At 36.2% G+C, this 72,089-nt stretch overlaps 1 long non-coding RNA gene across 1 annotated transcript; it reads right to left on the reverse strand.

The window, feature by feature from the left end:
* Positions 1-9,326: 9,326 nt before the first annotated feature.
* LOC140685536 (uncharacterized) lies at positions 9,327-48,651 on the reverse strand. Its single transcript, XR_012058792.1, has 5 exons — positions 48,540-48,651; positions 38,366-38,440; positions 34,045-34,114; positions 32,861-32,890; positions 9,327-9,513 (listed from the first exon to the last, which is right to left on the reverse strand). It is a non-coding gene; the product is annotated as an uncharacterized lncRNA (long non-coding RNA).
* Positions 48,652-72,089: the final 23,438 nt, after the last annotated feature.

Here is a 72,089-nt window from a genome sequence, read left to right on the forward strand (position 1 = left end):
ATTGTGTCATACTTACCTCATTTACTCTTCCTCAACATATAACGAACTGCGTTGTTACATTACGTTATGTTATGTTATGTTAGGATTAAAACAGACACACTTGTTATATGCGAATAAAAGTTATGTACAAAGCTCCCTTTTGAAAACAGTATGACAGCTCTTTAAACAAGCATGTAGGTATTGTATTAGTGGGAAAGAGCTTTGTTTTTACAGAGGAGAGCTCATGAGAATGCATGTATGTGAGTGAGAAATTAAGTAAACAAGTCCAAGAATACCAAGAATACCAACATTTTTGTTAGGTTAGGCAAGATGAAAAAAAAAATTTTAAAAAGGACCCTTTTAATAGAAAAGTAACAACTGAAATTTGATAATTTTGATATGAGAGAGGAATGGGTAAATATATATCTTTGCTTAATTAATTCTAGATAAATTATAGCCCATTCTGCTCACCTAGTATGGAAAAAAAAGGTATCAAAGTCAAATTCAGGTGCCAGAACAGCGAGGTAAACTTAGTATGTGCTTTACAAATTATATTGGCACTTAGTGCTCTGTATGATGGGCATACATATGAGACTGGGAAGATGACAACAAAAAGTCCTTCATGAAAGAAATATACATAACCTATATGTATATCTGTATCTGTATTTATATCTTGATCCTTTGATCAATAAATATAAATTAACTACATATCTATAATGAATATATATATTTATCATATACCTGTTGTATATAGTATATATTTATATGTATACTTTTAATAATGAATATAAAGCATTATGACAGATTATACAATATTATAATCTATTATATTTATTCATTATTAAAATATGTCTTCTAATCTTAGAAAATTTGACTTAGAGGAAATATTCATCTCCAAGTGTTAATGAAAAGACAAACTGAACATATTAATAATGAAGGTCAGATTATAAATATAGTCTTTCTGTCAAGCTAATTCATAAATGGCATTTTAAAGAGAAAACAAATATATCAACTAGATGAGTGAGAGTCATCAAAGGGGAAGTTTAAGGTACCACAACAACAAAAAAAACCTCTGTACATTTACTTAAATCACAAAAGCAGACAAATGTAATTACAAAAGCCAATGGAGAAATTTAATTTTGGAACAAAACAATACAAAAGGCGAAAGTAATTAAAATGCCAACTGACTGTTAGAGAGATGGAGGCCCTTTATAAATACTCTTCATAATGATCTATTTTTCAGAATGGAAGAGATTATAAAACTACAAGGAACCAATATGTGTGAAGAAAGCAGGAAATAACGAAAGGAAAAGATTGCAATTAAGATTTATATCTGATACCATGGTATTGTACATTTCTTGTGATGATAGTGTAAATCCTCCTATATTTCAAAACGTCTGATTTCTAGCATAAGCATAAATGACATTCACACTTCTTAAATCACAAAATTATAAAACATATCTATCTAGTTGAAAATAATACAAATGCCCCTTTTAGGCTGGGGAAAAAAAGGTCTATCACACACTTAAGCACAGTGGAATTCTACGTAAATCGGGGTTAGAGTTCAAATAAATACACTTAGAACAGTTAGTTCAATCAGCAATCTCAGTAGGCTACAGTCTTCCTTGTTGAATAAAAACTTGAAAGATCACCTCCAATCTTTTAATTTGTTAAGAATTTCGTTTATAACACGTACAAAATGTTCTCCTGTCCTGATAATTAACACATTCCTTGGTAGCAGCCCAGTAAGTAAAAACTGTTTCCTCCTTTATTGTGCCGTGGACTTAATCTCAACAGGACACCCCTCTCTGCTCACCCTAATTAAGAAACCTGGCATCTGAAATTTTCTGCAGATGGATTAACAGCAGGGGCTGCACAGACTTCCTTCATAGGCTTAACAGTTCTTTCAGCAGCCCACATCACTCGAAAATCAGGAGTGCTGTCTACACTTCCCAGGGCTCCCCGAGTCCCACAGCTTTCTGCCAATGCTCCCTCTACAATGCCTATTCAATTCCCTCTCACGCTTCTCCAGAAAACACTTCTACAAGTTAGTTTTTTTCCTGAAACAAAGCAGGTATCCCAATTTCATCCCAGCTTCTCCCATTAGGATACCTCATCTTTCTCTCTCTCTTTTTTTTTTTTTTTGTGAAAACATGACTAACGCATCCCCGCTCTAGTTTTCTTACCTCCTCTTAGGGCTGGTCGAAGATGGAGCCTGTTGTAGGGGAAGTAGAGCAGACAGGTGTGTTGTGCTTAGAACAAGCTCTCATCGCCTCTGTGACACCCGGTCTCCACTTATAAGCTCTTATGTAAAGAGAGATGGAGAGAAGCTTACATGTAAAGGCCGATTTTCGCTATTCTGCGTTTTCATAACAACAACACTTAGAAAAATCTTGAAAGGCTTCTGCATATATAATGAGACATTCTACTTTTCAGTCAACATGGGGGGAAATATCTCACGTAAAAATTTAGTACAATTTAAGGAAATACAAGGGTATATAAGTCAGAACTGCTATTTGCATAAAACATTACCTATTTTTAATTATTAAAGCCAAAAGCATGTGATTAAGCCTCTTAACTCTCACAATCTTCAGAAGGGCCAGAAAGCTGGCTTTGGGGGCTACTCAGCCAGGAAGGACATCCAGACACACAAATGTAGTTGGTACACTGTTGCATCCCTCAGATCGCCCCTTCCTGGACCAAGATGCCAGCATTCTTATGCGGAAAGTTCAAAGATGAGTCTATTTCAAGGAATTGCTCTAAGCCAAGGGCAGCTGCCTCGCTCAGATTGTACCCCACCTTAGAACTAAGCCACATCCAATGACTGTTTTTTATGGATGCAAAGCCCGTCCCCACCCGCCATCTCAATTTGGAAAAGCACTAAACTGCTATCCTATCTCTGGAATGTCCTATGGGATAGGCTGAGGGTTCTGATTCAACATCCTGGCAGTTCTTCTCTCCAATCCTGCATCCTTCACTCTTTTAAAACTGTGGCACCTAAAAGCACTCACCAGTAGCCTTTGGCTGGTGTATCTCATATCAGAATCTGTTTCTCAGGGAGTCCCACCTAAGATATTGAAAGATTTTATATCAGCCTGACCCCACAGATGTTGCACTGGTCAGAGGCATGATTGGTACCATTTCACTGAGTGGATTCCAGGAATTGCCAGTGAAGTAACAGAAAGCCACAATCTGACTAAAAAATATACTTGCATGTCACCTGTATCCTCAGATTGCTAACTCCAAAGTGAAAGTTCTCTGTTAGAATTGTAGAGACTGTTTAGTCCATTTCCTTGGGTAGGCTTCATTAGTAGCTGCGCTTCATGACTTGCCAGTATCTTTAAATACACTTCCCTTACTAAGGAATTCACTACAGTAGAAGTTCTTCTTCTGTAAAGTATAAGCAAGGAACTTCATTTCCCAACCTCCTTTGCTGCTGAAGGCACAGACTCATGATCTACGCAACACCAGTTCCCTATGTCCTAATGAGGCTCTCCTTCTAAGGACAAAAACAGCCGAAGTTCTACATTAGGAACATTTAGATTAAGTTGTTTTTCAATCTCATTCATAAATTGGAAATTCCCACATCCTCTACCTTGTGTTATGTTAACAATACTTCTGATAAAATAGTATCTGATCATTATTTGTCTGATTGTTCTGTATATTCAACGAATTCTAAATAAGAGAATCTCTACCAGTGTTTTATTCTTCAGTGGAGTTATTATCGAAGTGAAAGCACTCATATTGCAGCAAGGTAGGGAAACTGGAACTGCTGGTGGCTCTGATTCCACTTAATTTTTTGAAATTCTTTTCTCTTGCTAAAGTGATACAAATGTCAAGTCCCTGCTAATTTTAGAGTTGCACAGATAATCTTAATTTAGCCATGGCAACCAGTACTATAGTTTTAGTTTTATGTTATGCAAGTATAGTTGACGTACAATATTAATTTCAGGTGTACAACATAGTAATTTGGTATTTTTATAGATAATATTCCATATAAAGTTTATTATAAAATATTGATTAGATTCCCTTTTCTGTACATTACATCCTTGTTGCGTATTTATCTTATTCCTAGTAGTTTTTACCCCTTAATCCCTTCACCTATCTTGCCCTTTTCCTTCCCCTCTCCCTGCTGGTAACCACTAGTTTGTTGTCTACTTCTGAGTCTGTTTCTGTTCTAGTTGTTTATTTGTTTGGATTTCACATATAGGTGAAAATATACAGTATTTATCCCTCTCTGTCTGACTTATTTCACCAAGCATAATACCTTCCAGGTCCAACCACGTTGTTGCAAATAACAAAACTTCATTTCTTTTTATGGCCAAGTAATGTCCATTGTATGTATGTACTATGTCTTCTTTATCCATTCATCTATGGATGGACACTTTGGTTGTTTCCATATCTTGGCTATTTTAAATAATGCTACTATGAACACTGGAGTGCATGTGTCTTTTCAAATTAGTGTTTTTGTTTTCTTCGGATATATACCCAGAAATGGAAGTGCTGAAATCTTACGGTAGTTCCATCTTCAGTTTTTTGAGGAATCTCCATACTGTTTTTCATAGTGGCCGCAGCAACTTACATTGCCACCAACAGTGTGCTAGGGTTCCCTTTCTCCACAACCTCACCAACACTTGTTATTTCTTGTCTTTCTGACAACAGCCTGACAGGTGTGAGGTGATACCTCATTGTGGTTTTGATTTGTGTTTCCCTGATGATCAGTGATATTGAGCATCTTTCCATGTGCCTGTTGGCCACCTGTTTGTCCTCTTTGGAAAATCTTTTATTTTCTAAATAAAAAGCATGGCACAAACCACATATATTTCTCACAAGCAGTCCTCCCAAGTATGGTAAGTACTTAATCCAAGGTACATATTAAGTGATCATTTGAGTGAAAGAGCCTACTTAAGCCGTCAACCAAGTACAAGTAAGAAAAATAAAGATACTCTGTTTATTCTTTGATATAATGAAAAACTTTTATTGTATAACACCTGTCGATATTTCCATTCAGTGATTCCAGATAATGCTCTTACAATTAATTATAACACGTTTCAGTTGGAGCACAAGTCTTTGATTTGGCAGCTGACAGAAGACATGATTCTTTCAGACAGTAGGAGAAACCAGCACCCTTTGCACAATAAATGTGGAGATATTTAGTAAGCAACAAGACTGGCTGGAAGCAACGCTGGAAGAACTGCAACATCTGAGTGTGGCTTGTCTCCAATTCCTCAGTTCTCTCTCATCGGCTCCAGCCATCTTGGTCAAAAGAATCTTTCCAGCTCCTGACTTAATTGTGTTCGTGCTTCTGAGTACATTCTGACTGTGCGAAATCAAAATTTTATCCAAGAAACTGTCTTATGATTTTGCATCTTGTCCAAACGCCCAGACTGGAGACGTGTTATCCACTATGGATTCCTGGGCTCCAACACTGTTTCATTACTGCCATGAACCAGACGGTGATAACTGGGCCCCAGTTTCATCCCTGTAACACAGTTACATCCCTGTAACTCCTTCCCTTCAAGTCATTTCATTTCTCAAGAATGGGCTTCTGTGTATATTCCCTTTTCCCCTTGCTCTTGCTTTCCCCATCACAAGCAGACAATTAACTATTATTTTGTCCCCAACTCACTGTTCTCTACTAAGAATATTTAGTGAGTACCTATAATATGGCACACATAATAATGGTCACTTTTTATACACTATTTTATTTAACCATTACAACTCTGCTATGATGTATGCATTTTGTTCTCACTAGACAGATGGAAAATATTCCGAGATATCAAATAAGTAATCCAAGGCCATACTGCTTAACAAGGTCAGAGCTTGGATGCTAAGAATGTACTTTAATGCACAATTTGCTCTTGAAACATTGAGTTGTGGGGCAATTACCTAATCTTATCTTTCTCCCCCATTGAGACAAACTGCTTTAGTTTTGACTGAGGTCACTCAGTGACTTAGATGAACTAACATATTTCTAGTAAGCCAATCTGTTCCCTCGGTAACTCTGCTACGCAAATCATGGTGAGCTTCAACTCTCCTTCATCACAACTCAGAGCAAGTTCCTGTTAATTGGTATCCAAGATAAATTACGTATTTAATCCCAGTCTGTGTCACTGTCGTTCACTGGCCTCTGCACCAGTGTTGCTACCTAGTGCCTCCAGATATATTTTGTCAGCTGTCCCAACCCCACGTCATTCAACACCCTTCTTCTCCAGGATAACAAACTTTGATTTGCTACAGCTTGTTCCTTTCATCAGTAAAGAAAGAAAATTAATTATTTTACATTAATTTTTAGTGAAGTATTGCTTCACTAAGGATTGGATGTAACTTAAAGGAAATCTAAAATATTTTTTAAAATTGTATTTTGGGAACTTTAAAGCAATATGCAGAAGTGAGAGAACAGTATAAGCAGCTCTAATTGACCAAGCAGCCAGCTTCAACAGTTAACTCATTAGCAATTTGGTTTCATCTTTACCTCCTTGGATTATATGGAAGCAAGTGTCCAAAAATCACGTAAGTCATCTACAAAAAGATTCAGTACATATTTCTAAACGATTAGGATTCGTTAAAAAAATATAACCACCATATTATTTATCACATCCACACATTAATAATAATCCCATAATACCATAATTAGCTAGTCAGTATTCACATCTGCCCTATTCTTTCTTTTCTTTTTCTTTATTGATATTTATGTTTCTGAATACTATTTTATTTCTATAGGTTTCTCTGACTTCCTTATTTTTCTTATAATTAAAAAAGTGTTTTATTATTGCTGACAAACCCAGGTCATTTGTCCTATTCATGTCTCATATTCTGAATTTTGCATCCTTTAGTGACATTTAATTTCTCCTTCCATCTCCTGTATTTCAAATAAACTGATGGAGTTGTTGGTTTGATCCAAGTCAGATTTTTATTTTGGGCTGTAAGAGTCACAGGTAGTATTTAATATTTCCTGTCACATGAACAGTGCATGTAGCCTTTTTCTTTTTTTTCTGTTATTGATTGATTAGTGGGTTCAAGGGTTAGCTTAATCCTCCTTTAGCCTTTCCTGATAATTCAGGCAGTCACTGTTAATTATTTTCTATGTCAGTAATTTCATCAGTGGTTGCAATATGATGATATTCCAATTCTATTATACTTCTTTCCCTTTATTAGCTGGAGTGCTTAATTTAAAAAAATAACTTCATCAATTTAGTTTTAGTTTGTACAAGGATATTAGAATGAATGCTTGAGTCTTTCCCTCTATTCCTCAGTTTTCAGAACAGTTTGGTTTCCTAGGCTCCATCAAATGTGACTGAATTTTTTATTATGTAAAATTATCAATTCATTAACTTATCATACTTTATTAATTATTAATTTCGATCATTTTTTCATTTGGTTCCACTTGTTTGGCTGCTCAAACTGTGACATCCCAGTAACAGAAGCCTCTTCTAATTGGACCATGAATCCTTTTGATATGCTCCTGGTGGTTTTTGATAGATTCCTCGATTTGGGGGGTATTTAACCAATTTTTACATTTTTGCACTGTATCTATATTTAGCCACTTCTTTGAAGATCCTTAATTGATTTCAATGAGAAATGCTATTTAGAAGATCACAGGTCTATTCACTAATGTGCTCATTGCTACTGGGTTGGTCACTGTTTCTAGGCCATGGTACTTGGAAATAAAGTCTGTATACAAAGGAAAAAGTGTGTGTGTGTGTATGTGTAAAATAATATTTTTCAATTGCTAAAGTTGAACTAAGAAAACGCCATCACCAGTGCAGGTTCTGTAGGAACTGAAATACTGGGTGGTGGTGGGATGTTCTTTTCCCTTTTGAACTAAGCACTTTTACCAACTTCTTACAAGTTAATCTTTTGTATCTTAATCCACTATTTGTAAAACGAGAAAAGTTGTATTTCTCTTCATCTGTGTGACAGTGTTATAATGACATATTTATAAAAGTGTGAAAATGATCCAAAAAAAGGCTGCAGTCAGCTTTCAGTCAAGGTAGGCAACTTCCTCTGTGGTAGATCTAAACTTTCAAAATTACTTACAAAGAACTGCTACATGATTTATTTTATTGATGAAATTTTCTGAAAATGCTCAGGAAAAAAAAAGAATAAACCACAGCTGTTAAGTGTACTTAATAACCAAGGTATGTGGTTATAACAATCAAAGAGGGCACAATCACTGGCCTGCTGTTGCCCAGGTGCAAAGGGAATCATTAAGGTATGTAATGAGTTCCTTTGCAAAAAGCAGGACACTACTTTGTGCATCACAGTGCAGCCTAAGACTCAAGACCTATTAAGACCATTTTGAACAATGGGACCATCTGTAGAGGTGTGTTTGATGACATTTTTAAAGCATCTGTGATGAGATGGGTCACTCACCCAGACTTAACTATCTCACCCTCACTGGGGTTCAGTGGAAGAACTCTGAAGCAACCCAATGAATAGCTGCTATTGACATTTTCTAAAAATAAGACGTGAGAAAGAAAAGTTTCAACAAACTTCTTCAATTCATTTCAACTCATTAAACATTTTTGAAGGCTCACTAATATGTACTGTCTAGGCTGCTTTTTGCATCTCTCTTATCTGTGAAATGTTCTTCCTGCTTCAGATTCCTGTCAGATCTATCCCTCACGCTGCTGATTTAACAATCTTTTAAAACATACTCTTGATAGGGTCACTTCCCCACCTCAAATCCCCAGGATAAAATGCAGTACCGGAGCAAGACACAAAATGTCATTAATGATTCGTTTCCTCCATCTCCTCTTACATCTCTTACTTATCCCCATGCCCCTGACATGCAAAGCTATTTATATGTCTTCTGGTGTCAGGCTCATCTGAGTTTTTTGTGAAATCCTTGTGCTATATAGCCTCTTCCTGAAATGGTCGTCCGTCTTCACAGGACTATATACTAATTGGCCTTCAGATAACCACATGTTGTCTTTTACATAGAGTATTCCATGATTTTTCAAGCTTGCTAAAATATTTGAGGGTTCCTTCCATTAGAATGTGAGCAATTACAATGTAGGAGGCTGGGTAAAATACGTTTCTTTGTATAACTAACCCTCTACAACTGTATCAGTAAAAGCTATTTACCTTAGATGAGTGATTTACTTAATTATTTCATCAGTCTTACAATGTATCAAACAGTTAGTTGCCCTCCTATCAGAGAAGTCTTTAGTATCTCAAAGACATATACAGAATCTCTATTTCGTAAGGATTTGAAAGAGAACATTTCTTAGTAGAAAGCTTTATAACGGTCTGAAAAGCAAACAATGAATGTGAAGCATGAAATACATTACACAGAGAAGTTTTATACTTGTCAGGAAGGAGATTGATTAGCTTTCTGAATCTTCAGAGTGGCAGTTCATTATTTTATTGGTTTCTAGCATAAAGTAGATACCCAAATTTAAATCCTAGTAACAGAGGGATTCCAAAAGCAAATACAAATTTCGTTTGCATTGACAGGCATCATTGTGCCATTGTCTCTGAAGGAAGGGTGCCAAGGCTATCATCCAGTCTACCTCGCTGCTCGTGCCACTGAAAATGCAGAGGATTAGGGATTAGGTGACTTTCCAAACTCAAATATTAGGGTACTGGAAGAAACTGAAACATACTTCAAATTCTGAACTCTTAATCCATTGGACATTTTACTATAATGAATACTATCACATTATAAAGAATATATATCACAGTAAAGCACCTTCATTAAGTATTATTAGCTTTAAAAAATTTTAAAAAATTATTGAATACCATTTTAGATGCAAAATTAATCAAAATTATTGTTATAATTTTTGCATACACATTAAAAAGCCTCCTCTTTTACACTGTTTTTTAAACTGAATTATGTTTTAGACCTTTATATAAACAGCTTTACAGATCTTTACAAAAGGTAATCTGTTTGACAGCCATGTGGAAGAAATTGCATTTGTCTTACAGTATTAAATAAGGTTAGCACACTACAAACAAAATAAATGATGGGAGAAATTTTGTACCAACTTTTATACCAAATTTTTATATAAGAAAGCAGAGATTATTTGAAAAAAGATAAATGAAATACAAATACCAGAAGAAAGCTTAGGAAAGGCCAAGGAAATAGAAATGAATGAGGCATTACATTGTTTAATACTGTTAATAAATATTAAGCAGAGGGTATAGAAATGAATGTGATATTAATATAAGAAAATATTTTTATATCTGAAGGCATAGTAGGAAACAACAATGCAGCGATATGTCAAAACTGACTTTCAAGCAATATCAAATAACAATAAATGTTATCACTGTGTACAAGAGGTGGTTACAGAATCTCTGAAGCATTTTAATAAATTTTAGATTAACACTCATCTGCTTGAAATGCAGAGATTCAGAGTCAGTTGCAGGAAGAAGACAAAACTGAAAGCCCCCTCAAAATACTCTACTATGTAGACACAGGTAAAGGAAAAAACTCAGTATAATAATAGTATACAATATAATATATAATAAGAGTAATAATGAAAGTGATGTACTTGTATGGTACATGCTTGGTGATAGAGCTGACTTGATATAATACAAGAATAAAGCCAACAAATACATTCCCCGAGGATGTCCTTTAATGTTAATGCCTTCTTTTTATACATTAGTTAATGTCCATATATTTATGGGTTACTTTCTCTATTTGTAATTATGCTACATTTGTGATTTAATTCTATCATGAAAATGGCTGTAATATTACTATTATTCTATATTGTTTTCTACTCAGGATATTGTCCTAATGACTCTCCCATCCCTTCACCTTTCAAAATAGTAAATTTAAAATCACTGTATGTCTTCCATCATAGAATTTTTCCTATCTGTGGCGCATTTATACAAGATGTTTTAAAGTACCAATTCTACTTTCAAGATTTCAATGGCTGCTGGTTGTTACAGAAGCTGCTAATTTATCTCTGCTCCTTTCCACTGATGTTTAATATTTCTTATGGGAAGCAGTTTATTCTAATGGTAGGAACTTTTACTCACTATACTCTGCTACTGAGTAATATTAAAATTCCTGTTCATCTGAACTAATAATTTTCCTTTCTTTAGTATATGTTGGAAAATTAATGAAAACTAGATTTTTAAAATTTAATGTCATGTACCTCATAATAAGTTTCCCTAAATTTAATGCATAAAGTATTGAGAGCCTCAGGAATACTTTAATATTATAAATTTCTTTTTGCAAGGCCTACTTCACCTTTAAGACAGGTTAATTATACAATTTAACAGACTAGTTATTACTTTTCCCTAAATAGTGTTTATAATGGATGAATGCTAGTCTAGAATAAACACTACAGTGCTAAAATATACAGTATTACATTTTACCTGGAGTATAAACAGCATTGTTACTAGAAAGGACAATGGGATAAGACGATTTAAATTAATAGTTTACATATGGTATCTTAACCTTTTTATCAATAACATGGGTTCTGGATCTGGAAGATAGTTGGGCAAAAAGCATTAATTTTCTGAGGATGTAGGAACAATTAAAAAACATACCAAAAATCATATGTTTTAAAATGAGGTTTTGCTTAATATAGGAAAAAGTAAAACAAATAACTTACATGTTCAGAATACACATTCTTTTCAAGTGTATCTGGAATATTCTTCAGGATAGATCACATGCTAGGCCACAAAAAACACTCAACAAATTTAAGGGGATAAAAATTGTATGAAGCATTTTTCCAGTATAAACAGTATAAAACCAGAGATCAGAAGAAAAATAGGAAAGGCACAAACATGTGGAGGCTAAACAACATGCTACTAAAAATCCAATGGGTCAATGAATAAATCAAAGAAGAAATCAGAAAATACCTTGAGACAAATGAAAATGGAAACACAACACTTCAAAGTCTATGGGATGCAGTAAAAGAAGTTCCAAGAGGGAAGTTCATAGCAAAATTCCTCAAGAAATAAGAAAAATCTCAAATAAACAACCTAACCTGTCACTGAAAGGAATCAGAAAAAGAACAAACAAAGCCCAGAGTTAGCAGAAGTAAGGAAATAATGAAGATCAAAGAAGAAATAAATAAAATAGAGATTAAAAAAATAGAAAAGTCAATGAAACCGAAAGCTGTTTTTTTTTGAAAAGATAAAATTGGTAAACCAGACTCATCAAGAAGAAAAGACAGAGGACCCAAATAAGTAAAATAAGAAATGAAAGAGGAGAAGTAACAACTGATACCAGAGATACAAAAAATCATTAATACAATGAGTAATTATACACCAACAAACTGGACAACCTAGAAGAAATAGAAAGATTTCTAGACACATACAACTCGCCAAGACTGAATAAGGAAGAAAGAGACAATCTGAACAGATGGATCACTAGTAGTTAAATTGAATTTGTATAAAAACAAACAAACAAACAAAAAACTCCCAGCAAACAAAGTCCAAGACCAGACAGCTTCACAAGGGAATCCTATCAAACATATAAAGAAGAGTTAATACCTATCCTCAAACAATTACAAAAAATTGAAGAAGACTGAACACTGCCAAATTCATTATACAAGGCAACCATTACCCTGATACCAAAACCAAAGACACTACAGAAAAATAAAATTACAGGCTAATATCTCTGATGAATACAGATGCAAAGATCCTCAACAAGTATTAGCAAATCAAATTCAACAATATACTGGGGGGAAGGTACAGCTCAGTAGTAGAGTGCATGACTAGCATGCATGAGGTCCTGGGTTCAATCCCCAGTACCTCCATTAAATAGACAAATAAATAAATAAATGTAATTACCGCCCCCAAATACACACACACACAGAGATACACACACACACATATAAAAGGATCATCACCATGATCAGCTGGGATTTATTTCAGGGATGGCTCAATTTTCGCAAATCAACCAATGTGATATAGTACATTAACAAAAGGAAAAACAAAAATCACACGATCATCTCAACAAATAACTTAGATGTTGAGACAAGCTGCATTATTTGTCTAATGTTTCATGGTACAAAACAGAAACAAATTCATTACATGACAAACAAAGTTAATAATATGTATTTATTTAATAATGAAAAGAATCAGTTAAAATGAAATTAAGTATAAATACATTAAAATTTCAGCAGAAATGTAGAGAAAGTAGATTGAATTATATAATTATGGGGGATATAAATTAATCTCTCAATACAAGAGAGAGAAAAAACTTAACAGCATGATAAGTGAGTCACATCTTAAGGATATATTGGATTCTAAACCCTCATTTTAAAAAATAAAATATCTTTCCAAAAACTCATGAAACATTTAAGATCTGTTAACATTTTAAGCTACAAAAAGCTCAGTAACTGTAAATACATAAATGTAGAAGTAATATAGACAGTAGTGTGATTTTAAAATACACAGAAAAAAAAATTACAGGGCAAATCCAACAAACCTCCAAAACTCAGAAAATTCCAATTTATTTAAACTGTAAAACAGAGAAAAAGAAAGAAAAGATCCAAAAACATTTTATTGGGTCACTATGAGACAGACACCAAAATTTCCTAAGTGTGGAGCAAAAGGATGCTAGAGATCTAGCATACTATAGCAACACACTAATTCTAAAAAGAATGTTAAGTTAAACAGAATCTAGCAAATCATTAAAGAATACTATATCATGAATAAAATGAGTTTATCTTGGAAACACACAGTTGAGCTGAATAAACAATTATATCAATTTATTAATATAATTATAACATTTTAATATGTACACATATTTCATATAGTCATTAAGGAGAAAAATAGCAATGATGATTTCATAGATGCTGAATGAGAATATGTAAAAATTCAATAACTATACTTGATCTTTTTTTAAGTCCAGGAAAACTGGAATCAAAGGACTTTCTTAACAAGCCACATGCAACAGTTAGAAAGTCAGATCATTTGCAGCAAGAAAAAAAGTATTCCCAATATAATCAGAAAAAAAACTGGAATGAAACACAATAATTAAAAAAAAAAGTTGGTTACATAGGAAGGACCAAAACGAGGAGAGAATAGGTTAGAGGGGGAAAAGGGTGAGATCAAGTCTTTTCAATATATAACTTTGTGTGTTCTAATATTTAGAGCAATGTCCTATGTATAAATTTAAATTAAAATTTAATGGTTCATTTAAAATTTTAACTTGAACATATTCCTGATTTGGTTCTTTGCTGATATAATTTTAGCCCATCCTTATTGATCTGAACATACTGAAAACTATACTTAATATCAGCTGAGAATGGTAAAATAACTCAAATACCAATATTAGGTTTCTTCTGAATTTTCAAATTTCAATAAAAAGAATAGCTTCTGAAGTTTTTTTCTGGAAACGCATTTATTTGTGTGTGTGTGTGTGTGTGTGTGTGTGTGCGTGCGCGCGCACGCACTCGCACAGAGAGGGAAGATTTGAGCCCTTTCCAGGAGAGCATCTCTTCATCCATTTTGCTCAGGGACATGCTCTGGGTGAGCTTATGTGTACAGATATACACATACAGCATTTTCAGACTTTATCAACTTCCAGACTGCTGGCAGCAAGGGTACAGATGGAACTGTATGCTAATGAATGTAGGGGGAAGCATGCTTTCCACGTAAGGATTGTTTCTATGTAGGTTTAGAGCAAGCTATCCACCCAGGGGCTTCCCTCTCTAGCAGTTACCTCTGGGCTATACGTGGCTGTGCACACAGCTGTTGGCTCTATGTAGTTGGTCAGAGCATGATGTGGCCAGCAGATGAAGAATCTTCAGAGGTGGGAAAGAAGGGGGTGCTTTATGCAAGTAGTTTTTAGGCAGGTGGAGGATTCATTTTAACTGCATAAGAGCAATCGTTCTTGAGTAGACAGGTAAGTCCCTTTGCAACCTGTGTGAGATGAATCTTTGCAGCTGCCACTACTGCTTTTCTAAATGGCCCTCTGTTTCCATGATAATTGCTCATTGCTGTGTCGAGTTCTATCTGGGCTATTTGCTGCATATACAGGCACTCAGCAATTCTCAGCTTACCCCCCACTCACTGCAAGTTCACCCCAGTCCTAATGATGCCTAATGATGTCCTAATGAAGACTGAAGAGTTTTCTTTTAGAAGTTTTTATTCAGTTTATTTAAACTAAACATATATGTAATATACATGATGTGATATATTTTAAATTATGTAATGCTTATTCTATAATCTACAATTCTAAAATGGTATATCATATATTACCACATTGAATATGCCTCCGAATAAGAATCTGACAATAATTAACTGGATTTCACACCATATCTGTTTAGTAGCTTAAAAATAATTTCCTTTTATTAGTAACGGTATATATATATTTTTTGCTGGCATGCAGTAAAACTGTTCCTTCAGGCCAGGTGTATTACACATATTACTTTAAAATGTCAGTTTATATTGCCTTAGTAAAGCAGTGAACTGACAGTGAGATCAAGCTCATTAAATTACAACTGTTTCTGAGATGATATCACATTATTTATGGATGAACAATTCCTTGCAATTTAGACTGCTAATGATAACCTTTACATTGATCTAAAATGTTTGGGAAAATAAAACTTTAATTAATTATTCACATTTTCTGCACATGTATCTAAACTTTTGAGAATGGATTCACACAATGTCAATATAATAATTACACTGAGAAAATATTTTTAAAAAGTCAAATTTTTGATCAAGTGATAGAAAGTAGAATCGACTACTATGAATGCTCTGGAAAAGAATTATATTCTAATTTTAGAAAAATACAAAAATATAGACAAGGATGAATAGGAATTTTGATTCTGTAAACATTATAAAAATCTATAGAAAAAAAGAGTACACTCCAATCTTCTATCCACCCATTTTTCTTCACAGTATAAAGCATGTTCTATCCTTCCACGTACAGAAATCAGAGTATATAGTAAGTTTGTTTTTTAAAAAAAGGAAACAAACATTCAGTACAACAAAGATAAGAATCACAACAAAACCTGAAGACTGGAAAATACATGGTAAAAGCCCAGTGTTAGAAGGTAAAAAAATCTAAATATTTCACTAAGACCAAGCACACTGAGAATCAAGTTTTTTAAGATGATATATTTAACAGCTGATGGCATGGAAATGATGATATAATTATTGAACATGTAGGAGCTGGAGGAGAACAGTCAGCAGAAGGGCTACAAATGCCAACTTTAGTAACTATTAAAATAGAGAAGCAATGTCAGCATATACAATTGACCTATGTATCTAAAAGATTCTTACTTAAAACATTAGTGTTTTACATGATATTTTGATTATTTTTTAGAGATTAATGAATGAGTTGGAATTAATCTATAAATTCAAAGAAATCCCAAACAAAATACTAACAGTGTTATATGTGTGTGTGCATGTGTGTATGTGTGCATGTGTGTAAACTGACAAGGTAATCCTAAATTTTCATGAAAATGCAAACACCCAAGTCAATATGAAAAGGAAAAAACAAAGGTAGATGATTACCCTACCAAACAGATATGTTACTGCATGTGTTACTACATTATATTAGTTTTAGGTATACATCATAGTAATTTGATATTTTTATAGATTATACTCTACATAAAGTTGTTGTAACATATTGACTATATTCCCTGTGTTGAACATCAAATCCTTGCAACTTATTTATTTCACACCTAGTAATTTGTACCTCTTGATCCCCTTCACCTTTATTGTCCCCCTCATCCTTCTCCCTTGTGTTACCTACTAGTTTGCTCTCTGCATGTGTGAGTCTGTTTCTGTTTTGTTATTTTTGTTTTATTTTTTAGATTTCACACATAAATGAAAACATTCAGTATTTATTATCTCTGTTTGACTTGTTTCACTAAGCATAATAACATCCAGATCCACCTATGTTGTTGAAAATGGCAAAATTTCATTTTTTATGGCTCAGTAATATTACAGTATATGTGTATGTAGATATAGATATCACATATTCAGTATTTCTTCCTTCATCTGTAGATGGACACATAGGTTGCTTCCATATCTTGACTACTGTAAATAATGCTGCTATGGGTTATTTTTTTATTGATGTTTTATTAATTAACTAAACTTTCTTCCTCTATGTATAATTTACTGTTATACATTTCTGTCTAATCTCTGATACCTGTGTTATCATTTACACATTGTTTCATTCTTTTTCATCCCAAATACCTGATGAAATTCTCCCTAATGTTACCCGTTTAATCCATGATTTTCTTACTTTCTTCAATATTTTCCCCATAGCTATTTAAAGTTTTTGTCTGCTTACTACAGTATCTAGAGGATTGATGGATCTATTGTATCCTACCCCTGAAAGAGCTCTGTTTTCCACAATGATTTGGTGGTCACAAGGCTCAGTGATTAAGTGATGTAAGATTACCTTTCCAAGCCATAGGGAATGATTCTTGAATAATCTAAGCATTCCACTTTGACAGTGACTAGTTTAGAGATATTAAATACCAAGCATATTTCAATCTGAATATAAGAGAAAATATACTCTAAAATTTTAAACGTGAGACAAGAGATATTTATGTCCTTTAGACACCAAACTTTACTGCATGAGAAGGTGAACTTCGGAATAACTTAAGCCGTTTGGACATCATGTGAGAGAGCAGTTAATTCTTAAAAATTCTGGTCTCCTAAATAAAAAATGCTAAGAACTCCAAAGAGTTTTTACTAGGTATCTCATATATACTAACATTTAATATTTAATATTTTAGACTGTGAAAAATTTTAATATTTAATTATCAGTTACGTTAAAATAGCAATAACTTCATTATGTAGTAATATAGATTATTTTCATGATTAATTACAATTTAATGAGAAGAGTAGCAAAGCCACTTAATTCCTGGTGTGTGGAAATAAAAAATCATGTCATCAAAAACACCCCTCCATATCAACACGGAAGAGATGAAAACACAATTTATTATTTTTAGCATGCAATTAGGAAGAAGGAATAGGTGCATGCAGGTAGACCATCGTGGAGACTGTGCGTTTAGGACACAAAGCTTACATTACTTGTGCTGGATTGCCTAAGGAATTGCAATAACTTCCTGACTCCAATGAGAGACAAACAATTGTACCTCATGAAGGTATCCTTTACACCCTCTGTGACACCCTTCAACTAATTCCAGAGAAGGTATTTACATACCTAAAGGTTATCTGGTCCCTAACCCTGCGATATCACTACCTTGTAAAAACTGGAGACTAAATGTAGTACATTGAATAATGGCCCCCAACGTGTCCATCCAGAACCTCAGAATGTGACGCTGTTTGGAGAGCATTTGAAGACAATTAGTTACCTTAAAATGAGATCAAACTGGATTAGGGAGAGCCATAAATCCAATGAATGGTTTTTCTAAAAAGAAAGCCATGTGAAGTCATACAGAAACACTCAGAGGAGAGAAGGTCGTTGGAAGATGGGGTCAGAGATTGGAGTGATGCAGTTACAAGCCAAGGAAATGCACAAATTTATGGCAACTACCAGAAGCTACAAAGAGGCAAGGGTGCTTCTCTTGAGTCTTCTAAGGAAGCACAGTCCTGCCAACACCTCAACTTTGCACTTCCAGCTTCCAGGAATGTGAGAGAATAAACGTCTATTCTTTTAAACCATCTGTTTTCTGGCCCTTTATGATAGCAGCCCTGGGAAACTAACATGGATTTTGGTAGAGTGTGCGGTACTGCTGTGACGAATACCTGGATATATGAAAGCAGTCTTCTAACTGGATGATGGGTAGGGGTTGGCAGAATTTTGAGGCAAATGATAGAAAAAGCCTAAATCACCTTGATGAGACTGTTGGTAGAAATACAGGTGGTAAAAATGATTCTGGTGATATTTCAGGAAAAGTGAAAGCCACAGAGAAACCTCTATCATCTCAGAAAATATATCTATCATCATAAACAGAATGTTGCTAGAAATATGAACATTAACTGTGCTTCTGGTTTGGTCTCAGATAGAAATGAGGAGCATGTTATTGAACAGGGGTGGAAAAGCCACCCTTGTTATAAAGTGGTGGAAAGTATCACTGAATTGTGTTCGGCTGTTAGGTAGAAGGTAGAACTTGTATGTGATGAACTTAGACATTCACATGAAGATGTTTCCAAATATAGTGTAAGAAGGTACAGCCTGGTTTGTTCTAGCTATATATATTAAAGAATGAGAGGAAAGAGATAAACTGAAGAAGGAACTGTTAAGCGAGGTGGAACCAGAAGTTGATTTGAAAATTATTCAGCCTATTCAGAGAGTGTGGTCTGGAAATGGGGCCAAGGTTGTATCTGAACTAAGTTTCACTGCAAAGATTAGGCCTATGACTTGTGAATGGAAGATAGGCATAAGGATGGGGTTATCCAGGAAGGATCTGGGAAAAAACCTTGGTTCTAATGGAGTGTATGCCCTTGGAATCCTTGGAAGACCGACAAGGTTTTGGAGAATTTTATATCACCAGTCACACTGCCAGCTTGACTGAAGGGGATACAGGCAAGACAAAATGAAGAAAGCCTGTTAGGCTACTGGAATTCTACGGGCAGGAAATATGCTGAAAGGGCAGTTCTTTGCTTGTCCCACCATTGTAGTTTGGAAATAGATAATGTGTTCTCTAGTTTCACAAGCATATGGATGGAGAGAAATTTTGTTGCAGGCTGGATCATACCTAGAGTATCACCCATACCTGTTTTAGATTATTTAGATGATGAGATCTGAAACTTTATTTTTAATCTTGCTGAAAAGACTATAATGTGTGTGTGGTTGTATATGGGTGTATGTGTACGTGTATATACATATATATTTAAACATCAGTAAATATTTATATTTATATTTGATATAACAAACATCAGTATATTAATACTTTAAAGTTATTTAAACATATCTGATGTTTCACATTTATTACAAAGTACCAAAATATTTATGTCCTTGGAAAAGATTTGAGACTTCTAAGTTGATGACATTTAGGTGAGATTTGTATTGAGAGTTATTATTGAAAAGGGTTAAGGCTTATGGGGATGTTGGGATATGGTAATTAATGAAGTGGAGATGTATTTTGCATACAGGAAAAATGTGAATTTTGGGGGACAAGGAGCAAACTGTATTGGGTTTAGTCTCCCTCCAAAATTCATGTCCTCAGAATGTGACCTTATTTGGAAATAGGTGGTTTACAGATATAATTGTACTGGAGCAGGGACCCTGTGGAGCCTTCCTGGGACAGACGCTCGCCGCCATAATATCCTCTGTCTGCCTCTTATTTGTAGAAATCTGTAGTCTCCCAGGTCCCCCCTGGGTCACAAGAGCTTGGCTCAAGAATTAATTTTTGAAAGAATGAGAACACGTAGTGACAAAAATAACAGTTTGGCCTGGAGAGCTGCTAACAATTTAAACAGTAAATCTGCCACGTGGAAGTCACAGAATCTTTAGTTCCTCCCTGAAGTACACAGGTATCAGTATCTGATATGCATTACTGAGTTGATTTACAGAAAATGAAACCCTACCAAATGGAGTAAGTTAACTACTTGATGACCAAGAGCATGTGGCCCCCAGACTGGCTGGAGCCTGAGAACTGATAATGTGACACTGCCCTGTTACCTTATCATGAACCAATCAGAGAGCTGTGTACAAGCTGATCACACACCCTGCAACTCCCCTCCCTCACTTTGCTTTTAAAAACGTTTCCCTGAAACCCACTGAGGAGTTCAGGTAATCCGAGCAAGAGATGCCTGGATTCCTCGTTTGGTGCCTTTCCTTCACTTGACAAACTGGTGTCAGTAGATTAGCTTTACTGTGCGAGGGTGAGGAGACTCAAGTTTGGTTCAGTAACACAATTAGTTAGGATCAATTCATATTGGATTTGAATAGGACCTAAACCCAATTACTGGTGTCCTTATAAGAGGGTCATGCGACTATAGAGACACGTATAGAGAAGAGATGGCCGTGAAAACAGATGCATAAGTTGAAATGATGAAGTTACAAGCCAAAAAAAGCCAAAAATTACTGGCAATCACCAAGAGCTAGGAGAAAGCAAAAAAGAAATCTTCCTTATAACCTTCAAGGAAAGCAAGAACCTGCTGACACTTTGATTTTGAACTTCTACTTTCCAGAAATGTGAGAAAATAAATCTCTTTTATTTTAAGTAACTTAGCTCATGGTACTTGGTTACAGAGGGCCCAGGACACTAATACACTAAGCTTAATCCTTCCATGATTTTTTCTCTATTTCAAAGGCTAAAGACTTAGAATTCAATTACACTGTTTCACTATTTTTAGAAAGAGGAAAGGGGAAATAGTCTCTTTTCCTCAATAAATGAAAAACAAAATAATTTTCAAGTACTCCTAAACTAGTTTAAAAATATTTGAAGATTCCAAAGAGCTTCGGCTTATATGGGTTATATAGTTGTTTACTGTGCTGTAAATTTAAATGGAAAATTTGTAAACATTTATTTATAATGTGTCTTAAAAAACAATTAAAAAGTGGATATGAATAGAACATTTTATGCACAATTTTATACATTTTCCTACGTACGCTAAATGTAAACACTACCCATAGTAATCATTTTGAGTGATGAATCTCAGACAACCAGACAGCCAAAAATAAGTGATTACTGAGTACTTATCACAAGCATATAGAAGACAATTTGATGAGTAGCTTAACAACAACAACAAAAATACAATTCACAGATTATATTTAGTGAATATCTTTATCACCTTACAGCCATTAGATTAATTAGTAAATAGGTTCTCTCAGTTGGTATTTTACACTGTGATTCTTGAAATAATATAAATTACATTTTTTTGACAGCTGATATATTTACAGTGGACTCAGCAAGGTGTATCTCATTTATTAGGCATCTGCTTTGTGGTATTCATGGTACTTAGTGTTTGTTTGATTTTTACAAAAACAGAAAAAGTAAGATACTATCTCCATTTTGCTGATGAGACAGTGAACCTCAGAGTAGTTTATTAATAACTGCAAGTCCACCAAGTAGGAAAAGTAAATGGAGGCTCTAAGTCTCTTCAAATTCATATTGCTCTTTTCAAATATATTATGCCATACTGTGCCCATGTAGAATCTAGAATTCCTGTCTCAGCCATTCTTCTCTATGACTAGATTAAGTAGGGCTTGCTAATCAAATGCAGAACCTCATTTTTGATTAATGAAGTGTAGGTGTATTTTGTTGACTATATTTTGTCTACAACACATTTAGAATTAAACTATGTACCTTGCTTCCTTTTCCAAGCCGAATTCAGAAAGAAAAATATATAATCATTCAAGGAAAACATTTTATAGATTTTATGCCTCCAAATAACATATCTTATGTCTTTACTTTCACAAATATTTCCATTGCCATGGAAACCCACATAACCACAGGGACATCAAGAAAGATTCAGAATGAGATCAAGTCAAAGGTACTGGTCTTTTCCTTTGATATCTAGAGATTAACACTTTACCAATATATTTGTCTTTGTGATTCAAAGATCACAAATTACCAAACGTTACATATCCCTAAGGAGGATCACATCAAAGGATAATATTAAGTAACGGAAGTTTTCTAAAAACAACTATTTGGAGCAACTAGGGAAAAAAAAAAAAAGAAACCACAGGAATGACATTATGTAACTGTATGGCCACTTAAAGCAATCTAATGCTATCATGCACTAAAGGGAAGGATTCAAATCTAAATTGTCTGCTTTCCTTTAATCATATCCAAGTTGATTTTATGTTACATTTTCTAACTTTCATTACTTCTTCATTACTCCTATTCTAAATAAAAAATTATTTATCTTTTTAACTTCCTGAATTTTCATCATTGACATAGAAAGAAAATAATTTCTGACTTGCCAAACTACAATAAGAATTGAAAGCTGCAGCTCCTAAACGTTTGCGAAAAATCAGACCTCCTGAATCTCAGGGCAGTACAATTACCTAGTAAACTGTCTCTCAAATTTTCTTTGAACAGAGATTTTTTAATCTCTGTGATATTAATTTGGTAAAAAGATAATACGAGATCAATTCAGTTGCTTCAGTTAATTTAGATTTTTGTTACTCTTCCCAGGAAGGCAGGACACATAATAGTCTATTACTGGAGCCAAATATCACCAACTTTCACTTTTCAGCCTTATCATACATTAATGAACAGAATGATAAAATTAAAACCAAGAGACTGAATTTATTGGTGAAATAGAATTAAAGACAAAAATCATATATATACACACATTTCAAAGAGAGAAGTATTTACAATTTCAAGTTTTCTAAGGTAAATTCAACAAGGATAATAAAAAAGCCTCTTATTTTTAATTTATTCTGACTCTTATAAATTGTATCATTTCTAAGAAATGTAACATTTTATTTCTCTGTTGTTGTTTTCCTCTACATGTCAGAAAAAAAATTCAGATTTAGTTAATTTTACAGTTAAAAAGCTCTCTATTTTTACAAGCTATGATGTTAATCAACACCTAGCAAAATATAAAGTATGTACTTTTAAATTTGAGTTTACTATCACAGATAACATAAATGGCATAACTTTCAGAAATATGGATATATTTCATGTAACATCAATAGACACTGGTGATAGTTTTGGTCTCACAGAGCCGAAACTCGGATTTCCCATAGAATTATAACCTGGAAGGATTAGTCTGGGTTTTTTTCCTCTTAACAGAAACTGCAGTAATAAAGCCTACCACACTGTTACAGTCAGAATTACATAAGATGAGCACGTATCTATTGAGAGCTTACTACGTAACAAATAGCCCAGGTATGAGAGAGACAAGTGACAACACAAAAATCTTTCTTCATGAAACTCACACTACTGTTATACAGACAATACACTTACAAGCAATTACACACATCATAATTTTATATGGTGATAAATGATATTTAGAAAAATAGCAAGAAGATGAGATCCAGTATGAGAGGATGCTAATTTAGTTAACAGAGCCGGGAAATTCTAATTGAGAAGATGGCATACAGCAGAGACACAAATGAAGGAGAGAACCAGTTACATGAATACCTGATTGGAGGCATAAAAAGGAAGTGCTGAGGCTTTAAAACAGGGGTGTATTTGACATGTCAATGAAGTGCATGCAGTGAAGAGTAAGAGATGAAACTAGAGAATTAACTGCAGACCAAATACAAAGATTTTTATATGATTTTATTAAAAGCTTGATTTTATTCTAAGTATGATCTAAGATGATTTAAAGAAGTGGAAAGATATCTCCTGATCTTGGATTAGAAGAATTAGTTTTCTTAAAATGGCTATACTACCTAAAGCAATCTACAAATTAATATAATCCTATCAAATTACCCAGGACATTATTCACAGAAATAGAACAAATAATCCTAAAATTTATATGGAATCATAAAAGAACCAGAATTGCCAAAGCAATACTGAAGAAAAAGAATGAAGCTGGAGGCATAACCCTCTCAATACTACAAAGCTACAGTAATCTAAACAGTACGGTATTGGCACAAAAAAAAAAGACATACGAATCAACGGAACAAACTAGAGAGCCCAGAAATAAACCCACACACCTATAGCCAATTAATCTCTGACAAATGAGGCAAGAATATACAATGGAAAAAAGACAAAATTTCTTTGACAAGTGGTGTTGGGAAAGCTGGACAGCCACATGTAAATCAGTGAAGCTAGAACACTCCCTCAGATCATATACAAAAATAAACTCAAAATGGCTTAAAGACTTAAATATAAGATAGGACAACATAAGTCTCCTGGAAGAGAACATAGGCAAAACATTCTCTGACATAAATTGTAGTAATATTTTCCTAGGTCAGTCTACCAAAGCAATATAAATAAATGCAAAAATAAACAAATAGGACCTTATTAAACTTAGAAGCATTTGCACAGCAAAGGAAATCATAAACGAAATGAAAAGACAATCTATGGACTGAGAAAATATTTGCAAATATGTGACTGACAGGGCTTAACTTTCAGAATATACAAACAACTCATAAAACTCCGTAACAAAAAAACAAACAGCCCATTCAAAAAATGGAAGAAGATCTAAACAAGCATTTCTTCAATGAAGACATACAAATGGCCAATAGGCACTGAAAAGATGCTCAATATCACTAATTATCAGAGAAATGCAAATCAAAACTAAAATGAAGTATCGCCTTATACTGGTCAGAGTGGCAATCATTAAAAAATTCACAAAGGATAAATGCTGGACAGGGTATGGAGAAGAGAGAACCCTATACACTGATGGTGGGAATGTAATTTGGTGCAGCCACTATGGAAAACAGTATGGAGATTCTGTAGAAAACTAAAAATAGAGTTACTATATGATCCAGCAATCCCACTCCTGGGCATATATCTGTAGAAAACTCCAATTCAAAGATACATCCACCCAATGTTCGTAGCAGCACTATTTACAAAAGCCAAGACATGGAAGCAACCAAAATGACCATCAAAAGATTATGGGATAAACAACTTGTGACATATACATACACATACATACATATGCATATACACACAATGGAATAATACTCAGTCATAAAAAAGAACAAAATAATGCCTTTATAGGAAAATGGATAGACCTAGAGATTATCATGCTAAGTGAAGTCAAGTTAGACAGAGGAAGACAAATATCATATGATATCACTTATATGTGGAATGTAAAAAAAAATGAGACAAATAAATTTATTTACAAAACAGAAACAGTCTCACAGACATAAAAAACAAACTTATGGTTACCAAAGAGGAAAGGGGAAGGGATAAACTAGGAGTTTGGGATTAGCAGATACAAACTACTATATATAAAATAGATAAATAACTAGGTCTTACTGTATAGCATAGGTAACTATATTCAATATCCTATAATAACTTACAATGACAAAGAATATGAAAAAGAATATATATGTGTGACTATGCTGTACAGCAGAAACTAACACAACATTACAAATCAATTATACTTCAATAAAAACATAAAATTAAAAAAATTAAATCTTAGCAAAGGTAAACAAAATTTTCAATGTCATGTGACAAGTTTGTAGCAACGCTGAGATTTATCCTTTATTTTAATAGATTCTGAAAGTTTGCTAACATTATTAGGAATGCAAGGATTCCTTCCTGGGGGATGCTGGGAAGCAGATACCGTATACTAGGCTCCTTCAGCACCATGAAGCTCTCCCCGTTCTCTCTCCAAAGAGATAAATGGACCTCTTCAGGGACATTCCCTGCCCTCTCATTCCCTTTTCATAAAAATTGGAAACCCATTTCTTCACATTTACATCAATCTAAACTAAACAGTTTAGGATTTTCAATAAAAGCATCACATTTCCATTTCATTTCTATTGCTGTAAACCATCTTTATCTCACCTTGACACATGATATTTCTTTTTATTTCAACAACTTAAAACACTTTTCAATGCAAGTGTGACAAAGAGAATAATCTGCCCAGTTATGCTAATAAACTCTGTTCTCTCTTTATTCCTTCCATTCTCAATTTTCCTATTTATATTGTGTTTCATTATTGTTATTAAGCCATTTTCAAGGTTAATATAGTACTAAATAAAATTTAATGATACATGTATGTATTTAACAAGAAACATGATCTGGCCAATTAAATGGTATATATATTAATCCCTCATTGTCATTGTTTTTCTTATATTTAAGTTCAGAAAGTAATAGTTCCTGGTACCTCAAATGATCTTAAAGGTGAGCCTAAGAATGTCACAGAGTATACGGACAGTGAATCATGAACCACACCCTGAGCAGCTGGGAAACTGTCCCAACACAATCCAGGCAGAGAAATCATTAGCTCTCTGCAGAAGGTAAATAAGAAGGACAGGGCAAGGAAAAGAGGAAGGATGAGAGGAAAAAGTGGAATCATGAAAATCTACAGAGAGTAAGACCTCCAGTCCTCTTCCATGTTGGACTGTATCACTGTTCACTTAACTGCACTGCCTCTCCCTGGGGAATGGGTATTCTTTTGTGGCGATCAACAAAGGTTTATTCATGTTACTTAGCTGGGCCCATGAAATGCGAAGGAAAACGGGACGTCAGCTTCAGATTAGTAGATTTAAAAACAGTGTCATACAGCGGTTGATTCGTAGCTTAGGTCCTGGTGTGAAGGTGACATTGGAGAGCAGATGGAGCAGACTCTTAAAAAACATATAACATGAGATCAAAATAAAAATTTGTATAAATCACTCAGATGTTGGGACTATTTTTAACTGCAGCTAGTTTTAACATAAACTAGACTTCTATGATTGAGAAGTCTTCTCACAAATGAATTCCAGAATTCTGCAGCATGGCTTAGGCTTTCCAAGGAGATTATAAGACGTTACAATGGAAAATCTGATTAGTCAAGGAAAAAAGACTTAAAGATTCTGCCAGGCAGGAGCATTCCAGCACAAAGGAGTGGTCCGTAGATGAACCTCAGCAGACGAACCCAACATATCTAGGAGAAAATTCTAATCTTTCCCGCAGGAAAACCATCAACTGCGATGTCAAATAATATGCATATATAGATTTCCAACAAATAAGGTTACACAAACACGTGCACATTAATCTGGAAACCCTTATAAGTGTGATTCAACTAGAAGCATTGATTCTTCAGCACCCTCCTCTTAAAGAGGAACAGGCAAGCAAGAATAACAAGGGCTTCCAGAAAAGCCATTAATGGAACACAGAATCCAAAACAAACTGATGAAAAAAGAATTTGGTGAAATTCAGACTAGCCTTTAAACAAAATTTTAAAAACTTATTATCTTCAGGAGTAAAGAAAAAAATAAAGGATCCATGAATTTTGAACAGAATACTATAAAAAAGGGTCATGCAAAGAGTAAGATGGAGCTCTTGAAAGTTATGACAGAAATTCTGAAAAGCAACAATGATACTAGCACACAGAGTTGATAAAATAAAGAGAATTGAAAATTAGAACAGATAGTTTAAATAAATTAGAGTCAATCCAGAGACCTAAAATCTCCGTAACAGGAGTATCAGAAAGAAAACAGAGTAAAGGGAAATTATAAAGGAAATAACAGAAGACATGTTCAAAGAATTTAAAAATCCAAATTTCAAAAAAAAGCAGATACAAGCAGTTAATGATTAGAACAATAGAATCACTGGACACTTAGTTCCTCCTGGAGGGATGTAGATAACAATCTTATGTATATCTCTGAGTTATTCTGCAGAAACTAAGACTGTCTCCCCTCACCCAGTGGAAGACGGTGACTACATGCTGGCCATAAACACTAGACCTAAACTGAAGACTGAGATTCCAGAAACATCACCACATTACCTCATCACCAACCAATCACAAGAAGGTTCACAAGCTGATCAGGCATCCTTCTACCCTCTCCCCCCAATATTTAAAACCCTTGCCATTGGGGAGTTCAGGTCTTTTGAGCATGTGCTGCCTCTTTTCCTCACTTGGTGCCCTGCAAATAACCCCGCTACTTTGCTGCAAACACCTGCTGTCAGGGTTTGGCTTTCTGTGCTGCAGGCACATGAGCCCTTGCTCCATAACATATGTTGAATCCTCAAATCTTATTAAGATTTCTTTTTCAGTGGAAGCAGCCTTCTCTCTACATTCCGAGGAAGTGTGGTAGAGTTTGTTGATGGGGTCAGTTAATGGTATTTCTGTAACCATACACTTCTTTCTTACAAACTTATAGCCCACTCCCTCATTCCCACGTTGACTCTGGTATCAACTATATGACTTGGTTTAGGAAACAGGATATTAGCAGACTTGACGCAAGCAGAAGGATGAAGAAGTCCTTATCCATTTCTACCTGTTCTCATGCTCCTCTGCATTTACTATGAAAACATGTCCAGACTAGTTTTCTTAAAGAAGGATCATGTGAAGCAGAACTGAAATGTCTTAGTCAAGGCCATCTGTGATATCATGATTTATGATAAGAAATATATATTTAGTCTTTGTCCCATTTCTGATACAGAGACGGTAAAATCATTGGAATTTCCTAAGTGGTGAGAATCATAAAGGTGTCCCGTTACATAAATAAGGTGCCTTTTGAAAAGCACCTAAGGATGGGGCATGGTTGCCAGGGGAGCCAACCATGTGATTAGAGGGTTGGAAATTTCAGCCCGAACACTGACCTCTGGGGAGTGGGGGGGGGGGGGCTGGAGGTGAATAAACTAGCAAAGGCCAATGATCTGACCAATCACACCTATGTAATGAAGCCTCAATAAGAAACCAGGACTGGGTTCAGAGAGCTTCTGGGTTGATGAGTATGTGGAGATTTCGGGAGAGTGGAGCACCTGGAGAGGGCCTGGGTGCTCTGAGCCCTTGCCCCACACCTGTCCTGTGCATCTTTCCATCTGGCTGTTTCTGACTTATACCCTTTTATGATAAACTGGCATTCTAGAAAGTAAAGTGTTTTTCTGAGTTCTGTGAACTGCTCTAGCAAATTAACTGAACCCAAGATGGCGGTTATTGGAACTTCTGTTCTACACCTGGTCAGTCAGAAGCACAGGTGGTAACCTGGACTTAATTCAGGAGTCTGAAATGGTACTGGTAAAGGGTGGCAGTTTTGCAGGACTGAGCCCTTGACCTGTGGGATCTCATGCTATTTCCAGATAGATCATGAGAAAACCGAGTTGCCTGGTGGTGTTGAGGGGAAGCCCCCACCACTGGAAATGGGTGCAGAACACCCTATTTACTACCATCCTAAGCAGCCACATCTCAGCCCACCTGCCAGGTGACTAAGACACAGGAACAAGCTCAAATGAGGCTAGGCCTAGCACATAAAACTGTTCTTTGTGGTCCTATTGAAAAAGCAGCAGGAACATGTGTAGAAAAGCACATGGATACGAAATCTGAGATGTAGTCCTGGTGGCAGCATATTCATGAATATGTCTTCTCCTGAGCTAATGAGGAGCCCGTAGCTTCAGTGATAACACATAGGTTAAGGGCCATGTGCAAGACAATACACTTAGTTTGCTTCATATATGTCTGAATGCTAAAAACAGCAAACAAAAACCAATCTGCCATCTCTCTTTTTCCTTTTATCTGTTTCTTTCTTTCCTTCTTTCCTTTCCTTTTCTCCTTTTTTTCCAATCAATAATTAGTAATTTAGCCACGGTAGTATAAAAAATTCCTTTCACAAATAGACCTTAAAATCATGGTTGGGATCAAATGTATTTTATAATATATTTCACACAACTTCTTCCACAGTATTACGCTTATACTTAGAAAAACAATCAGTGAATGTCCTTACATTGTGAAAATGGAAAAAGTAATGTTTTCATACATATATAAATACTTTATAAAAATTATCAATACATTTAAAAATACCACGTATAGCAAACAATAATACAGAGAGTAAATACATTTTGAGAATATCATCATTTAATTCAATTGCTACTAAATATAGAGAACCACTACCATATACTAAGCATGTTAAAAACCTACATTTTATTATTGAATATAACATATAACAATATAATATACTGAGTATATTTGAATAAACAAGTGAGAATATAGGAAATAATTTACTTAGGTCTTCATATTTTGGTTTACATTTTTGGGAACTGAGCATAACTGGTATACCAAGAAAGAGGTGATTATTTTTTTCTTATAAAATATTTCATTTATTTCCCCCCACATTCAAAACTTATTTTAAATAAAATAAAAGCAGAAATAATGCTGTTTTTTTCTCAAAATATTTTTAAAATCCAAATTATTTAAATCTATACAATACCAGTTATTTCTCTTGGCCCCACAGAGGATTTTTTTAAAGTTGCTTTACACACACACACACACACACACACACACACACTCAAGACATACATTCATAATACACATACATATATATATGTATATATACACACACACATACATATGCAATAACACCTTGTATACATATATAATATACTGTTACCTGGGAGGAGGATGTTATTAAAAATTCCAATTAATTGTAAATTAACAAAGTATTCTTGTAACATAACATTTTTATCTTAAAATGTATTTTATAATTTTACAAATACCACTAATATAAAGAATCCTTCTGAGATAAAGAGTAACTCCTTTCCCAATTACCCACCCCCGCCAGGTGTCATACACCTGCTACACAGGATGGTAGAAATAGAAAATGAAAAGTTTCAAATGATTGTGATTACTTGATGCTCATTTACACTTTCCCTTATAACTTGAGTAAAGATATGCTCTATAGAAATACATAAAATGTCATTTCATCAATTTCTTTCCTGAGGGAACTGAATCTGGAGATGTATCTCCCATGAAGTTTTGTTCTGAAAAGAAGTAATTTCCCTACTATATCGCCACTAGTCAAAGGACACATGAGGTTTCCTAAAGCACTTTTACTTCTGCTGGTTAAAAGAAAATATATAATAACTGTAATACAACAGGAACTGTGCTAGGTCCTGGAAATGTAAAGATGAAACAGACAAAACATTCTCCCTGTAGGAGGTCACAGTCTAGGGAGGGAGACAGACAAGCACTTATAAAGGATGAAAATACATATTATATTTGAAAAACTCAACATACTCTATAGGAACTCTTCCCACCAAGAGAGATCTTACTAAAGCAATTAGTCAGTTGGAATTGAGAGAGACAGAAGGTAAGGCAACATACAAGCTTGCTTCATTCCCCAAGATGTGAACTGAATGCAGGCACAGATTTAATGTGAATTTTGAGGAGGGAAATGACCTACAACTTTGTCAAAGGGTCATTACTTCATATTATTTTTATGTGATTACTTTTACTTACCCACAGACAGGGCAAAGAAGTATAAAGTGTGTAGAAGTAGATTTCTGTTTCAAATATCTTTAGTAGCTATCCTGCATAAGCCACAGTGAGATGCAATACAAATAATAATAAAACAATTTATAAAATTTATATGGAAATAATGCCATTTGGTGGCTCAGTGATATTATGCAGAACTGCTTCATAGAATCATCCAGCTGGGAGAGGAAGAACAATCTCTGAATTTAACTACTTCATTCCTTACAGGTTAGGACACAGAGATTTGAGATATTAATAATTTGCCCAAGGTTAAGCAACACGTCTTCTTGATTCTTAGTTTGACTCGTCCATTGTAGGACTCTAACGGAAGCTTGGAGGTAAAAGAGAAGTAATCCCTTTGCATCTGGAGGAAAAAAAAAGCAGCAAATATTTTTTTCAGAAGTCTTCTTTCGCCTGTAATTTTACTGCCTTCTCCATTATGCTTCAGAGAATCTGACACAGAATCTTTGAAAGCAGTGAGTTCTGAACACAAAAATAGAATGTCTGTGGCTTTATTCATATTTAGGAGCAGCGGTTTGAAGGAAGTGAGGCTGCAGCTGTACTTTTCCACGTTACTTAGCAACTGGTATGAGTCAAGGAAAATCACTGACACTCCAAGGCACTGGTGGGAGCATGACAAATGACACGCGAAGGAAAAATCCTACAGGACTGATCTACCTGAGGACTATCAATGTGTGATTAAAAAATAAAATAAGGGTCATTCCTCTATTCATGGGGTAAATTCGGTTCTAAAGACTGGCGTGACTGCTCACGGAGGCCCCCACAGCACGTGGCACAGTGCATGTCGGAAATAGACCCTCCAGTCAGATGTAGTGAACTGAAGTATTAGGCAAGTATTTTTGGTCTGAGCCATGGATTTAATTTATAGAAGGTAAATTTGCACTTTTGCATTGACACATTTTGGGGGAAATAATATTATTAATGGCATGGTTTACCAAAATGAAAAAAAAAGGATATATTTTGAGATATTTAAAATGTCCCTAAAATCACCATATCCAAGTATGCACAACTAAAATATGCAAGACTTTTAGGTAAGAAGAAACAAAAGGCTAAAAATTGAGATATTATATAAAACAAATGTTCTAAGAGAATAATAATACAGTTACTTGATGTTTATAGAAGTATTCTGCTTTCAAAAGACAGAAATGTTCTCTAAAATCACAGATGAAGAAATTATTTTCAAACAGAATACTACCTTCAAAAATCTGAGAGTGCCACTGATTACCTGAAAAAAAAAAGCATACTATGAAATATTTCTTAAAACCCTAGAAAGGATATGTTACAGCAAAGTTTGTAGGAATCCAAACTATAATGAATTTTCTTTATATTTTCACATATAGAGAGTTTACCTTAAAAAATAAATTATAAAAAATTAAAGGATACTATTTCAGTGACTGTGAGATACAAACATTTCAAATCAATACAACTTGTCAATAACTTGAACCAAGCTTTTTCTTTCTCCAAATGGAAGTCAGATTAGGCCTGTCCAAAATCAATCTCCGAGCTATCCACACCCCTCCTTCACCATAACCTTCACTTTCATATAAGCCCTATCATTTCTTATCTGAACTGCAAAAAATAACCTTCTAGTGGTATCACTACCGCCTTCTCAAATGTCCTTCAAAAATCTCCAGAAGGAGTCAGAGTGATGTTTACAAAATACATTATATACATATTATTAGATCAGTCACTTCCTATCCATTGTTTTAAATATCCTGTGTAACTCTAACTTCATCTCATAAACCACTTACTAAGTTTAGCTATTCAGCCTTTTTTTTCAATTCCTGTTCCAGAATCCCTCAGGATCTGGCTGTAGATTTCAAATTGCCTTTCATTATTATTTTTAATTCCTTCCAACATGTGCATGCAGGTTTTCCCTACAAATAGGCTCTCTTTACCTCAGGGCCTATTTTAGTCACTGGTCTCTCTGGTATATTTCCACCCTTCATCTCTGAAGATACAGTCTCAACTCAATTATGTTGTCTTTAGAAAGTCCCACCCCCAACCAAATGCTAAATAGGTTCTTCTCCTAAATAGCTACTCTCTTTTATTTTCGAACATACTGATACGCTAAATTAAGTATTTAATTTATTTTTACTTATTTATTGTTCCTACAACCTAATCAATTCACAAGGCTCCTGAGAACAGAGTCTTTGTAGGATTTCTTCATTGGTATATTCTCAGCATCAAGGACATGTGAGTTGCACATTTTGCATCCAATAAATATTAACTGAATGCATTAGTTGACTACATAATCAATATAAACACTAATTGGTGGGGTGGAAATAGACAATCAAGCACAGAACAATAATGTGGCATGAAAGGGGTAGACAAAAAGTGCTGGTTTTCACACTGCACAAATGGAAGAGCTATTCTCACTTGCAAAGGAAGCTTTAGGACTGGGACATGACGATCCATGCTCTTTTCTTCACATCGTAAATGCAGAAACCTGTGTTGAGATGACAGCATCATAATATGTTGGAGACCTTACCAGCCCATATGCCCTAAGTGAGCACAGAAGAAAAGAATGAACTCTGACCCGTTAAGAAACTTAAATGTGTGCTCTTAGCTTCATAGGAAGTTTGTGGACAGACTTTGGGGGAGTCATTGTATCCATTTGAATTACAACACACAACACGTTGAGCATACATGTATTTCTCTGAGAAGAATGCTTATGGTTTCATCAGAGATTCAAAGGGGTTCTTCATCTCTTTGCTATCAGTACAGCCTCCCTCAATCCCATAAAATAAGCAAACCAAAAAAGATCAAAACAAAATATTTATATATATTTATATATAAGTAGAAGAATTTCACATCAAGTTGGAATGAGTGACACTAAATTAAAATCTAAGTCAACATTACTATCTTTACACTCTATCTGGAGTAACTTGTTTGTTATATTTTATCTATTCTGAATAGAGAGCATTTATGCATTTAGTCATTTGTATTTAACATTATCAGGTAATGAGGTTCTAAAACTAATTCATCTCTTCACAAAGAATTTAATACTACTACTCTAATGAAAAATCACAAAGGACAGGAAACCTCAGATACCCAGTATATTCATTATTTCTTTTATTTACTTAGAAGACTGGAGGTAATAAGGTTGTGACACAACCCCCTATTACAGCACAGCCTCCAAAACAAAGACCTTGGATTTCAATTCTGATTACAGATAATTATGACCTTGGATGAATTACTTCACAGCCTTGTACTGCAGTTTCCTCAATTGCAGAATTAGGATTGTAATAATGCCTGCTTATAATTATTGTGAAGAGATTTAGACTACGGAAAGCAGGAGGTGTGGCATATACTAAGTGTAAGAGTTCCCATTTTGCATGGTTCTGATATGCAGTAGTTTCATTTACGTGGTTTAGTTAAACCCTCCAAAAACACAGTTCAAATTTTAGTTACCAAGCTGTATTAACTGGAAGTACCCGCATTAAGTACAACCTTCACTGCTCACTCTTCCGTACACAAATCCCCAAAGAAACGACAGATGTAAATCATGATCATTGGCCATTCACACCACTTCTTTCAAAGTTTGTTGGTGACTGGTCCCTTTATATCCGTTTTTCAGTCCACACACAGGCAGCAAAGCATTTAGCTGGGTCTTCTCCTTGTCTGGCAGAGACAAACCCATGTGACATTTTGTAAAAATGGACAATTAGAAGAGAGAACTGGACAACAAAAATAAAGGTGCAGCAAATAAATGAAAAGAAATAATACAAAGTGAAATTAGAATGATAATGTCAATGAAGTTCCATGAAATATTAATATACATGAGTAAAATGGTTGTGAACAAAAAGGATGAAGATACCCCAGAGGAAGTAAGGCCGGCAAAAAACTTCATGTTAAAGAAGTTCTCAGAGGCATTTCACAACTGTGAAAACAAAAAGGATAAAATGTTGGAAGCTGATTCCAACTTAGAAAGGAAAACAACCATTTGTCAAGGCACAGGAGAAATGCCCACTCTGTGTCACATACCGAACAATGTGAAGCAGAAGGTAAGCAAGGTCCAAGCCGCTCCTGACATGTTTTTACAAAGAAGTAAACCTTTGCTCCTCAATGTTTCAAAATTTTAAATTGCAATGTATTAAATAAATGTTTTTTTAAACTTTTTTTATTGAGCTATAGTCATTTTACAATGTTGTGTCCAATTCCAGTGTAGAGCACAATTTCTCAGTTATACATGAACATACATACATTCACTGTCACACTTTTTTTCGCTGTGAGCTACCACAAGATCTTGTATATATTTCCCTGTGCTATACAGTATAACCTTGTTTATCTGTTCTACATACGCCTGTCAGTACCTACAAATTTTGAACTCCCAGTCTATCCTTTCCCACCCCCCTCTAACTTTACTAACTTGATTTTCCTATATGTTTATAACTTATAGTAAGAGAGTTTCAAATGTTCTGACAAAAAATATTGAAGGTCATAAAACAGTTGCAGTATTGCCTGTGGATTATGATTGCTCTGCATGATTTCAACGTACATGATCATTTTTAGAGTGTGGCACTACTATGCAAAGTGAGAATTAAATAACAATTTAGCTAAAGATTATTGATACAATTTTATTTATCATATCATTATTATGTGCCTTGGTCATTTTTGAGGATTCTTTTTTCTACTGTTTGATTTCATCTTGCTTATACAGATTTGTGTAAGTTCTTTGTTATATAAAAGTACCCAATCTTTCTCTGTTAAAATAGTTAAAACATATTCTCCTTTCAGATTTTAGTTTGCTCTTGAGCTCGAGTATGGTATTTTTTTCTTGTAGAAATTTAAAATTTTTAATTAGTGAAATTGTTTAACCTTTCTTTTTGGCCTTTGTACTAGAGGTATTAAATGTTAGGGAGCCATTGAGAAATTGATTAACCTCTCAATTTTTGCTTTATTATCTATAAACTAGAGATTGGTCACCTCCCACGGTTACTATGAAAATTAAATGTGTATACATGTGCTAAGCCTTGTAACACACTGTCCCATAGGAAAAACTATGTTCATCAAAGTCATTTTTATTATTAGCAAGTGTGGGTAAATCTATTAGATGTTGAATTAGAGCACAAAAAAGACATGCTTGCCGCCCGTAGAAAGCTCACCATCTTGTGGGAGACAGAGAAGAGAAGGTGCTTTAATAGTGGTAAGGGTCAGAACAGAGATGAAAAACAGGGGACTAAGAGTTTCTGAATACAAGCCAGCCCATATTGTTGGCACCAGGAAAGTGATTCCAGAGGTGACAAGCATACTGAAAAGCTGAAGAAAGACTTTTTAAATAGTGACAATAGGATGTGCAAAGAGATAAATGTGCAAAAAGAGAATGCTAAAATTTGGGAAGTACATTTGGCTGATAATGGCTGGGAAAAAGTAGAGTGTCTGAGTGTTTGGAATTAATGTCAAGTGTTTAGAATTAATTGTCAAGTGTCAGGCAAATCGTTATAGGAACAATCAAAGGATATTGAACAGAGGATGGTCATAAATATATTCACAATTTAGAAAAATCAACCTGGAAATGAAAAGAAGATTGATTTAAGGAGAAACAAGACATAATGTCAGAATGTCAGAATGTCAGAAGCAGCTGGAGGTATGATCCACATTAGAGACGCTGCGAGCCTGAGGAATGGCAGTAGAGATGACTGTGGACTGGGGAAGAACTGGGGGGATGTTAAGAGAGTAAATCTGCAGACTTGTTACCAAAGGGGTTTTCTAGCCCAAAAGAGGCTGAATTTAAAGGTGAATTCCTAAGAGAAGAAAAAATCTGATTATGGAATTTAATAGTATCCACCCGTATTGTAAAATATGACCTGTTTCTTAAAGTGACACTACTTTTAGAAGTAGGTTTAGCAATATCTCTTTTATTTCAACTATACTGCAACATATTTAACTACAGATAAAGATATCTTCCTATGGAAGATAATAATCTGGAGGAATTTTTTAAGAAAAAGTTATGAATTACATAACAGTGCTTTATCTCAAAAGGTTTAAGTTTCTGTAACAAAGAAATTCGCAGCTCTTAAGAGCACAGTCTGACATTCTGGGTACACTTGATTCATTTGCATCTCAACATTCTTTTCATGAGAACCCCAGGAGAAACTGCTGTCTGACTTAAGTATGAAGTATAGTGTACTTCCCTTTAGCAATTGTTTTGTTTGTATCTCATGGACATTGTAAATTTTAAAACTTAGGAGCTTTTTTATTTATAAGTCAGATCTATTTTTGTGGTTTATCTACAGTAGACTTGTGGGTTATTATGACCTTTTTCTTTTTTTTTTTTTCAATTTCACTTTGTTCCTACATCTTTTTTTCCCCCCTTCCTGAAATGGCACTCTTTTCATTTTATGCATCCTTGTAAGATATCTGAAATCATTCTGGGAACAATATGTGACATGTATAATGGATAAGAATCATTCCCATGGCTTGATTTTTTCTGCATTGGGTAATGGGTTTTCTGCTCATTAAAGGTTGAAGTGTCCTCTCTACCCCATCCATACATTCTGTAAAATCTCTCTATGTAGGATTACTTTCCAAGCAGTTGATCCCTTGGACATACACAAAAGAGAAAAGTGTCTGAGGTATTCAGCTACTACCTCTATGATACTGAAAGCCCTATCCATTTCCTGCCTAGAGCTTTGTCTGAGAACATGATGGTGCCTTTTGATGAATGTGAAGGACAACAGCCTCTAGAGATGCTCACCTGTTGCAGAGACCAACATCCTTCCTCTCAATGTCATCAGACTCTGGGATGCTCCTCTCTCAGTTAATGTTAAGGCTGAGATATAAGGTATGGATTAGAGTAAACGTCTCACTGATACCCAGAGCTTGATCATTCTCTAGGTATTGCTAAATGCTCCTTACAAAACTCTACTGAGAATTTCAAATTCATTACACTCTGGAAAGATGATCTAATTCAAAAGCATTTCTGCTTGGATAACTTATCTATCTTAAAAAATCACATTTCTTATTTCTATTTTCTGGCTGTATAGGAGGTAAAAGAGAACATATTTGACAGTGTTTGAAAGACAATTGATGGTGATAGAGAAAAATCATATAGCTTTGAACTAGAGTGTAAAAATGACAAATCTATTACATGGGTTTTTTCTTCCTCTCCATCTTTTGGTATTTGGTCCAAAAATGGATACAATTCATACAAAGATAGCATTGTGATATAATAATTATGAGGGCTTAAAAATCTGCTACTACAAAATGAAATGTATATTGCCCATGACAACAGAGGGGAGGAGGTTGTCTTAAAGAGAACTGTGACATTTTCTTTCACCGTATTCTTTCTTTAGGGTAGAAGATCCTTCATTTATATTTTATCTTCTCTGGGTAAAAAATAATGTTTGGAAACAGAAAAAGTTGGAAATAAATTGTTTCTATTCTAAGCAGTACATCTTGCTAAATGTATTTTCTTAATTAAGAATTAAGATCAATGAAATAAATTATTTCATTTTTTGGCATATTACCTTCTTTACGTCAGAATGTAATTGCTTAATTTTTTCTTAAGAAAAAATGAAATGATACATGATAAGACTGACACATTAACTGGTGTGCCATTTAACAAGCTCTTACACAACAGAAAAAAAGAAGTAAACACATCTCTAAAAATGCGTTCTGGTAGAGGATCATATGAAACTAAATGTCACTCTTGGTTAGAAGTGACAATGGGAATTAAGTTTTCAAGGGGCTTGGGTTATTTTAATCATTGCTAATATCTAAGGGAAGTACTAGATTTTCTAGCCACAACTTCTCTATATTTGATTTATAAACTATGATTTTTTTTCTAAAATAATGTTGTAGAGGTTAAGTTGAAACACCATGCTTAAAAGCTTTTAAGATGTGTGTGGGAATTCTAGAACGTGATGGCTTGAACTTGGTTCCATTCTCCTCTGATTCCAATTCTATGGCACTTCCTTCTTGTCATACAACAAGTGCTGTAATCTTTGGGCAGTCGGGTGGTACTGAGGCATGAATAAAACTGGTGAAGAGTATCTTCACTGAGGTTCTAGAAATGGGTTGGAGAACATAGCATCCAACAACGAGTTTGACCTTTGGTTTCCAGGCTAAAGTCAAGGAATATATGTGATTATTCCCTCACCATAACTGCTCATAAAAAAAAGAAAAAAAACACAAATGGCTGTTGACTCTTAAACAGATCCAAGTTTCTAGGAGCCCAGAGGAAAAATAACAGCCAACCAAAGGCATCCCCACAGCCAAAGAGAGGGAAATTAGGCAGAATAATCAGAACATACACTTAGTGAAACTGAACTATTTAATGAGAGAAGGACTAAATAAAACAAATGAACAAAAACCAGGAAAAGAACATAAGGAAATCAGTGAGCAGCAATAAAATCCAAAACTCAAACCAAACCAAACAACAAAAAACACACAAACACCCTAGCAATAACTAAAATAAGAGCAGCCTCCCACCCCCAAAAAGCCATTCTGGAGCTTAAAACACAATTTCATCTCAATTAGCTTTAAGAATCAAAAGGAGAAAGGCGCCTCTATTGAGTTTCAATCATGAGAGCCAGAACAAGAGTTAGCCAAGTTTTTCTGTTAATGGTCAGATAATAAATATTTTGGCTTTGTGGTACTTCCAAGTATGGTAAGATCTCAGATCTTGACAGTGAGTACAAACCCACAGAAACTTTTTCTAAGATGTTTAATGAAATACTATTCGTAGCAGAAGAGAATAAGTAATGTGAAAGTCAATAAATATTTAAATGACTGACTAGATTACAGTATGTCTATATAGTACACCTTCATAGAGTCTATATTACAATATACAATTTACCCAAGGGAAGAGGTGATAGCTTTTAACATAGGGGCAGGGAGGAAGGGCCAGACATGGGAAAAATTAAAACAAAAGATTCACCAAAACCCACGTATGAAAAGAACATATGGTACCATTAATTTATGTTAGAACACTATTACATTATTTGTAACCAGTGTGTTGTGTTTACCCTTGCCCTGTTAAAAATATCATTATTCACACAAAACCATCACATGAAGAACAACACGCCTGAATTCTAAGAAGACTGGAGGACGGATGTTAGAGCCAGAAAGGCCTCAGGAATCTCGAGTCAGTCACCTCACTGTGCACTTGAGGGAACTATCATGCAACAGACTGTACCGAATTGGAGCGGACCTGCAGGGCAAAATAATTTTACTTAGGATTTCTAAAAACACTGAAAAGCAACCAGGTCCCAGTATCACAATGCCAGTTCAATCTGTACATGACAAGCCAGGTTACTCAGGTTTGTCTTTTTCCCAGATCAGTGGGTAGCAGTTCACAATCAAAATCAAAACAACAGGAAACAGCACTGAAGGACATGCGCTTAGAAGACCTTGAAATCTTTTCTAGTTCTCAGGTAATGCTCTAGCTATTGGATCTGTTCATGGCTTCTAAGCGTTCTCTTTGGGTTATTTTTTTCTATTCTAGCAAGTGTGGTTCACTTTTTCGTCTATTTGAGTTTGCTGAAAACAAACAAACAAAAAATACTACCTAGCATTTAACAGGATGAGCTTATTAATATTTTTAATTTTAAAATTATGCACAAAACAGGTTTCCATCACTGTAGGAAGAACATGCATGTCAACTGGAATAGATACCAGGTTTTGATGAATTTTACAGAATTCTGGTGCCTTGCATTGCACTGTCTCCTTCCCAACACAATGTAGTCACTGATGGTCGTGAATTCAACCCAAGTACAGAAAATAAAGTCACTCGGGATTTGGCTTTGAAGATGAGGGCACCTGGGCTTGTGCATGTGAATGTGTGTGCACGCCTGAACACTTACACCATACTGACTTGCACATCTCTTCATCTGGTTTTATTGTTTTTATCAGAAATATAAAACTTATTCAAAATGACCTCTGACCATGCATTTGCTAGAAACCAGTCTGTGCTATTATTGCTATTCTGACCTCTAGAATGAAAATAAAATAACAGACTGGTGAAATCAGTTTTGCTGAAATTTTGATAGCAGGGGAAGCCATATCGATTGACACCACAAGTGTGATGGGGAAGAAGGTGGTTTAGATTAAAGTAATAACCATGGAACAAAGTGGGCCTAGGGGGAAATACAAACATACCAGTGCTCTTTCTATTTTATGGACATATTCCCAGTATTTGCTTCAGGATCCTTGACTCTCCCCCTCAGTTTTCAAAGCATATTTCATCCCATTCATTGCATTCTGAGTGGCAAATGTTGTTTTTTTTTTCATGAAAATACTAAAATTTTCAGTCTCTTGAAGACCCAATACTAAATATCCTGAGGTGTTTAGGGCAAGTTCCTTTCATTGCTTCTTTTTGTTGATCTATTTAATGTGACTAGTGTTTTAAGTAAATGAGAAAAACCTGAATAATATAAACATGTCTTCCTTGTTAAAGAGGAAAGAGGCACAAACAACCAATGATGACTCTTAACCAATCTAACTGAATTTTAATTACAACCCTACCTCTTGCTAGCTCTTTACATTTGAGCAAGTTAAAATATTGCTGCCACACTATTTTCTCCTCACAAAATGAGGATAATAACATAACCTAAACCACAGTGCTGTTGTGAAGACAAGATAATACATGTAAACATCTTTAAAAAAATTCTTATATAAAGTGCTCAAGAAATGCTACTGTTGTTACGACCTGGTAAGTATGTCTCATTTGTAGACTTTCAGGGCAAGCAGCGAAATGTGAGAATTCCTCTTACTGTCACTTAGATTTCCTATTTCACTCCTAGTATATACATAATTAACATTCAGTTCCTATGGATCTTTATTTAAGTTGGCCAGAAACAGGCTTTAATACCTCTGGGATGAAGCCAGAGATATCCACAAGGAGACTCAGATGAAGAGATGAGAGCCAAGAGAGGGTTAAGATGTGTAGTTAAAATGTACTGAGTACCTACACTTCCTTAGGTTATCAATCCAGGTGAAGCTTCTCAGGAACACCCACCTTATGTGTTTCAAATAGTCTAAACTCTAGGCTGCCACCACTCAGTTAAATGTTGCAGTTACTGCTGATTTAGCCTTCAATTTTCCTACCACTGCAGCAGAAGCTATTTCCTCGGAATAAGCCTTCACTGTGTTACCTGGGTGGTTGATGGCATCATGTTTCTTGGCCAACGCGAAGATAGGTGCACCATTTCAAGCTGACATCTTTTTAGGTATTGTAACAAACTGGAAAGTGCCACCTCAAAATTCATATGTTGAGGCCCTAATAACTAGCACTTCAGAATGTGACAATATTTGGAGAGGACCTTTGAAAGGGTAATTAAGGTTAAATGAGGTCATAATGGTGGGGCCCAAATCCATTATAATTGGTGTCCTGATGAGAAAAAGAAAAGACACCAGGGGCACGCACACACAGGGGAAAGTCCACGTGAGGACCCAGCAGGCAGGTGGTTGTCTGCAAGCCAGGGAGAGGAGTCTCAGGGGAATCTAACCCGCTAACACCTTGATCTTAGACTTCCAGCCTCCAGAGCTGTGAGAAAAGACATGTCTGTTGTTTAAGCCACCCAGTCTATACTATTAGTTACATCAGTCCTAGAAAACGAATACAGGTAGTCAACATGACGGGAAAGGACTCCAGGACTTGGGTGTATCGCCATTTTGCAATAGTTCTTACTGTGTTATTGCTATGATTCCCAAGACAATCATACCTGGATGGGGAGATATGTGGAGAAATCTTCCACAAATACCAAAAGTAAGGTTTTTACAATTAACAGAGGAAAAGTATCCTATGGACTTTGCCTTAAAAACTTCTCCCCATCCTCAGCCTCTAGGAAAAGGACAGGTAAAAATACCCTCACCTCCCAACACTCACCTGTGCATCCAAGGGGGTAGGGGGCTGCACGCAAGTGAGATTCAAGGACTATTTCTTCTGTCTCCAGGCTTCTCTATAAGGATCATAAAACCTAGAGCTGAAATGAGGCCAAACACTGCTCTCTAGCCAGCTCAGGACACATACCACACACACATACACAGAAAAGGGGGGGTTGGATTTCAGCTACTCTGGTCAGGTCTGCAGAGCCTAGGAGACCAAAGCAGTGTTACTATTTCCATCACTTCCTCAAAACTCTCCAGGAAACACAGCTCTCCTCCTAGCTGCCGGGTAGGAGGAGCTGTTTTTCTGCACGTCTTGAGGCCCAGTGACATCAGGTCTCTCACTGGCTGACACGTCAGCGCCTACTCGTAATAAACCTGAAGAATGGGAGCCTTTTCACATGGGTCTCCTTCTCTTTGAACTTCCCCCTTTGCGTATCGTCTTTAAAATTCTGGTTGAGAGGCCTGGAGGCTGTGAATAGCAGTTGTGTGGAGATGGGCCACACAGCAGCCAGACGGGTTGGACGTACAGCCAGCAGAGCCCTGATGATTCCAAGAACTCCAGAATATCCGCACCACCTCAAATTCTACCAAATGGTTACACTTAGTGGGATGTAGAGTGCATCATATAAGCCAAATGTTGCGACCATCCTCTCTTAAGGAAGACTCTCGGGGGAGCTTGGTCACAATTGCCTTTAGTATGGCTGCTAAATCCATCCCATCTCTTTAAAGTTACCTCTGCATCACTTGGTGTTGAACAGGCTTCCAGAGTTTACCTCAAATCAGTTTCCTGCTCTTCCTGGGCACAAAGAAGACTGAGATTTCTAGGCAGCAGTCAATTCTCAAAGCAACATTAGGAAGCTGCCAGTTTTATTTTCACTTTACACATGAAGAAACTGAGGAATAAGAACATAATGACTGTTGCAGGTCACCAGCTGGTTGGTGGAACTGACATTCAAACACAAGCAGTATGGTTTCCAAGCCTTTTGTTAAGCACCCATCTAGTGCCTTTTGCTCTTTTTGCAAAAATTAAGCTCTCAGAGTATTCAAACTTCTACGATTTTGACCCTGGTAAAATCAGGTTGGTAAAAACACTGAAGAGAAATGTTAGGGGGTAGGCAGGTTGCAAAGGGTAGATAAAGAACCTGCCCTAACACGTAAGGAGGGCAATTTAGCTTTTAACGCAGGAAATCACATTGGAAACTCCTTCTTATCATATAGATTTACTGCTATTGGACCTATCAAACACATAAGAAAGAAGCTGATTAGATGTCTGATTCAAAACAAATAACTTTTAGTATATACCTGACAAAATAGCCATTTAATTATCATCTTCCTTAACTAAACTTGGATTACTTCTTTAAGCAGAAGCACCTTGTAAAATGTACCAAAGAAGGGAGCACATGTTCAGTTAAGCTACAGGCTTTTGGAGATGATCTAAGCCTGGCATCTCTCTCCTAATATTACACTATCATAGCCTGTCAAATTTTACCTTTGGATTCCTGCATTTATGAATAGATCTCTTTCTGCACAGTTTCTATTTTCAGCTCAGACTCCATGCTCATTGAATCAGGAAGAAGTTTTAAGGGAGACATTTGTGTCTAGCTAACCTGATTCTGACTCTTCTAGGAGTTCTTACTTGCTTCAAAGCCTCCTAACCAGATTCCCTTATTCTATTTTTTATTCCCTCTATCCATTCTTCAAGCAGCATCCAGGGTGATTCAAACAATGATAAATAAACACATGAATAAATAAATTAGATCATGCCATTTTCCTCTTAAATCCCTTTAATGCTTTCCTTCACATTTATAATAAAATTCCAACCCCTCATTATAGCCTACAAAGCTCTGCTTTATCTGGTCCCAAGCTAGCTCATGGGAATTCAAGACTTACCATATAACTACGTTAATCAAGATAGTGTTGTACTGGCAAAAGAATAGAAAAATAGACAAATGGAACAAATATAAAGCCTATAGATAGACCTACACAAATATTATCAACTAATCTTTGACCAAGAAGCAAAGGCTTTCAATAGAGAAAGGACAGTTTTTTCAACACATGGTGCTGGAACAACAGTGCATATACATATGAAACAATGAATGTAGACATAGCCAATACATCTTTCATTAAAAACAAAAATAAACCGAAGTGGATTATAGACCTAAATATAAAATGCAAAGATAAAAACCACCTCGAAGCTAACACAGGAGAAAACACAGATGCCCTTGGATTCAGATACAACACCAAATGTACTCTCTATGAAAACAAACAAAACTTAGACCTCGTTGAAATGAAAAACTTCTGCTCCGTGAAAGATACTGTTAAGAGAATAAAAAGACAAGCCACATACTGGTAGAAAATATATGAAAAGACACATCTGATAAAAGACTTGTATCGAAAGTATATAAAGGACTCAACATTTAACAGTAAGAATACAAACAACCCAATAAAAATGAGCAAAAAATCAAAGCAAACATCTTGCCAAAGAAGATATATAAATGACAAAGAAGCAAAGGATAAGGTACCCAACATTTTGTCACTAAAGAATGCAAATTAAAATAACAATAATATACTATTACATATCTATTAGCATCTCTAAAATACAAAATACTAGTGAAGATGTGGGACAATAGGAACCCTCATTCACTGCTGGTGAAACAGCAAAATGGTAATCATTTTGGAAGACAGTCTTAAAGTTTCTTAGAAAGTTAAACATAATCTTACCATATGGTCTAACAATTGTATTTTTATCCAAAGGAGTTTAAAATTTACGTCCATACAAAAACTTGCACACAAATGTTTACAGCAGCATGATTCATAGGTGCCAAAACTCGGAAGCAGTCAAGATGTCCTTCAGTAGGTGAAAAGCTAAACGTAGTCCATCTTTGCAATGGAATATTACTCAGTGCTAAAGAGAAATGAGGTACTAAGCCATACAAAGACATAGAGGAACCTTAAATGCATATGATTAAGTGAAAGAAGCCAATCTGAAAATTCTGCATACTACAGTCCCAACTGCATGACATTCTATAAAGCTATACAGGCAATAAAGGTTAATTGTTGCTAGGCTTTGGGTGGGGAGAGGGAGGGATGAATACTTGGAACATGGGGGAATTTTGGGTGAATAAGGCTATCCTGTATGATACTGTAATGGTAGATATATGGCATTCATTTATCAAGACACATAGATTTATGTAACACTAAGTGTGAATCCTTAATATAAACTATGGTCTTTAGTCGATAATAATGTATCAATATTAGTAATTGCAACAAATGTTCTGCATTAATGCAAGATATTAATAAGGGAATCTGTTGGGGGGAAGTGGTGGCATATGGCAACTCTGTGTTTTCTCCTCTTTTCTGTAAAACTAAAACTAAAATTATTTGTCTGTTAATTAAAAATATATAAATAACACAGAGCTAAATAACAATGTACTTGATAAGTACCACTGGAGGTCAGAGAAGGAACTATGAGGGTAACCTGAAAATATCTGTCCGGGGGTGAAGGTGGGATCTGGGATTTGGATTACGTCTCCAAGTTGCTTAGAATGTAGACTGGGAGAAGAGGAAATATATAGCATTCCAGATGAGGAGGGAAAACACAGCATAAGCTGGTGAAAAATTATTTGAAATGTTATCTGAAGTATCAAAATGACTGCTGGGGTCACCTGCTGCAATGATCTGAATGTTTGTGTCCTCCAAAATTCATATGTTGAAATCCTAACCCCTGATGTGATGCTATCAGGAAGTGGGGCCTTTGGGCTCTGCATATGTGAATGACATTAGTGCTCTTATAAAAGGGTTCCCACAGAGCTCCCCAGCCCTTGTCACCACGTGAGGATACAAAGCAGAAGTCTGCAACCCAGAAAAGCACCCTCCCCCCCCCCCCCCCCCGACAGGCCTGCGCTAGGATCTCAGACTTTTAGGCCCCAGAACCCTTAGGAGTAAATTTCTGTTGTTTATAAGCCAGTCTGTGGTACTTTGTTTAGTCGTGAATGGACTAAAGCCTCTGCTTTTTCAGAAGACTCAACATTAGTGTTTGTCAAGATTTGTTTTCAGAAACAAGATGAGATTTTTCCCTCTCAAGTAGTGAGGATGGACTTGTGTATTGATTCAGTTATGCAGCATGAGACAGATTAAATTCAACTGGTCTACTGGGTGTATGAAACTGAGTTATATCCTATCTCTGTAAGCTATAGTCAACTGTATAATTACCAAGGAAGCCTCCAGAGGAATTAATACATTAAAAAATAAAAAGAAGAACCTTCTAGTTGACAAATTTTTCAGTATTGGGAGCACTATTTGTCCCCTCCCCCACAGTGTTGCACCCACTAAGCCATGGCCCCAGGGTCACAGCTTCACAATATGTATTCTCTCTCTGAAACAGCCAAACGTAGGAACTTTTTTCCAATAAGCTCTCACTTAAGCACCAGTATAATTTATAACCAAATCACACAAGCATCCTCCTTATTAAGGAAAGACATTACAGCATACAAGTCAAAGGTTTAACTGCAAAATTCTCAGACGTGAAAAAATGGGCAAGCTTCTGGCAATTGGGTTATTGGTCTTTTAGAGCTAATTATGGGTCTCCTGGCCCTGCCGTGGATCTCCAGCCTGTATTTCCCGTCTTCCATTTCCCTGCGGCTAAGATGTTCCCCTCACTCTGGCGGCTCCTACCTGGAAGCTCTCCTTATGAGACCCCACACATTTCCTCAGCAGCCCGCCTGAAGACCTTTAAATATTCCTCTCCAGGGCCAGAGAAAAGATTTGTTTTTTCCTAACAGGGAGTAATATGTGAGAAACTAGGTGCGTTTATTACCATGACATCATTTAAGCACTTATGTTCCAGACCCAGTGACCAAATAGTGATTAGTTTGTGTAATTCTCAGACAAAAAACAAACAAACAAAAAAACATGAAGTGGGTACCAATGATCTCCACACACTAGAAGGGAAACAGGCACAGAACGGTTAAATGACTCAGAGAGTCAGAGTTAATAAGGGTGGTTTGAACCCAGGTGGTCTGAGTTGACCACACACTTACCCCTTCGCTTGAGTGGAGGTGGTCATCCTCGGGGTGCAGGCGGGCTGGGTGTAGGCCACTGAAATACTTGCACCGGCAGCGTTCGGGAACCGTGAGGAAAGCGAGAGAAGGCCTCGAGGGCCCGGCCGCACCTGCTCTCAGCTCCTGCGGTCTGCGCATGCCTGACCACCCCCCCACCAGACAACCACGCGCACGTGCGCCCGCCCCCGCGTGCCGCCCAACCCCGCATGCGCCTGCCGGGCCTCCACCTGCAGACCGGGGGCGGGGCGGGGCGGGGCGGGGCCTGGCGGGAGTTCCGGATCCGGGTGGTTGGCCGCTGCAGTGAGAGGCTGAGTGCGGTGCTGAGAAATTGGCCTCAGGGGTCCACAACCCTGCCTACCATGCGGGAGACTTGGCCTCTGCGGAACCTTTCGGCTTTCCACGACCCGGCGCAGAGGCCCACAGGTAGGCCCCTCGGGGGACTTGGCTGGGGTGGGGAGGTGGGCTGGGGTGCCCGCGGGGGACGGGTGAGCGGCCGAATGGGATACGCGCCCTGCACCCACTTGGCCAGCTGGCCGCGAATAGCCAGCCCTGCGACTTCTCGAATCTTGCACAGCAGAGACTACTGGGTCGGCGTCCACTCGGTGTAGGCGAATGGGTTACTTTTCTGGCTTTCTGGTTGTTCTCACGGCCCAGCTTCTGCCAGTTACTCAGACTTTAACTTCACAGCACCTTTGTCTTTGCTCTCTGTGCCCGGCACTCAGATAAACTTCCCCAGCATTACTTGTGACGAGTACGAGGGTATCAGGAGTTTGTGGAGCTCTTTGCCGCTGTCTCAGCCTTAAACCTTGGTTCCGTGATACGGCCAGGGGCTGAGTGTCCCTTCTGCCAACCTCGTTCTCCAGGCTGATAGGACTCCGGTGTCAAGCTCCTCTCCCCAGACTCTTCTGGGGGAGATAAGCTATTTCTGTTACATAATGTCTATTGCCAGGAACATGGTATGAAATATATTCGTTGCACTGACTGTGGATAAGTAATATTTGAATGAATAAAAGCTTTTGCCTTTCTAATACTTGACAAGATATTAGGAGAGAAGTTAGTAGATACTGTTGATCAGGTAAATGTTACCCTTTGGGGCATTTTGCCTGGGAGCTTGCTTTCTTTCAAATGTGCAAACTGGTGACTGGAAACCTTGGTTCTAGCATATCCCTGGTTGGCTATTACTCTTTTAGATAAATTACAACTCTTTCCCTTTCAGAAGCTACAGTTTGACTGGGGTGGGGATTTAAGAACTGGACTTTCCATCTGACAAAAACTTCATTTGTAAAATGCTAACCAGTGCAATTGTGACTCCTTCAAAGTGACAGTGATCAGTGGACGGCTTAGGTCAAGTGGATGCATCCAGCCTTGCATTTGAGTTACTAATTGTCCTTTTTATCTTCAAAATGCTAATGATAAATTGAAAGTGAACCACTTCTCATTTGTACTGCTCTAAGAAAGCCCTTAGTACTGGCCTTATTCTTCTTCCGTTTGAAAGATTCAGATAATCTTTTGATGGCAACATTCTGAATTTTGCCTTGTTTTACACGGTGTAATGGGTTTAGATCAACATTTAAGAAAGTAAAACCTTCTCAAATGATAACTGGAAACATTGCTGAGAAATCTTCACCTTCACTGAAGTGAAAGGAATAGGCAGGCTTGGCCTGATGAAAACCATGGCACCTGTTTTCTCCAAGAGCTGAAATACCAATTCCAGGCTGCCAGGCATATGTGAATACGTTCCTAGAGGCTGCGGGAAATATGTGATCAGAAGTCAAATTGATGGCTCTCAGAAGGAGGAGTGAAAGTGCTGGTTAGTAGATTTGAACCCAAGGAAAAGGCCCCTGTCCTGCGCATACCAGGTACAGTGGGCAGGGAGGGCTCATGTGCTTTCTTAGTCCTTACTTCACTTGGATTCCCTACCTGTTGGCATTTGGTAATCCCTCTTCCGTATTTAGCTGCTCGTCACAGTTCTAGTGACACAGTAATGAAAGCCACTGTTTCTGACTTCCTTACTGGGTTAGTTCCCTAGGGCTGCCATGATAAAGTGCCGCAGAGTAGGTGGCTAAAAACAGGTTTGCTGTCTCCCAGTGGTGCAGCTGGCTATCTATAATCAAGGACTCAGCAGGCCTCAACACCCCCTAAGGCTCTAAGGGAGAATCCTTCCTTGCTTCTTCCTAACTTCTGGTGGTTTTCAGCAATCCTTGGTATTCTTCACGTGCAGATGTCACACCAATCTCTGCCTCTGTGGTCACATTGCTGTCTTTTCGCTATCTGTCTTGTCTCTGATAAGGACACAATACTGTTAGATTAGGGCCCATCAGAATGGCTTAATTGATTGCATCTGCAAACATCTTAGTTCCCAGTAAGATCACATTCAGAGGCACCTAGGTTAGGACTTCAGCATATTCTGGGCCTGACAGTTCAATTCCCAGCAGTTACTACTGCCTTTCTGTGTGCTCTGGCGGCAGCTTTGTGCTTTTGGTTCTCTAACTGTGTGTAACTCTTAAACTTTTGGGGCCTGTGAAGACCAGGGACCTGATTTATGTAAAAGAAATAGTCTATGCCAACCTTCAACCGGTACTTCAATGAAACTTTTTTAAACAGAAAAATATGACAAGAAAATGGTATGTTGTTCTGTTATTCTTTATATTGTAATCTAATTCTTTCTGTTTGCTTCATGTCGCTTTACTAGGGAGCTCAAAGAAATCCCATAGGCTCTTGTTCATCTGTTTGAATTAAAGCAGAGGGCAGTACTCTTTTTTTCTCAAGAGTTAACAGTGTTTTTTTTTTTTTTTGGAGAGATTTGTTTTACACATTTTACCTGTCTGCGGCTTTGTTTTCAGAGGCATTCAATCTTTAGCGTGAAATTGCTACTACCATGTTGAAGGAAAGGGAAACTTTGTACCAGGAAAAGCAGTATTTAGTAACCATGTTGTAGTCTTGTGGTATAGGAGGGTTCTTCCACTTAGATCATCTGGTTTTAACAGTTGTAACACTTCTTACATTTATTGCCATGAATTTTGGGTTACTGTCCTATAAATGTGATTATTTTATCTTGACAATTCTGTAATGTTTTAAAACCTCTTTTGGAAAGATTCTTAATTCTTATATGCTAAATGTTTAAGGGCTTCCATATTTCTGATAGAGTTAAATCCTCTGATATGTGTCACATCTTGTCTGATAGTCTGCAGTTGACTGAATGCTGTTTGGAGTTTGGCACCATCATCTAGATAGTAAGAGTAAGTGATGTGAAAATTCCTTGAGGGTGGGGACTGTGTAGATGAGTTCAGAGAAGAAGAAAAGGAGTACCTCTTTTTTAATAACTTAAATATCAGAATAGATTTAGACTTAGAAAAGTCATGAAGTTAGTACATATTGTTCCCCTATACCTCACACCTAGTTTCTTATTAACATCTTACATTAGTATGGTGTCACAAATAATGAACCAATATTGATATGATTGTTAACTAAGGTTCGTAATTTATTTAAATTTCCTTACATTTTACCTAATACCCTTTTCGTGTTCTGGGACTCCATCCAGTATACAACTTTCCATTGAGTTATCATGTCTCCTTCAGCTTCTCTATGCTGTGACACTTATATATTTTTAGTTCTATGTCTGCTGATTCCTGGTTCCTGTCCCAGCCACTTAGTGTATTTTATCTCATTAGCTCTTCACCATAAGTGAGAGAAGTGGAGTTAGTTCTGTTTTGCAACAGAACAGCTAGGCAGTTTGTCCAAGGTTGCATTATTGGCAGATGATGGACCCATAGTTAGAACCCAGGTCCCTGGAACTTCAAAATCCATGCTCTTATTCTTTGTATTTGTGGCAGCTAGCGCTGTGCCTGGTGCATTAACATAAATGTCTGTATCTGAACCTGATTTCAGTCAACCTGAGGTTTCTTAACCTCAGCAGTGTCGGTGTTGTCTCTGTTGCTGGGGCTGTCCTGTGCATTGTACGATGTTTAACAACAGCCCTTCCGTTCCCCCATCCACTGGATGCTCGTAGCACACTTGCCTTCCCCACCCTCCTCCAGCCACATAGTGTGACCACCAGAAATGTCTCCAGACCTGGGCATTAGGCCCATGGGGGTAAATCACCAACTGAGAAGCAGTGGGTTAACACTTCTTAAACAATATTTAAATAGATGGCAGTAATCTGTAACAAGTGCTGAGTAAATCACTATGTTGAAACAAAGGACTAATTTGAAATTCTAAAAAGTGTAAGCACATTTGAAAGAAATACATAGCTCACTGTTAAAAGTTTTGTGGGGAAACATGGGCTATGTGACTTTGTTCTTTTAGTCTAAAGTCTGAGAATGAAAATCAAATTGCTAAATATTCATTTGGAGTTTGTATAGTAGCTCTGTATGTTTACCTTACATTGGGGTCCAATTTTATGTGTATATTGATCTACTTTTAAGGATTTTAATATAATCTCACCATTTGAAATGACATAGGATTTTTTTTTCAATTTTTGCCTTTATGTAGTTTTCACAGCAGGAGCATAATTGATGCTGACTGTGTGGATCATGGTTGATGCTGATTACTCCCTTGTACTCAGATTACACTCTGAGTAAATGTAATTAAACTTGATGTGTCTGCTGTATGACCTGATTTTTTTTAAGGAATGATAATTATTTAGTGTGCATTCTTATCAAAGATGATTCTCAGCAGTATTGCAAATGTTATCAGTGTTTAATAAAAGGGTTAAACATCTAAAACTATGAGACATTTTTGGTCATACTCAAATATACAGGAAGAATAGGTCTTTGCTTTGAAAAATAACTCTTTTCAAGCAAATAGAAGGATGAGATTGCTTGAAAATGTTAACTAGCCTAGATTCATATGGTGCTTAAGAACAAGTGTAGGACACTGTATAGCTTAAGACAACTTCCGAGCTCTCTTGTTAAACCTTCTAAAAGCTTGTATCCGAGGGGGTCATATTCATTCCTGTGATTCCTTTCTTACTTATGGATGTGTCCTATTCTGTTTGGTATTCAATGTCCATATCTAAATGGAGGGAGTTAAAATTTTGATCTCTGCACTTCTAGGATTATTTATAACCAAAACTAAACAGTGTTCAACACTTACATCATTGCAGAAACCAACCTACATAGCTCAGATCTCTTCCCCAGTGTTATTGCAACTGGTCACTAGACTCTAATTTCTTCGGACATGATGCTTTTAGTAAACAGTTGAGCAGATGTAAAAAAGGAAACATCCAGATGTAGATAATGATAAATATTAGAGACTTGTCCAAATCATATGTAAGTGGGATTTGAAAAAAAGCTGAAGCTTAAACTTAACTTTCATTGTATGCCTCTCTGGCCCCTTGAATCTTGTTTAGAAATAAAAATAATTCCTCTTACTACATTATGGTCTGCTATATCAATATTCATTCAACTCTTATATTGTCTAAGATTATAAATGTGTCGTTTCCATTTAGCATGTAAGGGATCTCTATTTGGTAAAGTCTGCATTTAAAAAACAGGTTAACCTGGCATGGGTTTTGACATGTTTATTTGTGAAGACCAGGGCCTGTGATGTATTAAAGTACTTGTATGAACGTAATCAATTTTGGGTCTGTGGGTGATAATGCTCGAGGAGAAATGCTAAGATGCTGAATTATATTGTGCCTGGAGGAATCTGGAAAGTGTGTAGTTGACAGGTACATACTGTCCTGCTGTAAACTGTTTTTAAATCTTTTATACAGTTACACAGCCTGCAGAACTTTGATTTCTCATATTCAAGCAGGAGGTTAATATGGAGAAATTCACTCTTGACAAAATCCACTGGAAAGGTTCTCCTTTTCCATGTCATAAAGGCTTATATGCTCTCCTCCTTCCCACTTTTATCTCCTTCAGTAGTCTTATTCATCAATATGATAAATGACAGCCTTACCCTTTTAGAATTTGTTTGCTAACCTACTTATGACTCAAGTGTTAGGATTAATGTTCCATCTTTCATGTTATCCCTCAAGTGTTCTATTGAAATTTAAAATGCAGTCTGATTTCTACAAGTTGCATCTTGCCTGTCTTCCTTTCCCATGTTATCTCTTGTGCTCATGTATGATGCACGGTTATTTATTATAGCAGTTTATGACACCCTACCTTATTTTAAGAAATGTGACTACCAAATGTATTTAAATAGTTTGGCTAAAGATTTACCAATCTTAGAATTGTTTTTTCTTCTAATGTCTGTGGCTCTCTTCAAGCTATTTCGCTTAACCTAAATCTCCAGTGAAATAGTAAAACTGAAATTATTTGGTAACTGATTTTTAATGTTTAAGTATTATGAAAAGGTAATATAAATTTACCACAGTGTAACTGAGCGGTTATGGGCTGAGTGTTTTTGACCCCATAGAATTCACATGTGGAAGCTCTAACCCCCAGTGAGGCTGTATCTGGAGATGGGGCCTCTAAGGAAGTAACTAAGGTTTAATGATTCAATAGAATTAGTGTTCTTAGAGGAAGAGACTAACTCTCTGCTCCCCAACATGAGCCAGAGAAAGGCCATGTGAAGACAGTGAGAAGGCAGCCTTCTCCAGGCCAAGAAGAGACTTTTCCCCAGGAACTAAAGTGGCCAGAACCTTGATCTGACACCTTTGGCCTCCCAACTCGAACAGATTTCTGGTATTTCAGGTGCCTAATCTTAAGTAGTTGTTTTTGTTGTTGTTAGGACGGCCTGACCAAACTGATGCATGAGGGCAGGTTTGCTGAACTCAGCGTCAGTTTCCTCAGAATGAAGTGATGAGTGACTATTTCACAGAAGCTGAGTAGGATTACATGAGAGAAGGCAGAGCTTTAACGCACTGAAGTGCTCAAGTTACCGATAATAAAATGAAGATTTGAAAAAACTAACGGGTAGATACTGCATTCATTTAAACGTCAGTTATAATGTCTACCGTTTTAGGAAGCTTGAAAGTGTTGCCACACGCGTTTTATTTCGAGACTGTGGATAAAGGTAGTATTGCTCTTCCTGGTCCTAGAAACCAGGAAAGAACTGAGTGTACTTTGAGATTCCATCGAAAGACTGCTTCTGGCTCTTTTCATTAGAGGCTAAATGCTGCACCAGTGGTAAATCTAGTTCCAGCTTGATTTATCCAGTTAATTCTCCATAATTCAATTCTTGAACTCCTTGCAGGCTATCTGGAAGACTGGCAGCAATTACTTTCTTTGTTAATAGTTGCGTATGAAGTAGCTTTAATTAAATATTATTTTGGAAATTAGAAACAATCTTGAGGATTATTTTAAACTAACAATATAGTAATGGGTAAATTGTAAATCATCCTTTATTTGGTATTGGGAATATAGAAATAACAGTAAGTGGCTTTATATCTATATTGGCACTTTTTGTGATAAAGATATTAAATTGCTAGTTAACTATGTAACAGTTATGCTGTAAGTGAACGAAGTGCAACGGTTCGCTGCACTCTTTAATATTTATTACAACACAGAAGATGAATTCCAAATGATCCACTTAAAACTTATGAGTGGCGTGTTAAAACTTATGACTAGTGTGTTAAGTGGAGTTTTAATATCCTTCAGGAACTTATGCTTTTATCTTATACATTTCATTATATCTGAAAAGGTAGGGAGGTGATTTCAAAGTGCAGTTTCTCTAATTATAATTCCCCTTTATTCCTTTCTGTTTTACTGGTGCATATTGTTTCCTTTTAAGACTATTTAAGGACATTAATGACTCCTCAATTTCTCTGCCAAAGTATCCTAAAAATAAAGAAGGGAATATACTGAACACAAGTGGCAGCCTAAAAATTAGCATCACTGAATTCTTAAAAGCTCACTGAAAAGTGTAACATGAAAAGGCCATGTTGTGTGTGTGTGTATGTGAGCTTGAAACAGCAAGGCCAGGGAGGTCATGATTAACTACACTCCATTCCATTGATTTACTATAAAAACTAAGGTCAATTTTCTTCTTTTTCCTTTTATTCATAGTTTTGCCAAATATCAGTATATACAGTGGAGAATAATAGGACAACTTTGAAAGCTTGTTTTCTTTTTTGACTGAAATCTGCTTTTCTGGGCCCACCTTCTCTTTGCAACAGATGTCCAGTTCCTATGCGAAATCAAATGGTTAATTTACACTGTTCATAAAGTGCTTAACTCATAAGCCTGAATAATAGGAAGCTTAAAATATTAGTCTATTCCTGAAAAAATATATCGGTACATATATCAAACACATAGATACAGTGAGTGGGCAAATACCTTGAAGTCATGTGGACCATGAGGCCAGATCTCAGTACCACCTCTCATGAAGATTTTAACTGTTGTTTAACTGGAGTCTGTTTTCTTTCTCTCAAATAGAGATACCTACCTCCTAGGGTTGCCACGAAGACTAGACAATTTTTGAAAGGCACTTAGTAGGGTACCTTGCATATAACTGATAACTGCCATAAATCCTACGTGATCTGCCTCCACTCCCAGCCCAAACCCCAGCTCCACTGCCTCTGATTTCACTCCTGTTCTCTCGCTGGCATCTGCCACTCAGGCCCCACCCGCGCCTGTTCTGGGGGGGGCACCTGCCGCTCAGCCTGTGCACTCCCTGTGCCTGGATGCCTGCACAGCTGGCTTCCTCTTTTCCCCGGAGTAAAAGGAGATGCCGCCTTCTCAGGGAGCTCTTTCTTGATATCTCATCTGCAGTATCATTGTCTTCCTTACCCTACCTTATTTTCCTTCTCAGCAGTGATCTAGCACATTTGTGTATTGTCTGCATCCTTTCACACAGTGTGAGTCCACGGGACAGGGACTTTCTTTCCTGCACTGCTGTATCCTAGCACCTAGAACATCCTATGGCATATTGTATTCCTTTTTTTCCCCCAATGAATTTCTACTAAATCTTTGGAAAAGACGAAACATACATATTTGAAAATAGTAGATTCACAGGAATACATTATCAAAAGAATTAGATGAACGAAACAAACTATATTCACCTCCCAGGTTAGTATATAAGATTATTGTGGGGGATATTGGCAGGACTTTTCTCTACCTTTTATGCAATGCTGACTGGGTTTGATACTTTCTAAATAGTAAATGAGACCAAAATCCAAGTCTGTGGGAAAAGTTGGTAAAAATACAGGAAACTTTTGTTAACTTTACTAGTTGTGCCCTGGGTGCCTTTTTTGTTCATATATTTAACAATTAACAATCATCGTTTCAAGTTACAGTTAAAAATAGTAAAAAAAAAACAAAACAAAAAAACAATTTTCAGACTTTATGAAAGTGGCATGAGAAGAGAGAGCAGGTGAAGGCAGGCAGGTGAGAGCCAAGAAGCACTGTGACATATTAAGGGGTTTGGACTTGACCCTACAGATATTAAGACCACAGAAAGATTTTAACCATGAGAGTGTGTTAAAAGAGAAGAGTTTATTCTGGAAGCTTTATGGACAGACTATTGAGGAAAGTCAGAAGTCTGTTGCCAATGCTATAATTTATAGGTGAGAGTTGAACTAATCACCACATACTAGTTGTTGACTATAATTGGTGGATTATTCCATAAAAATTCAAATTATGTTTTTAGAGTGAAAAGTAACTTAGAATTTTTAAAGTTATATTCATACTACAATACAGAATCAAAATTTGTAGTGTAAGTTACCTTAAACATCTAAGCGCACCTTATACACTTGATGAAGCTGATGCCCAGAGAGATGAGGTGACCTAGGCAAGATAACATGGTGGGATCGTGGCCGACTTAGTTGTCCTCATTCTATGACAATGGAGCATGTGATTGGTTTTTAACTAGATAATAGATTGAAAAGATAGCCATTTATTTCTTGAGATGTAGCATTACATTTTGGCATTTCCTAGCCAAAGTCCAGATTATCGATCTTAAGGGTTGGAGCTTCACTTCAGTTTTTGTTTTCAATCATAGTGTCCGTTGAGCACGGGGACTTACTGATAAGCCAAAATCGCCCTTTTCCTTTGAGATTTTAAATCTACATTGTGGAAGCTCTGTCTATGAATGTCTGCCAGGTTATCGTTTTAGTCCATGGCATTGATCACCTGTGCATAACTGAAAGAAAAACTTCTCAAAGTACACATAACACTGATTATTGGTCAGTAAAAGCACCAAGTCAAGCAGTAGGTTTTAGCTCTTATGCTGTTTTATGTGGCATGCAGTGAAAAACTCAGTCAGCTGTTGTTAGGTTGAGTTTATTGCTTTGAATTGCAAATACAGATTAACAAGTCACTTTGCAGAAAGTTGGTACACATGGAACACCTGCCATTGTACCTGTGTTATGATCTGTTGAGCTCTTCATTGTTGAGAGTCATATGATAGAAGAAAGTGTTACTGCATGTGTGATTTTTACTTTCTTCTATGTGGTTTAAATCATGTGAGGAGGAAAGATTCTTTTAAAAATAGTTACAACTAAATGAATTACTGATCAGTAATTGTAAAAATGTGCATATATCCACCAAAAACGCTGTATAATTGAATATAAAGTATAGCTTTTTGAACTTAAAATGATTCAACACACATTAATCTGGTGTTTATTTGGTACCTTGTAGTACAAAGAGCAATAAAACATAATTCCTGTCCGCTGGTAACTCATAATTCTCTTGTAATTTTTGATATAATTATAAATCCCTTTCTACCTGTATAGTTACAAGCTGCAGCCGAGTTGGAGATAGAATATTTGCATTCAAGAACTGTAGTAAGTCAGTTTAACTGAACTGTTACACTTATGGATAAACTCTTAAACTTGTCTACAAAAACTTCTTGAAATATTTGAGACCTTGGCTTTGTCATGTATTCCAGTTACACAGCTCCACTCATATCAAGATCATGGCACCTTTGTGCTGTCTCCACCTTACAAGAGATTATTGTCATTTCTTTAACTTACCCACATAGCTGTGCAATGCCGTGGTCATAGTGTTGCCATTTATGCCCCTTTATAGGTGAACCTGACATTGTATGTAAACTGTGTTATATATGCTGTAAAATATGGACATGTATATCCAGCATTTAGTGTCTGCCCTTACTGTTCATATGGATCGTATAATAATATTTACATGGTTGTATTATGAAATTGTCTACACAGTTCTTTAGAATCATTGTACAGTGACCCATCTTTGGAGAAACCTTTTAAATCAGTTAATTTACTTGTTTAAAAGGTATTATCATAGTTTCTAAATTCCAGTAGTTGAATTTTTCACTGTCTTGATACATTGCTTTCGATACTTTAGAGCACAAGTGAATTCCACTTTAAGCCAGATAATTACTTTGTTTTTATTGCCTGTTTGAAATGTTTTCAGCATGAGGCATTTCCCTTATTCTGTTGGCACTCTTTCAGATGCTAATACCATGAGAGCATTTATTCTTTGTACTTTTTCGAGAGAGTGAATTAGAGGGAAAAAATGAAATTAGCAAAAGTGATTCTCAAACACTTTCAGAAAACTGGTAATATCATATGGCTATAAGGTCAAGTGATTGAAAAGAGTCATTTAAGTCTACAAGATCCTCCTTAGCATTCTAACTTGCTGTGTTCCCCCCCAAATAACATACCTAACAGAGAATCTAATTAATGAGCTCATGAAAAATGTATGTTAAAAAGTGATGTTTGCAACATGCATAATTATAACTGTCCTGGAAATATAAGTAACCAGGCATGAATTCAGAAATGTAAATATTGAATTAAAAAGTAATTATTTTCCAATGGAATTATCTCACTATAAAGGCAAGAGTTTGGATAAAAATGGCAGTAAGCTGAAAACTGCATTATGTGCTTAGGCAAAATATATCACAATTTTGTTTCTCATTTTTTTCTTTTTGAGTGTCTCTCTGAAAGTTTCAGGGATATTTGGTGCATTTGATTTAGAAGGATTTTGTTAAATTCTGTAATCTTTGTTTATCACTCTATATATGTTTATTAAATCCAAAATTGATGTAAAATCTTTTAAAATTCCTTCTCTTCATTACTGTAACACCATTTGTGACATTATCAAGTTAGGCACTGTTTGGTTGATATCAATTCTTTTCTTCTAAGAACAATCAATTAAAAAAGGTTAATTGATGATTTCAAAATACTCAGAACCGGAATATATACTGTGAAGGATATGGCCATACTTTTAAGACAGATGCCTCTCAAGAAGTATGATTCAGTCAAGAGAGATTAACACACTTCCATTTTAGGGAAGCACATAGGACAGCATATAATCAAACAACATATTTGAATATATACAGTCAATTATCCACTATTGGAAGTCTATTCTTCATTTTTTTTTAATGTTTAAGGCAAGTAGAGTATTTTCATTAATACTGTAAATCAGTGTGAACTTAGAATTTCCAGTCATTTGATCCTCAGTTAGATAGGGGTGTCTAATTTTTCACATAATCTAGCAGATTAACGCCACTCACCTGAATGTTCACTCAGTGAGAATGTTAAGCAATCTTCTGTAAATTGGAATACTTCAGAAGTACTCTGCAGATTTTTGCCTGCTAACTAGGCACTTGAAAAGCATTTTTAGTGTATAGAGAATTCCCTTGACTATGTGTCAGGCAGACTTGACTTGGAAAATGATTTTCTGAATCACTTTTTTTCTGCCTCATGTTCTCTTTAAAATACCATCTTAATCCGTAGATAGAATAATCACTTAATGTATATGGTAGACATTTCTTAAAATTATTTGGATTTTTTGCCTTTTAAATCCTCTTTAAAATCAAGACTTAAACATAATCTTATCTTTTTTCATTTATCTCTTACTGTGTATTCAGTAATTTTTCCTAAGTTACTTATTCCTAAATGTGGTAATTCATTAAATATGAAATACAGTACTATTCATTAAATAACTAGAAAATCTAAAGTTTTCTCAAATACTCTGTATTCAATAGTTTGAGTCCTTAATTGTAGTTTATCTAAAAATAAAGTGTTGCAGGTGCTCTTAGATAGCTTCCATCCCAATCTGTAAAACCACAGATGGAAGGAATGACTCTGGGAGACATTAAATGACTGCCCGAATTTCTTTAGCTAAAATTTGAACCAGATCTCTGGGCTGCTAGTCCATGAATACTTTGTTCAGGTTATGATTTGCATTCATAAGCTCTCTGAGAATTCAAAACATTAATAAACATAAGAGTTGCAAATAGAAGATACCTACATACACTGACACATTTGTACCCACATTTTTTGTGTTTTCCTGTTGTTTAAAAGGAGAAGTATCCTTTAGAGGAGTTCATAATGACCTATAGATGCCAGTGAATTAAAACAAAAAGATATTTAATAGTGACACATAGGAAGTGTAATCCAACAAGGTCAGATTCCAGAAGGGAAGTTATTCATCTAACCCATACCAACTACATGAACAATAAAGGCCAAGTCCACCCTGGAGCATTTGTAAATGTATTAAGTGGAGGTGTCCTTACAGTTTTCATGGACTGTAGTGGGGAAGGGAAAATAAGGCCTTATCCATAAGTTAATAGTGTGGATGTGACAATTGAAGAGGTCTTCATATGTGTAAGAAAAGTATTAACTGCAAGTTCTTAGTCTAAGGCTTTACAAAGGTATTTGGAGCATAGCCCAGAATAGACCAAGATTATCATGTTCATGGGAGATTAGTACAACCTGAGCTATGAGAAGTAATGCTAGCCTGAATAAACAAAGATTGTCTCCCTAGCCAAGGTTTGAGTTTTCAGCAGTTCTTTAGTGAGGAGGTCCAGCTGTCACATTATCTAGGATTCTTTGTTCCAAAAGCCAGAAACTGACTCTGGCTAACTTAGGCAGAAAGGGGGAATTTTGGGGGCAGTATATTAGCTACCCCTAGATTCAATGGGAAGGCTCAAAACCCAAGCATGGGAAAAGGAAACCAAGGCAGGAAGAGTCAAACTAATGTCAGTGAACCTCAGGTGAGGTCACCAGCTCATTAACGCTGCTGCTCAGCCTTCCCGCAACAGGGAACTTGATCTGACACTGATTTTCTGAATGTGGGAAATTCAGGGAAACCAATTACTGATCATTTACAAAGAGGCAATAAAACTCAAATTATGTGATGCATGGGCTCATAGCAGTGGCATTTACACTTTAATGCTCAGTAGGGACACAGATCTTTTCCTTTTTTCTGGAAACTTTTTTTTGATATATGTATATTTATATTAGAGTATAGTCAATTTACAATGTTGTGTCAATATCTGGTGTACAGCATAAAGCTCAGTCATACGTGAACATACATGTATTTTCATATTTTTCACCATAAGTTACTACAAGACGCTGAATGTAGTTCCCTGTGCTATACAGTATGAACTTGTTGTTTATGTATTTTGTATATATTAATATCTGCAAATCTCGAACTTCTCACCACCCCCCATAACTTAAATTTGTTTTCTGTGTCTGTGAGTCTGTTTCTGTTTTGTAAATAAGTTCATTTGTCTTTTTTTTTTTTTTAAGATTCCACATCTAAGTGACATCATATGGTATTTTTCTTTCTCTTGCTGGCTTACTTCACTTAGAATGACAATCTCCAGGTCCATCCATGTTGCACAAATGGCATTATTTTATTCTGTTTTATGGCTGAGTCATGGTCCTTTGTATAAATACACTGCAACTTCTTTATCCAGTCATCTATTAGTGGACATTTAGGTTGTTTCCATGCCTTGGCTATTGTAAATAGTGCTGCTATGAACATTGGGGTGCATGTGCCTAAAGGTCCACAGATGGTAAGTGCTGGAGAGGCTGTGGAGAAAAGGGAACCCTTCTACACTATTGGTAAGAATATAGTTTGGTGCAGCCATTATGGAAAACAGTATGGAGATTCCTCAAAAGACTAAAAACAGACTTATCATACGATCCAGCAATCCCACTCCTGGGCAGATATCCAGAGGGGACTTTAATTCAAAAAGAACATTTCTTTTTAAGTAGCTAAAGATACAGTGGAGTTACTTGAAGTTACTTATCCTCCTCTTCATAGTCAGGGGGATATGAATTATGCAAAGAACAAACAAAACTCTCACTGTGGAGAGAGAGCAAGAAGAGTATCTATAGTGGCATATGAAGGGATATGTAGTTCTGTATTTTCAAACAAAGTTATTAGTATATAAATAAGGGCACCATTTTTTAATTAAAAAAATAAAATCCTATAATCTCAGTTCCACCTCTGCATCTTCAAACCTGAGAATTTTCTTAATACACTATTACTCAAAAGATTTTGGACTTAATTAGGCTATGAATTTTTCAAATTGTACTATAAATGCATGCATACTGTATTTATAATGGAATACCCTACAACTTGATGGGCTAAATAGTAAGTAGTTATTACTATTCATGGTTCTAACTCAGTATTAGTTCTGGTGTCAGCTAAGCTTACTCACATGTCTGCACTCTGCTGTGTGTTGGGCAGACGGAGCCCCAACTTTGGCTGGGTGCTTTCCCATGTTTGGGTCGGCTGGCCGGTGGGCTGGTCTATGACAGCCTCGACTGGGGCAGCTGAGCTTCTACCACGTGGCTTCCTAACTGCTAGTGGGCTGTGTCACGTTCGTTCACATGACAGTAGCAGATTCTAAGAGCAGTGTTGGAGAGTCATGAGGGCTAGGCTAGGCTCAAAACAGCTGAACTGTCTTTCCACTGAGAGGCTGAATGTAACTATCGGACAGTGGCCAGGCTATATATGAAAGTGGAAATCTGCAGCAACCAGTCCAGGAAGCCAATCCATTACAGTAACTGGTTTTGGAAGCAGACTACTGTCTGTATCAGCCAGCCCTGGAGGGCAAACACTCACCCTGTAACAGTCAGCCCTAAGTGGCTAGGACTTGATTAGTAACTGACAGCTTCCCTATTTTGGTCCCTGCTTCTAACTTCAGACCAGCTGGAGAAAGCCAAATTATGCACCTCTAGCCCGTCACATAGGACGATCCACTTACAGTTATCCTGCCTGCGGCTTCCCCACCCCAGTAGCCACTAATCAGGGCATGTCTGAAACCTTCCCCCTTTTTGCCCTCTCTTCTGCCAAAATGCAAGCATCAGTGGCTGACTCCCTTGTCATAGCAAACTCAGATTAAACAGCTTTTGCTTGTTGTTGTTAAGGTGGTCTTCATTTATTTTTTACAGCACTATGTTTTGTTTTGTTTTTGTTTATTTTTAAGTTTTTTTGGACAAAATCATAAAGCCTGTCAGATTCAAGGAGAGGGAAAAGAGGTTCTGTCTGCCTCTTGTTGGGAGGAGGTGCCAAGTCATATTTTTGGAAAAATTGTGGATACATGGAGAGAGTATTTTTGTAATCAATTTACCATACTCACCTCTGTGGGTTAAAAAAAAAAACTTTCAAGTAATACTGAATTCTTGATTTTCAATTTTAACCTAACAATTAGAGAAAGACAAAGGAAATTCAACTAATACTGAACTCATGATGTTCAATTTTAACCTAACAATTAGGGGAAGACAGAAAGTAGTAGGTGCTTTTAATTTTTAAGAATTTTATATGAATGACTCAGTAGATTTTATAGTAATGCCCCCCCTCTTTTTCATGAATAAATCTCTACATTTACTGATTTTGAGAAAATGATTCTCTGCAAAACTCATTCTCACTGCATTTAAAGCAGTGACGGGCATGCAGTAAGAAGGAGTGCAGGATATTAATTCTTACTCAAGAGGTTTTTCTCCACGTAAACTTCATCAGGGTCTTCTCTATATTCCCAATAGACTACCCTTTTCTGTTTGTTAACACAGGTTTTCATAGCATTGAACTGACAGCATCTTATAATGAACTTTGATTCTGAGCTTTGAAAAAAAAATAAGAACTAAAACCTTCAGTGAGCAATTTTCTTACTGGGTAACATGCAGCACTTACTGCCAGAACCAGGGAGACAATTTTCTGACTGATTTGAAAAGCTATGAGAAAGAAAAAATCTGAAGAAACAGCACATCTGCACAAAATCTTTATTACTTGTCTGTGTAGAGTTAAACTTCAATAAAATAGCTGTGACTCTTCTAAAATTCTGTGCCTCAGTAGAGACATTAGTCCATTTCTCTCTGGCAAATGTTGTTTGTCCAAAGTCATCAAATTACATGGTTTATCTATAGGCATACTCTATTCACAAAAGACTCCTAAAGTTTCTGGAAATTTGACTAAAATAATTAACAGTAAACACTTTATGCATAAAGTGTTTTTCTCAGGGGAGGATCAGAAAACTCTGCAAGCAAAAGGTAAATGCAAAACATAAAATTCAACATTGAAATTAAAGTCTTAGAATCTAAGACGTGAGTTTTGGGTCTTGTAAATTTCACATTTGAGTATATTATGAAGATAAAGCAATTACCTCAACCATTTGTCACTTTATAAGGCAAATTGTCCTATGACTTTTATTGTGAAAATTAACATACTAAAAGCTAAAAATCTTATATGAATTTAAAAATATTTCTATGTCAAAGGTAAAGTGTTCTTTTTGAGGAGTTGAATACATGGAAAAGAAACTATAAATTTAATTTAAAAATCACTGGAAATCACAGCCATCCTAACAGGGAAGGATGTGTCCCATTGTGGGTTTGATTTGCACTTCTCTGATTAGTGATGTAAGGCACACCAGTACATTAGGAACCTAAGTGTTTACTAATACTACAGTTTTATGTAGGTTTAAAAATATGTATACAACAGCAGCAACAAGAAAAACCATTGTCAATGCTGTATCTTTAATTTTTTTGAATGATAATGTTGAAAACATACTTAGGATGCTTATTCCCATAATACCATTATTTCAACGTTTGTTCTAATTATCTGGGTATTTCTATCTACCCTATGTTTCTACAAGACACATAAACTTCAGCATTTTCCAGGTTTAGAGTTTCCATCTACCAGCTCATAATTTACATACTTTGCTTGAACAACTTACACATTTTAAATGCAATTCTACACCAATGTATGCTGTATTAACATATACTATAAATACTGCGTTAATGACATAGTCTTGACCTAATTTCCAACCTTTTTGAAGCATTAAGAAAGCATGCACCCATCTGCTAAACGGAATAAATACATTTATAAATCTGAAGAAGCTATATAAATCCAACTTGCTTTAACTGCTAAGAAACTGGGGAATACAAATCAGTGAGTGGCCCAGACCTGGATCTTGAAGATAGAAGAGTCTCATGTTTTTCGGTGCTTTCTTTTCCTCATGTTAGACCATGTACCTGCTTTCAAAGAAAAGCAGTTTCAGGTCTCTCTGTGCTCAAAGTCCTGCTCTCCTTGGTGTACATTAGCACAAGGTATGTGAAGTGGGTGGACAGCCTCCATCAACTGGAACTGTTGAACTGCTGCTTCTCCATAGATGGGGTGTTCTCACGTTTGGACAACAGTGTTTGGGAACTACAGAAGTTTACACAGGGTGTAAAATGATTAACAGCCTAAGATTTTTTGATTTATACAGAAAAGAAAAATAGTAGAGTCTAGAATTATATCACTCCTACCAGCCATGAGTTCTGTTCTCCAAATAAAATGCTCACTGCATTCATTAGAATGTGCAGGCTTCAGGCCCTGGAATTGCTGGATGTCTTTATCCAGGAATGTTTGACTGAGGACCATAGTCCTTGTGAGTGTAGTCCTTATCATCTTCCACAAAGTGCTCATGATTCAGGGAGAGTGAAAGAGTTGCATGCTGTGAAACTGCTAGTCTCTTCCCTGTTCACACCACAGTGTTCAGTATTCACTTTCCAAATATGTGTAACATTGGTCTCAGCCTAGTTTCTTGAATCCTTTTCGAGGCCTAGGTAAAAATAATGTTTACAAAATAAACTAAAACTTCATTAGGCATTTCATACAGAAGAGGGAGAAGGCTCAGGCTTTGAGGTAAATCACTGAATTCAAATCCAAATCCCACCGTTGTTACCTTGGACAAATGATTGAGTTTCTGAACCAGTTTCCTCACTAGTGAAATGGTGATTACAGGACCGTAATGACCATCATGTGTCTCGACAACGGCAGAGATGAAAACTCCCCGCACAGATTAGGGCCTCAGTGGCCAGTGCTTTCTGGGAGCCTGTTGTAGGAGCAGGCAGCGAGCTGGCAGAGAACAAAAGCAGCAGGACAGCCTTCAGGTGAAAAGGACCCTGAGGGAGCTGCCCCACCTGAGAAGTGGTCGTTCATCTATTAAGATCATACTCTTGGATTTAGCACTTGCAGTTCCCTTTGCCTGGAAAGCTTTTCCCTGGCATTTTTACATCGACCTTCCTTTGTTCAGGGCTCTGCTCAGGTGTCACCGCAGAGAAGCTCCTCCATCACTCTTAGATTCCTTGCTCTGCTTTATTTTCTCTTCACTACAGGATACTGTGTTGAATATTTGTGTGCAATAGAACATGAATCTCAAGTCAGGCATCATGTTTCTAAACTGAAAACTTCATAGTTCTCCTCATGGCCTCTTTTGCACCACACACGATGCCTCACTATAGTGCTATGTTTGCTTTAAAGTAATGCATTTTTCTGACTTTATGTCAGAATCATAAAAAAATTAATTCCTTGCATACACTGTGATATTCACACATTCTTTGAATAACCTTAACTAAAAAGCGTTGCTGCCCCTTGGCACATTCCTTAAGCACTTCTGTGTCCAAATAACTCTTGTTCTAGCAAATAGGATTTTTTTGCACATGGTTAACATATCAAGATACTAACTGGACTTTGGAGAAATGAGATACTGAGTTGGAGGCCAATATTAACAATGAAAGCATTTTACTAGGATGACATTTTCAATCCTCTTCTGATGATCCTTCATTGAAGTTTATAATTTTATACAGACTGATCAGTTCATATTTTCTCCATTAACAAAAATGTAGGTGCATCTCTCAACCTCCCTATTAGCCTACAAACTCCTTGAAGGCAAAATCTAAGTCATATTATCATTACCTTTTTATAATGAGTTTCATGCACTGTGCTGTTTATAGAATAGCTGTTCAAAATGTGCTGAATAAATGAATCAACAAGTAAGCACGTTTTAATGAGTAAAGATGGTTATCTGATACGACACTGGCTTAAATGCTGCCTGCACAACTTACTACCCTTACTACTTTAGGCAAGTTGTTTCAGTTTTTTGTATCTTAGATTATTTATATAAAGGGGCTGAAATATTTTGTTGAAAGAATTGATTCGAGGGCTAAATAAAGATGCCTCCAACAGACACACAGTAAACGTTGGTTCACTTTTCTCTTTGGGCTCAAAATCTTTTCTCTGGCAAGTTGTCCCGTATCTACACTCATCCTGACAAGACTGGAGGTGGGCAAAGGGACTATGCCTTCCCTGGAGGCTGTACTTTCTTGGCTCTTCCCTTTCCAAAGATGATCAGAGGCCCAAGAACCATTTTAAGGCTTTAAACATCACAGTGACTTTTAAGCCAAGTTTGTTGTTCTTTGACAGCGTATGTATCTAAAACCTAGTACGCTGCTCATTTTACAGCAGTCGACTTTGTGTATCAATAGCTACTACCATGTATACCGTGCATGTATTTTAAAAGACATAGTTCCCAGGACAGCTATATATTTGGTTTCTCATCTGCCTTTCCTCTCGTTTCTCTAAATGTGTGGTCCTTATGCTTTTTAACTTTAAGAATCCTTTTCTCTCTGAAAAATCCTTGGAAATTCCAAAAAGCTTCTGTTTGAGTTATATCTGTCTACGTTGTGTAAAAACTAAAATGGAGAAATATTTTGAATTACTTTGAATTCATTTAAAAACATTAAGTCAATTGCATGTTCATAGAAAGTGTTAAAGAATATAACAAATAGTTTATTTTATGTATTTTGCAAGACTTTCTAATACCTAGCTCAAAGGGACCACAGCTGGATTTTCATATTTGCTTCTGCCTCAGTTTCTTCTAATATGCTGTCTTGGTTGAAGTAGAAAGAAGATTGAGCATCAAATAATACACAGGTGGGAGAGGGAGAAGTGTATATGATGGTTGTATTATACTGAATAGTGGTAGTTTCTTAAAGTTGCAAGGTGAAATTTTAGCAGTATAAAGAATCTGTTTGACGCACAGGGAACTACATTCATAACCTATAATGAAACAGAATAAGAAAAGGAGTATATGTGTATAACTGAATTACCTTCCTGTACATCAGAAACTAACACAACATTATAAATCGACTACACTTCCATAAAAGAAAAAAAATCTTTTTGTGCTGGTTCAAAATCCATGGGACTATCTTGCACTGTGAATAGATATTTTTGCCCATAATTTTATAACATCATATATTGGTCGTTTGGAAAGGATGGATCCACTGAATTAAGGAGTTCTTTTCAGTGTCAGCATGGTTTATCACATGATATCAAGAGTTTAATTATCACTAGTATCAGCCTTTATAAGTCTTTAAATGTTACGTCAAGCATATGATAGATAAGTTTTGGCTGAAAGTTTGAATTGTTGTATCATTGCAACAAGTACTCAATTGTTTCCTTTTAGGTGATAAGCTGACTTAGTTCATTTTAAAAAGAATATTTGCCAAATGTCCAGGTGATTTAACAATAGTTTGTTAGTTGGTCCCTGGAGTGAAAATGATAAATTCCATGAGAAAAGCTTCTAGTTAGACTTGGGTCTCATTTGTACCAGGGCTTTTCCTTGAAACAATCGTTGTTCTTCAGTAGGAGTAAGAGCAAATACAAGTTAAGGGTAATGAGGCTTACTTCTCTCTGTTGAGAATAGGGGAGACTTCTTCCCTCTCTTTTTCTTAGAGTGTGTACTTCAGAAACCTTGTAATTTTAAATTTTTCATCTCGTTGAATTGAATCTAAATCTCTTTAAAAGCTAAATAAGCCCCTTGCCAAATTAATATCCTAGGGAGGTTTTTCTCAAGAACCTGGAAATACTCTTTGGAATGTAACTGTCCAAGAATAGTTGCACCTCCATCACCCAGTTGATATGAAGTTCTGGGAGAGGAGTAGGGGCTTAACTTCAGTGGATGCTTTGCTCCCAGTTGTGAAACTACCTCCTGTCGTAAAAAAAGATAGAACCTTATTTTTCCATTGTTGAGAGGCAGTTAACACAGATGGACATCCCAAGTTACCAAGTGAATTTTGGATGAACTGTGTGGTAAGTGGTGCTGTCAAGTCCTCTTGGACTAGTCATTGTCTTATAAACATACATATGATGGGTTGTGTCTATTAGTTTGAATTAAAGGACAAATTTTCTTTCTTTGCAATCTGTTAATGGGTTGTCTGTGATGTACACCTCATTCTGATTCAGTGCACAATCAATAATAAAACTTTTCTTTGTGGAGAGCTTTACTGGGTTGGCAGAACATTTTGTTTCCAGTTACATTTCCCCAACTTTCACAGACATGTTTTACGTGTACTTTTCTTTTTGTCATACAGAATATTAAAAGGTTATATGAGCACTGTTTCAAGATTTAATTAAGTCAATTTTAACAGTTTAACAAGGACATGATTTTTTTTTTTCTCAAAGTTCTTGGCAGTGAAGAATTCAAGATTGTTAGTACAGCTTTGACAGAGCCTTCATCATTGGTTTTGCACCATTAGTGAACATATAAAGAATGGAAAAGTCAAATAACATCTCAGTATTGTAAAGAACATTGTTTTGAATTAACAGAACTCTTGAGTCTTGGTATTCCCATATTCAAGAGTTATTGGGTCCCCATGTTCAACTAGAAAAGTAATTGGAAGTACCTTAAAGCTATCAATCTTAAATGAGAAAGTCACAAGATTGAAATCTCTCCCTCATTCCCACCAACCATACGATTTAATCAGAAGGAGTGAAAGGGCACCATACCCCTAATTTGATCTTTAGCTAAAGGCAGTTTAATCCTTTCTGAGACTTTAACAAGGGAGACAAGGCCATACTTGGTCTTTTTCTCAAGGAAAAATTAAGAGAGCTTTTAATTTTAAAACCATTTTTAGTTTTAAGAATCATCTGCCTCTTTTGATGGCTGTAAATTTCTGGACTCTATTTCCTTTTCTGTTTACAAGGCAGTCAGTTTTTTCCCCCCTGAGGTCATCTGTCTCTTATAATATCTTGCAAAATGTGCTTACAAACAGCCACCCCATACTACTAATGTTTTAAAAATCATAAACATTAAAGTTTATTAAGTATATAATCTGCTGCTTGAGTGACTCAGGTGGTTTTACCAAATATGTATTTAGAAACTATCAAACATGTAATGCTATCATTTCAGCCTTGGCTGTCAGCTTTCTAAGTACTTGAAGATTTATAGCAGGTCCTCCTTTGATACTCATTTATGTAATAGGTTAGGATGTTTTTGGCATCATATTCTAATGTAACAAATTGAAACATGGCTCTAGAATTTGGCAGAAAGAGAGAATTGAGGTTTTGAACATTGACAATTAAATGTCCCACTCCTGAGGTGGCATACATTCTTTAGTTCATGACCCCACTGGCCAGAACTAGTCACATAGCCTTACCCAGTACAAGGAGTAGAGGGGAGTTTGGCTGCTAGAAATCTAGTTTAATCAGTCACTAAACATCTGACGTCCCCCTCCCCCAATTTAATTTTTTTTTAAAATAGCAGTTGACAGTCCTGGGACTTTTCTTTATTGCTATTTCAAATCATTTAAATAAAATGCATAGG

Source organism: Vicugna pacos, chromosome 14 (genome assembly GCF_048564905.1).
Source record: "Vicugna pacos chromosome 14, VicPac4, whole genome shotgun sequence".
In the NCBI taxonomy this organism is placed as follows: Eukaryota; Metazoa; Chordata; class Mammalia; order Artiodactyla; family Camelidae; genus Vicugna; species Vicugna pacos.